Source organism: Nannobrachium achirus, assembly GCF_963921795.1.
Source record: "Nannobrachium achirus genome assembly, chromosome: 21".
Taxonomy (NCBI): Eukaryota; Metazoa; Chordata; class Actinopteri; order Myctophiformes; family Myctophidae; genus Nannobrachium; species Nannobrachium achirus.
Window position 1 is genome coordinate 42,226,672 of NC_137828.1, and position 72,089 is coordinate 42,298,760.

Consider the following 72,089-nt stretch of genomic DNA (forward strand, 5'->3'; position numbering starts at 1 on the left):
AACCCTGGCTCTGCTGGCCTTGGGGGGTAAAGTTAGTTGAGGGCATGCTGAACTGAGGCATTGGTGGTGAACCCACATGAGTCATGTGGTAAGGGGGTGGTGGGTGAGGAAACATGTACTGATGTCCATGATGTGTGTGTGCTGGATGCGGAGTGAAGTAGTTGGTGGGCGTGAGCGCTGGCGGACGTGGCAAGTTGTCATCAGACTGGACGCGACAAATCGAAGACAGTAGCTCAACTTTTAATGCTGGGAGTTTGCTTTTGTCTTTGATCTGCCTCATTTCGTGCCCTAAAGATTTAACAAAAATGTCCACCTCGTCCTCTTTGGCTGTGCGGGCCATCTCTTGCAGAATTGCAAGCTTCTGCGACTCAAGGTCATCATAATGTTTCTTCTGTCGTTTGGCCACTCCTGATTTCCAACGGTGGCGAGCTGTACCAGCTTCGGACACAGCTAATGTGGATGTTAATGTGGGTGTGAAAGGGCGAGTGGGTGATGGTGAAAATACTTCCGCATCACAAGCCTCTTCGTTGTCAGTGGAGGCAGAGAGCTCTGGCGATTGCGGCTCCTCCTCATCGGAGTTGGGCGAATCGAGCTGGGGCAAATCAAGATGGAACATAATTAAAAACAAAAACTCATGAAAACAGTGTCAGTGGTGGAAAGAGTAGCCTATGAACAAGTATAGCCTACATTATTATGTACCCATTTAATGTACACATTTATTTAATGGTTGATGTTCAGGCTTGAGTTAACTTTGTATTGTTTTTATTTTAATACTTTTGAATGGCCTACTGTAATATTGTAGGCCTCTTCCCCTCCATTTTTTATTCTAGGCCAAACATTTCAACTTGCTTGTACATAATATATAAATGATTGTCAGTCATGTATGTATTTGTTTTCAACTTGCAAGAAATATATGTTTGCATGCATCAGCAGACAGGCGTTTGTCTGTCTGTCTGTCTGTCTGTCTGTCTGTCTGCTGCATGCTTGGAACTGGGGAGGGGGGGGGCGCTCCCAAAAAGAGCAGGACAGCTCGCCTCACACAATAAAAAGTACCAAATAAACCACCATCCACACTGCAGTTTAAGGAAAGAACGTGCATGATAAATAAGACATACGAGCATTTTGGTGGCTAAATGTACAAAACCTACAAAACAAACTTACACATGGTCGGTGGGCTATGTATGGCTTTAAAAAATCCAAAGACCTCAAAAGCCACTGTGTCCTCGAACTCTTTGAAATGGGAGCCCTGCCAGGTCTTGAGAGTTTGGAAAATTGAGTCCGGAGCGTTGTCAGCCGGGTTTCAACGTCTTTCACTTGAAAAACCATATGACAAAGGGGAAAACAAAAACAAATTAATGGTCAGATTATATTTGTGTCTATTTCGAGCTGTGCAGCATCCTCCAAGGCATGCGGAGGGCCGGAGGCTATGGTAACCGTAGCCCCAAATTGCAACACTAGATCTTTTTTTAATCTGATGAATCAAGGGTTGCAATACCTCCCATAGGGATTCAATGCATGAAAACGTTTTTTTTTTTTTTTTTTTTGCTATCTGAAACAACGTCAAACTCACCAATATTGCGGCTCTATGGAAAGCTTGAATTATGCTCTTTCTATCGGCAAAGTGTTTGTTTCAGAAAAATCCACCGTGCGTAGACATGTTATATGAGCTACTTTCTGTCAAGAAATTCAGTTCAGGTTTTCTAAGTATTGGAGTTTGGAAGCGCTCGTGGGAAGTCACTCAAAGGTCCTGTGTAGTAGCCTACCACATGGTTCTCCGAGCCAGCGAATATGCTGGCACTGGGCATCACGGGCAAGTGCCCAGGGTGCCATGCACAAGGGGGCTCCAAAGGAGAGAGAGGCGCCCAAGCCCATGCTGCTGCATTCCTTAAAGCTAATTAACTCTTACAGTGCCAATCCCGAACTAGTTCGGCTTTATTTGTCCTTATCAGAGTGCCGATCCCAAATAGTTCGGCTTTTTTTTTTTCGTCATCTGTTGCCGATATTTACCATCCACTCCAATGCAATCCAGGATCTTTAGAGCTCATTTTCTCTGTTCCATGCATATCCATATTCCATGCATGAGGTGTGCAAGGTTTAATCATGGCTAAATTGCCCGAAAATAGGGCTTCTAAAATGCTTGGTAGCCAATAGCTAACTTCAAGCTAACTTCATCCTCTTCCTGTACATGCACAAAGGAAAGTGTTCAGGCAAGTCATGGCTGCAGGGCTTGTGCATATACCAGCACTTGACTATGTAGCATTCTATGGCCATTGGGCGCCCTCTAGTGGTGAAAAGGTGGCATTGAAAACACATCAGAGTAGCTTGCTCAGGGCGCCAGTTGGGGCAGCCCCGGGCCTGCTGTTTCTAAAGGTCTTTACACAATGGCGAATGAACGAAGCGTCGCGAAAGATGTCACATAATGCAGGAGGCAGCAGGAAATGCTGGTAGGCCTTCTAAAGTAAAAGAAAAAAAAAAAAGTGGATTTCTTGAAAGTAACTCAGTCATAACATGTCTATGGTGGATCTTTCTGAAACAAACACTTTGCAGATAGAAAGAACATAATTCAAGTTAAGAGCCGCAATATTGGTGAGTTTGACGTTGTTTAATACAATCAGATAACAGATAGTTTTTTTTATCCCTATGGGAGGTATGGCAACACTAGATTTACCAGCTTAAAAAAGTAACTGAGAATAAGGTTAGAAATAACTTTAGGATTAGCCTACACATTGGCACCGTTTTACTGACTTTAACGGTTTAGGCATAGTTTACAGAGGTATATAAGGATATTAAGGATCTCAATGGAAAGTGACAAATAAGCCTTGCGAGTTTCCTTTTAATTGACATTGTATCAGTGAAACTGTACCTTTTCCTATCCAAAACGTCTAATAAATACCTCAATCAATCAAAAGGCATTAAACCATCAGCCCAGACGAGTTTCTTTCCTGCGACTCCACTGCATGGGAGGCTATAGGCCATAGGCGACTCTAGCCTCTTCCAGCAAGGGGTGCACGACCTCTATTACCTCATGCACGCGCGCACAGCGCGCGTGTACGACGTTCACGCGCGCGGTTAATTTTGTACCCAATGCATTTTTTCAAGTTAAAATCGGTTCGGTTCTACACGGCGGCAGAACCATTTTGGGCTTAATATAATAGGGTTTATAAAAGCATGATCTGACTGTCTTAGTCTTACCTTGGGCTGGTCAGGAGGAAATGGTTCAGTCACGCACAGTGAGACAAGAGTCCTGGCTGATAGAGCCTGAGGTCTGTGTTTTGTAGAGGAAAGTCAGGTACAAAATGATCCTCTCCATGTGATGTTTCAGGGCAAGCAGCTATATTATAATATCTACCGGTAGTCACGTCCATAGTAGTGAAGAGCTCGAACTCCATGCTTTATTTTTAACAGATGTTGTTTTCAATTTCAATACTGGCGCGTGGATATGACATCACATCAGGAGGGGAGGGGGGGGCTGCCTGGAGCTGCCAGCCTCTATCACTACCACTAGGGGGTGTTGTTGTATTCGGTCTGAGTGGATGTAAAGTTACATTACAAAAAAAAAAAAAATCAAAATGGCCGCCTGGCGGCCAGGGGTTGCACGTGCACCCTAGGACACCCCTTAAAATCGCCTATGGGCCTGGCCCTATGCATAAAACACATATCTCACCTGATAAATCCAGAGCTGTCGCCATGTCTTGCACTGCTTTAGTCTTTAAAGCCTTTTCGTGGTATTCCGCGCTCGATGGATCATAAAGAAGGGTCCGCTGCTGCCACATCTCAACGACCTGGTCTTCTTTTTCTTGTGTCCATTTGCATTTCTTTGGCGCCATGTTGAAGAAGCGACTACTGTTGAACTCCCTCGTCTTGTTCTTGCGACCGTCTGTTGTTTGGGTGCAGAATGGCGACCTATAACCTCATGTCCCTCACCCTTTATCCCGTAAATCACAGCAGCTCACACATATTGCTGCTATGTTTGCACATTTGTTCTTCGCCCTGTACTGAAGATATGGGCGTTTTTTTGTATGATATACGTTGAAAAGTTTGATCCATCTGATTGTTTCTAAAGTTTACTCTTTGAAACGGTCCACTTAGGCTGTGATCGGGGGATCAGTGGTTCCACAAAATGTTGTATAGGCCTATTCATCTGTGTGGACTGTGTGGACTCCTCTATCTATCTTCACATTCATCTGATGTTCTGCACTAGAAAACCCTGTTACTGCCTGGCTGGTCGTACTCGTAACATCAGGATAGCGGGTTCTTACCGGGGCCCGGCTGATGTGCAGTTTGAAAGCATTCATGAACGTCCCGTCTGTGTAATAACCATAGAGTTATAAGGTAATAATAACATTGTTGTAGTGTGAAGAGTGTTGCGAGCGGACATGTTGTTTCCTACGGCAAGCCAAAAGGGTCATACTTCACCACAACGTCACCCCCCGACTTCATCACGTTGGCGATTGACGACACAAGTGGGCGCGGCCGCGCGGGGACACCAAGCTGTGCTGTGGTGGTATTTCATTTTTAATTTAATTTTTGCCACGTTTATTTTTGATCGTAATATTTCCACATACTCAGTAGCAAGCCTATTTTAAGAGCAGGACATGAGAAATGTTCCCATGAGCCAGCCAATTTCCCATGGGCATGGCATGGGATACTTGAAAACGTTAGTCAAATCGTCACATATAGCCTCAATTGTAATACAATAATTGTCTAATATACAACTTTTTGCATCATCCTGCGGTTTATTTATTTTGCCTACTTTGTTTTCCCTTCTTATTCTAAGCTACTGTTGTTCCTATTTGTTCCAATGGTCAGGTCACATGCCATCATTGTCATGACAACGTGTCAACATAAGGATGAATCGGTGTATGGGAGACATATGGCTGCCAGGTGTGACTTCTGATCTGACCTGATAATAAGCTGATTAATGACCTCGCAATGGCATTTCTTCTGAAAGAGTACAACGCAAAAGTGCAGGTAATTTATAGCCCCTGCAAAATGTTGATTATTACCACCAGGCACCCCTATAGGACTAGGGCCTACTAAACATTGTGGTCCCTGCACCACTACTACGCTATCTGTGAACTCTGACATAGATAGATCTACTGCAAATATATAAATGCAGCTGCTACCTTTAAACACATTTGAAATATGAGGCTTTTTTAAATAGTTTGGGAGGACATTCTGCTAATTGTCCCAAAATTGTCTGCAAAGGATTGCTGCCTGCTATTTATTTCAAAAAGCTTTATACCAAACATATAACACAATAACGTACCCCCTCCAACTGTATACTTTCTTAATTGTTTCTTAATTTATTTGTATTATATTTTGACACTTGCTCTGGCAATGTAAACGACGAAGATATGTTTTCTCATGCCAGTGAATCTCCTTTGAATTTATATGAATGTATTCAGTATTATATTGCCTGTAATATTTTTGCAGAAAGAGGCGCTATGAAGGCTGGTGGGAACGGAGTGAGTGTCTTTGTGCGCACAAGACCAACGGCAAAGTTTGCCCAAGATCTCATTGAATACCTGCCTGATGGACAGGTGAGATCAATAGGCCTACCTTGGTTTCATATGGATTCATTGAATATTAATTGAACAATTATTTAAACGTTACAATGATGGGATCCTCAATTCACCCATGGCCTATTTTAAACTCGATCTTGGGCTTGTTGAGCGTACCAGTAGGCCTATAGCTATTATAATTGTTTGATCAAGGTGAATTTTTGTTTAATGTGCTGCAACAGCAATTGCTTTATTTTGTTCATCTCAGTAAGTATAAATAAAGAAACAGCAGCTTCCTCATCTGCAACACTTTGCCTTTAGTATTAGTTCTGGTATCCATGTAAAACAAGTGAATGAATTAGTCATTAGTTAGTAGTTTTAATATCTTAGCACAAATGGATTGGACCCCTGTCAGCCAACTGCTCTTTGAAATGAATGTTGCTATTCATTGTCTTTGTCCTTCTTCTGTCAGACATTAAACGTCCGTCAGAGGAAAGGCTCTAGAACGACGGCGGTGAACAACCAGCGAAGTTCTCGGTCTTTCCGGTTGGACGGTGTCCTGTATGATGTGTCCCAGGAGGAGGCGTACGCCCGTGTGGGTCGAGGGGTTGTGCTGGGAGCACTGGATGGCTACAATGGTATGTCAGTCCGTCTGTGGTTTGAATACCTCCAATTAATAGTAGAGTTGCTACCTCAGGTATAGTCCACACTCCAATCTCTCATTTCCATCCATTGGTTTGTGGTGTTTTGGTGCCCCTTACGGGTCTCAAAGTGAATCACGTTCAGCTCTGCATAGTGATTAAAAATTGGAAATTGCAAAATGGTGGAAAATATCGTTAGGCAGAAATTTGAAATGACGTGGCCTATGAGGAATTGTGTCATGATCCAAGGAATCCAGACTAAATTTAGTTTTAAGACTCTTTGGTCGTTATAGTTATATGGAAACATGTAAAGCTGCAGGCTGGCATAATATCATGAGGATGATTAGAAAAATGTTTGAGTGGCTTCCTTGGCTTACTGGCTGCATGTGTAACGGAGGTGATCCGAACCTCCCCACCCGGCTTCAAACCCAGGTCTCCCGCGTGACAGTCCAATATCTTAACCATCACTCCAAAGGAATCCCTATGGAATGAGAGCAGATACTAGAGTTTTGAGGCTTCAGGCTGGGGCTGCGACTCTCTCCACCACACATGCACGATTAGTTTGGCTCTGATCAGACCAACAATTTGCAGTTATAACGGCAGAAACATAATCGCCACCCTCAGCCTCCATCCCAGTAGAGATAATGATCTGGGCTAATCTAGGGATTGCTGTCAAAATATGTGCACAAAATCTGACTGCCTTTCTGTTCATGATTGTGCTTAAGATACTGAATTCCATCTCATGGTAAGTCATTTCTTGCTTTGTCCTGTATCTCCTAGGTACTGTGATGTGCTTTGGGCAGACAGGTGCTGGGAAGACCTACACTATGACAGGAGCCACAGAATCCTACAAGCAAAGAGGCATCATTCCACGGGCCCTTCAGGAGGTATCTGACTTAGACCGGTGGTTCTCAGATGCAAGGCGTTGTGTGCTTGTAGATCGTCTATTTTCGGTGAAGAGTTTTGGTGTAGAAGGAAAAAAGAACAGACCAAGTACAGAGCCAAAGGTCCAGTTTGAGTATTTAACGCTTCCAGTGCCAGCCCCTAGAGGGCACCAAAGAATGCCAGACTTTCTCCCATAGGGGACTGCATTAGCATCCGGGGGCTCACGTTGCAGTGACGCGCGTGCTCACGTTCGTGCACGTCATGGAAAGGTCCCGGATGATAATGCTAACAGAATAGCTATTCCCATTTTGTCATTTTAAAGATCATTTTTCGGCGATTTCACCGTAAATAAACCTCGCGCCACATCCCTAAAAACACAATCCAGAGATATGGGCCTCCAAAGATGTGGTTTTTCATTGGATTCGGCGGCGATTCGCGGCTACGTTCGCGGCTGACGGCCGGAATGGCTTCCCCAGGATTTGGACCACTGGATTTTAAATTTAGGCTCAGGCTTCAGAAGGCCTCGGATCATTTTATTAATTTCATTAAAAAAGCCGAACATGTTCGGGATAGGCACACTGGACTACGTTCCGGAAGCGGCGCTGAACATTTGGTGAACATTGGGGGGCTCAAAAATGTATTTTAAACCATTTTTAATGGAATATATCGTCGGACCATGTAAAATGGCTAGCTGGCTAGTGTAGGACGAGCCAGGACCACCCACGACTCTACAAGCAGCTCAGGGTAAGTCAATTAATTAAAAAAAATTTGTATTGGATTGAAATAAAGCCGAACATGTTCGGGATAGGCACAGAATGAGTTAAGTGGTTAAATGTCTGAAAAACACATTAACATGAATCCAACATATCAGGAAAGATGATAGGGCTTTCAAACAAGTCAATAAAGCTATCTATGAAAAAGTTGAATCTGCAACACAATCTTATACAATATGTAGTGGAGGTCCCTGCTCCATCTCTCTCTCTCCTTGGGTACTTGGCCTTAAAAACGTTGAAGACCCCTGTTGTAGAGATACACAGTCCAGAGAGAGAGAGGTCTTAATCACAAGTACACCATCACAAGGCGTATAATATTTTCTCTCAAGCGATTTATACTACTCTCCATCTTGCCCGTCTGTCCCTCCATGCTGCGTTCAGGTGTTTCAGGAGGTGCAAAGGCGGTCTGACCACGCCTTCTCCGTGCGCCTCTCCTTCCTGGAAATCTACAATGAGACCCTGGTGGACCTGCTGTCTTCGGTGCGGGGCCGCCCGGGCCCGGCCGCAGCAGCGGCACCACTGACGGTAGTGGAGGAGCCGGGCGGAGGAGGAGTGTCCATCAGGGGTCTGTCTCTGCACCCCGTCCACTCTGAAGAAGAGGCCTTCAACCTGCTTTTTGAGGTCTGTGTTGTTGTGTTGTGTTCTGTTTGTTTTATGTAGCGCACTGGTTCTCATAGTGGGCTCCGGGGACCCCCAGGGGTCCTTGATGGGGTTCCAGGGGGTCCTCAGCTAAATAAAATCTGTTTTGCATTGCGACACGTGATGCAAATCTTGTATGGTAGTGGTAGTCCCTGGACAAAATAAATTTCAAATGGGGGTCATATACGGTACATACAGTACATTTAGGGTTCCTTGACATAAAAAAGTTTGAGAACCAGTGATTTAGATTAGACGTATACCTCTGGAGCTGGTAATTCAATTATTATTTCTTACTTGGATTCTATCGGCTGTACTAACACGATATTTCTTTATCTTATCTAATCCAAAATAGTTATTTTCTATTCCTGAAGATGGTGGTGTTGTGGCTGTTTAATGCAACATTATATGATAGAGCTATTAACTTAAATGTTTTTTTTTTTGCGTGAGTTGCTTGTCAAAATGAGTAAATGACTCTCTTGTGTTCACTCAGGGAGAGATGAACCGCATCATCGGAGCTCATGCCCTGAACAAGAATTCCTCCAGGTCTCACTGCATCTTCACTGTGCATATTGAGGTAATACATGCATCTATCCTTAACTGCAACTTCACATCTTCTTTATATAGTTAATGGAAGTAATGTGTTTCCATGTTACACAGTCTCGCTCCCACATTCTGTCTGATGCCAAGTACATCTCCTCAAAGCTGAATCTGGTGGACTTGGCAGGTTCTGAAAGGCTGGGTAAAACTGGGGTAAGTTTCTTTGGTTAACCCATGAAGAGATATTTCACTTAAAAAAAAAGGGAAAAAAAAGAAATGAAAACTCAGGCTTTTGGGAACACCCCGGACAGTTTTGAAGTTGCTTGATTCAGTATTTGATATTCATTTTATCAGACACACCCCTTCCTATACAAACCCATTGTAACTTCAAACTCCATTTTAACCATGATGGATTTTCATCTGATAAACACCCGTCCTTGATTCTTGTGACTCATACTGCCCTCCTAATATATGAGGGGGCCGTGTTTCTTCAATTCCTTTGGGAAAATGAAAAGATAAAAAATAAATAAATGGAGGCGAGTGTGTTTTAGGGTGAGCCTCCCGGTTACTGCGCAGATAGAAACAAAACCCCCACTTCAAATTAAAAGAAACAATGAAACAAATCAAAGCGATTTTGTATCAAAGCAGTGTCCCTTCTTCTCCCTGTCCAGTCTGAGGGTCAGGTGGTCCGGGAAGCCATGTACATCAACAGGTCTCTGTCCTTCCTGGAGCAGACCATCCTGGCCCTGGCGGACCACCACAGAGACCACGTTCCCTTCAGACAGAGCAAGCTGACACATGCCCTCAAAGACTCACTGGGTAAGGCTGGCAGCTTCACCAGATTCTCCACTGACCATAGTGTGTCTTCATCACCAGTTTTAAAAAACAAAATTGGTTTTGTGTAAAAATAATCTTCTGTTGTATTCTATTCAGAATTTACAACGACAATATTATACACAATTCTGCTATTTCAGTTGGCACTCAGCTGAGGTTAATTCTCACTAACATCCATACCTGTATGACTCTGTAGGTGGGAACTGCAACACTGTACTTGTGGCCAACATCTATGGGGAAGCGGCACAGATTGAAGAGACAGTAAGTATTGTGATCTTCAGTATTTAAAAAAATAATAATGTTTTTTTTAATGTTCAAAGTAAACATTAAATACTTGCGCCAGCAGAGCGCAAGTTCATTCATTCATTCATTCATTCACACAGGATGAAAAAACAAGATGGGGGTCTTCTTTTTCGACTATTTGTTTCAACTACTGTATTGGATACTATAATGGTCATGAATGTGCTCTTTGCAGCTTTCTACTCTGCGTTTTGCCAGTAGAATGAAGCGCGTGCAGAGTGACCCAGCTGTTAACGAACGCTTAGACCCAGTGGTGAGGACTATTTAACCTTGCCCACTTGTCATCAATTAATGATTAATGAGTACTGTTTGTGCCAAGTGTTCAGTTGGCATTATATTAGTGTTGCAGAGATCAAATGTGTGCCATGTGGGACATATCAACATGAAAACCTGACATGGTTGAACCGTGTGTGTGTGTGTGTGTGTGTGTGTGTGTGTGTGTGTGTGTGTGTGTGTGTGTGTGTGTTTAGCTTCAGATCAAGACACTTCAGAAGGAGGTTCAAAAGCTGAAACAGAAACTGTCTATACAGAATACTCTGGTGAGTTATTGCTTATTCATTAAACCCAAACATTTTAGTTAATTGAGTTATTTGAAATGCTGACACGCCCAGTGTGCCCTCAATACCCTCATCACCTGTCAAACTACTTCTCCAGTGATTAACACCCACACACAGCCACAACACTAGAGGGAGCGACCAAACCACCCAAATTAGAACAAACATGGACATGGGAAAGTTGTCATTCTACTACTCTGCCACCAAAATGTCGAATGCCCTGACACCACCCATTAAAATATGTCATACACTGGTTTCTTTCAAATCTGGCCTGAAAAATCAGGATACCACAACAAGGGGATGTACAGTAAATGTCATTTTCCCTTCTATTTTGTACATGTAGTGTTTGTATTTGTTGATGACCTGTATTATTGTGTTAATTTCTTATGCTATGTTGATGAATTTAATACATAGGACCACAATGGGAACAAGTCCCCAGGAGGTTTTTGTGTCATCCTTTTAGCTTAAATGTCTGACTGTACCACCACATGCTGTTTACATTTCTGACTAAAAACTTGCAGGGGTCTTCAACGTTTTCAGGCCGGGGACCCCCAAACTGATGGGGAGATGGAGCAGGGACCCCCTACCACCTCGTAGGGTGGGGGGGTCGGGGCTACGACATATTTTTTATTTTAAAGTTACAGCGAGCAGGGTGGGCCGTACCACTACCATTTCTAAACATACTACTTATTAACTGAGAACCAATGTCAATAATATCAACAATCTGTCAATTGCATAGTAATCATGTATTCAAGCTATTCAAAATGGATAGAATCATGATTTATTTTTTTACATAAATGTGAAAAAGAAAAAAAAGAAAAAAGAAAAAAAAACATTTTTTGAAATCTTTTTTTTTTTAAGCAATAATTTCGTGGACCCCCTGCAGTACCTCCGCGGACCCCCTAGGGGTCGCGGACCCCCTGTTGAAGACTGGGCTACCTAAAGTATTCACAAAAACACTGTCTTCTGTTAATGCAGAATCTGAGTGTGCATCGGCGATGTGGACAAAAAGACAGTTCAGAGTGGTTTAGAGGAACAAGCAAGATGTATTGGTACCAAGGAAACAAGACGTAAATACAGCAGTTAACAGCAGTTAATGCAATCGGAAAAGACCCGTCAAGTTCCCAGAGCTCTGCTTTGTATCAGTTCTTATAGAGAGTGATCCCTCCTCCAACAGGTGAGGCAGGGAACAAGGCACAAGTGGGGGTCAAAGATGGGAACCTAGCAAAACACAAAGACTTTTGTCATCTCCTTTTAGCTACCAGCTGCACCTTTTAGCTACCAGCTGCACTGCACGAGAACCAACTTAAAAACAGCTACAACAACATGCTATGACATACAGAATGTTAACAGCTGAAACAAACAAGGCACTGTGTGACAAGAATATATATGAACATGATTTAAGTTTCTACACATAACAAATGAACATCTGCAGTATGTTCATTTATAATGCCCAGAAACTCCACTCATGAAACATTTGGTTCTTTACATTGTTTTATCCTACATCATTCAAACTTCCTTGACACTTCCCCAGGCCAACCACCCTGGCACCCCCTACGACACGCTGTCCGAGGCCCAGGTAGCCCAGGTCCGCAGCCAGGTGCAGAGATACCTGGAGGAGGGAAACCCGGAGGAGATCAGTGTGAGAAAGCACACGTCATCACCTTGTCTCATGGTTATCGTTGCTGTCGGGCAGAAACCTCTTATCTCCACATTTAAACCTTTTGTGTTTTTAAGTAAATGAACACCCTACTTAGCCTGACACTCAGCCTGAATTGACATTTTGTTTCACTGCCAAAACAAAACATTTAAAGGGGTGTGGCTAGCGATTCAGGGTCTGGAACTAGGCTACACCCTACTTGATCATACTGCATCGTCACACAAAAGGAGCAGATGTACAGGCGACGCATTTGCTTGTAGATCTGCTACTTTTGCTGTTTGTGAGAAAAGTAACAGTTTTGGACCGTATGAGGTTTCAACCCAACAGAGACGTTGCTTAATAGTTACTATAGTCTTTACTGTCTTCACATCTTTTCAATGTAGTTACTATAGTCTTTACTGTCTTCACATCTTTTCAATGTCCGTTTGTTTCTTGGAATTACAGATTATAAGTGTCAGACAGCTCCATGAGGTGTTTGTCCACTTCAGACTGGCCGTGCAGTGAGTGTGGTTCTAAACTAACCGTTCACTTCAGTTCACATTCAAAACATGAATCATTCACAATCAGAATTCTGGGCAAAAACTCTTTGGCTAGACTAGGAACTGAAGTGTGTTTGTGTGTGTGTGCTGTGTGTGTGCGTGCGTGTGTGCGTGCGTGCGTGCGTGCGTGCGTGTGTGTGTGTGTGTGTGATGACCAGGGAACAAGAGAAGAGAGTGAGAGATCTGCTGCATCAATCCCACAACATGGTGGAGGAAGACCAGAGCACAGGTGCTGACAAGGTCAGTCAGTCAATGTTCAATTCCCCGATAAACATCAAGGTTGTTTTTTGAAGGATAATGGGTGGTTCACTCCCCATTGCATTGTTCTCTTCATGGAGACCGAGACAGCATAGAGGAGAGGCCCATAGATGCGATCCCATGGAATGCATGAATGCATCACATTCCATTCTATTGAATGACAGGCTGACTATGAGGAGCTGCTATAGTGTTTGTAGTGAAGCATTCACATTTTATAGACGTTTGACTGGATGCCATCACTTATAATAAACCTTTCCAGCTGCGAGAGTCCAAAGGCAGCATGGGGAAGCTGGAGGGCAGTAACTTTGGGGTAGGGGTGGCAGCTCCATCAGATAGACACGTTCGACCCCCATCTGTGAGCAAGGTCAAAGCCAAGAAGACCAAGGATGCAACAGGAATGACAAGGTGATTAACAGGTTGGAGAATCTAGAGGGAGTGTGCAGAAGAACTCTTGTGGCAACACTGTCGTACGATATGTTCAAGTTCACGCCGCGTTGAATCCGTGACAGAAGTGTGACATATAGGGCAAATTTAAGTTGTCGATTAATTGTCACACAAATAATTGTATATAATTGAATAAAAACGTAATTTATGTTTGCTCGCTTCGTACATGGCAGATATGACAAATATACAAATACATTACTGACATTTTGTAGAAATAGTAGATATAAAAGCTTACAACGTGGTAAACTTCAGGTTTCGTCATATGTTGTAATCTTGTAGATCAGCTACTTCATCTATTTTTGGAAAATGTTTGAAAATGTATGAACATTTTCAACATGGAAACGATTATGACAATTGTAACGATTATGCAAAATAATCTAAAATAATTATTAGGTGAATACCGTATGTAATAATTGTGACCGGCCTAGCGACGTAGGATAAATAAAATAAGTCTAAATCATAATTAGAATCTCCCTTCTCTTGTGACTGTTTGATTGTCTGGCCAAAGCAAGAAACATGCAGCAGAGGGAGGCCCTGTTTTGGAACAACAGTCAGTGGAGACGGCACCTGCATCCACTATGCAGCATCCTGCATCCATGCAGAACCCTGCCCACACACATGAGAAAGAACAGCAGCACTATGAAGCTGACACAGAGAGCCAGGACACACAGGAACCACAGCCCACCACCAGCCCTGAGTAGGAACAGGACATTACTGTGAATACAGTATATTGCTGTTGTCGGGCAGAAACCTTGTATCTCCATATTCAACCTCAACCTTTTTTGTTGTAAATTAACGCCCTACTTGATCATACTATAGCAGCGGGTTTCAACCCTTTTCATGTCAAGGTCCATTATTTATTCTGCATTTGAGCCACGGGCCACCGTTTGATGAGAATTAGCCTCTCAGATCCAAACGATTTTGTTCACAATTCCATGTAAGATACAGCATGGAGAGATAACAGTCAAACATTGAACATTATGTACAATTCTTCTACATTCTCTAATTGTGTAGACTTTATGTAAATTAAGTAATGCAGATGTTTAATAATAATTTAACTCTTGAGAGTGTAAAATAAAACCAAAAGGACCTGTATGAGTTCATATTTCTTAATTGAGTTAAAGATATATAAGGGTCCATTTGGTTACCCAACTATCCATCATTTAGCTGGGAACCACCTAGAACCCCCTCAAGGACCACTGGTGGTCCCCGGACCACTGGTACTGTAGCATCACACAAAAGCATCAAACGTAGCAGATCTGCAAGCTCGAAATGTGGCGCGAAGCAACACATTTTGAGCTTGAGATCTGCTATTTTTGCTTTGCGGCGTGCTGTCAGACTACTTTGGAGCGTTACGCCGGCAGTCAGGGACGAAAAGTACATTTTCAACATGGTTTCCACCCGACAGAGACGATATACTGTGTGTGTGTGTGTGTGTGTGTGTGTGTGTGTGTGTGTGTGTGTGTGTGTGTGTGTGTGTCTGTCTGTCTGTCTGTCTGTCTGTCTGTCTGTCTGTCTGTCTGTCTGTCTGTCTGTCTGTCTGTCTGTCTGTCTGTCTGTCTGTCTGTCTGTCTGTCTGTCTGTCTGTCTGTCTGTCTGTCTTACTAACTTACTAACTTACTAATTTGATTCTAGTGTATTATATACAAAGACCTATCTGCTTACAGAACGGCTGTGGGTTAAATGCATGAGTGAGGGGCACAGTCAAAATATATTCAGTGCACAGTCAAAAATATGAATACATTAACTCTTTGTATTATTATAAGACTTTGGGTCAATTGCAGCATATTGGGTCCTAGATGGGGTATTTATGGTCAAACGAGCATCCTTGTGATTCACATCCCATGCCTATAATCTAGCTCCCCTCCACCCAAAGCGGAGGCCTTTGAGGAGTTCAAGGCGGAGCAGGGAAGTGAGCTCAACCGCCTGTTGAAGGAGAACAAGGCCAGACTGCTGGAGCGCCGCGCCCGCCTCAGACAGCTCACCGACGGCATCAACACAGCCAAGAGAGAGATCGACCACACAACGCTGTCCATTCGACAATACAACGACTGGAGAGCCTCTCAGAGTACCTTAGCTCTTGTCTTTGTTTCATTCCGGGTTCAACGTTCAAGGTTACCATAATTGCTGGACTATAAGCCGCACCTGAATATAAGCCAGCTAAATTTAGAACGAAAAACAAATGTGTACATATACAGGACTTGACTATAAACCGCAGGTGTCCTTCCTGCTTCCTGCTAGAGCGCCCCTGGTGGCCGTTAGCTGTAAAGATCTATAGATTTGCCGCATCGTTGTATAGGCCGCAGGGTTCAAAACATGGGAAAGAAGTTGCAGCTTATAGTCCGGCAATTACGTACTTTATTTTGTCACCCTCGGGAGAAATTTGTCTTGGAGACAAGGACCAGCAGCATTCATACACAATACAATACAATACACAATACAGTACAAAAAACAATAAGGCGCACAGTGACACATACAACCCTAACAGTGTGTGTGTGTGTGTGTGTGTGTGTGTGTGTGTGTGTGTGTGTGTGTGTGTGTGTGTGTGTGTGTGTGTGTGTGTGTGTGTGTGTGTGTGCGTGCGTGCGTGCGTGCGTGCGTGCGTGCGTGCGTGCGTGCGTGCGTGCGTGCGTGCGTGCGCAGGTCAGTTTGTGAGCGAGGAAGGGGACCTGGTGCTGGACGAGCCAGAGGTGACCCTGATGCTGCGTCTCAGAGAGCTGAAGGCTGAGTACCGTCGGAGGTACGAGGAGCTGTGCATCACCAAGACGGAGGTGAACTACTGCAAGCATCTGGTGGACCAGTGCAGGGTGCGTCTGCTCACCGGTCAGTACTTCCAACTCAATGGAAGCAACTAAGCCCCCTGGGGCTTTTTGCGTTATCCTTTTTAGCATAACTTGTTTTGACTGCACTACATGTGCTGTTAATTAACTTATTCAAGTATTCAATCAATCAATCAATCAAACAAACAAGAAGAGACAAGGAGATGTTGTGTTTCAATCAAACAGCACCTTAAAAGTTTTGTTACAATATACGTATATCACTTATTACTTGCGCCAGTGTAGTGCACATGTACCCCAGCAAGCACTGTCAGGACCTGGACCAATCAGTGACGTATCGATTGGGGCCAGATCAAGTCAAACCTTGACTAGTCAGATCTGGCCTAGAATATCACCTGATTTCAACCAACATAAATCCTGCCCACGAAAACGGACGTCCTGGATTAATAGAGGGTCCGATCGAGGCCAGAAAAAATATCATAACTAGTCAGATAAGATGCAAGTTGGCACCTCAACAGAGTGCAGTCTAGTTTATTTGTTATTTTTTGGTCTGTCTTACAGTATTTCAAATTAAAGACGACTTCACCCATTTCCAACCTATCTTCTTGTAATTGATCCTCACTAATGGTATTATAAATATGGTGAAAGTTTTGTCTACCCCGTCTGTGTCTCAGTTGAGGGCTGTGGACAGTTCAGAAACCTGCCTACCAGTGACCAGGGAATCCAAGCTAATGAAAAGCTGCAGGCTTTCTATCCCTGGAAAGTTATCATGCTACAATGGAAGCCATTGTCCTTGAGTTAATAGAAATCAAAAGTCCAAGTACCGAGTCTAGAGGTGATCCGTAATTTCTCATTTTAAGATGACATTCCACTACCTTTCCCCTCATGTGTTCCAGACTTTGAAAGTTGGTACAATGAATGGTTCCTGCTGTCTGAGGGGCTGCAGGCTGTGCTGAGGACAGGAGGAGGCCCCATCCAGCCTGGACTTATACCAGTGGACAGAGCCCTGGCCCTGGTGAGTTTGCTTCATATACTGTACCTAAACCTGGGAGCCATTGCAGCTGGATTTTTGTTTTTGTTTTGAAGAATATGTTTATAAAATGTTAAACACATTATATAAACAACAACAACACTGTACAAGAGAGAAAGAAAAAAGACAAACTGGAACAACAACAACAACAAAAAACAAAAAAAAACATGACAAGCTCAGACAATACCATGTAGAATGGAAAAGTTAATACATGATGAGCGAAGCAATCAGTCCCCAGCCCCCCCACAACCCCCTCAGAGTGGAGAGGGCAGGTATCCAACCCAGATCGGAACTAAATTTACTGAGCACAGTTTAGCATCAGTCGAGACACTACAAAACAAGAAAGGCAGTGACAGATAGAAGTCAGGGCCGACAGGGGAACCCTTTAAGCACAGCGGCAGACAACGTGGGCAAGTAAGGGTCCCAGATTTTATAAAAGGCGTCTATCTGGGAGTGTAACATACATGTGATGTATTCACAAGGAATACAATCATTATAATATTGTGCCATCATTTTTTGGAAGGAGCAACATCCTTGATGATCCAAAACAGGAGAATATTCTTCCTGGCAGCAAACGTTAACACATTGAACAGCCTCTTATGATTGGCATTGACAATATGACCATCTGGGAGACCAAGTATAAGACACAAGGGGTTTGGTTCTATGGGGACACCGAAAATGGTTGACAGTTCTGTTACGACATCAGACCAGTAGTTCTGAAGCTTCACACATGACCAGAGACAATGAACGTAATTACCGATTTCTGTTTTGCATTTGAGGCAAAGTGGGGACACACTAGGATCCATTTTGTTTTTAAGGACAGGAGTTATATGTATGCGATGTAATATGCGGTACTGAATGGATTTAGTCCGATTGCAGACAGAAATCTCCTTTGCATACGTACACATTTCATTCCAATCAACATTATCAATAGAGATGTTGAAATCTTTCTCCCATACCTGTTTGGCAGCATGGGAGTTTGTGGAGGAATTTGAATTCAGTACTTAGAAAATAGAGATAAGGTTTTTAGCCAATCGGAGAGAAAGAGTCCTTTCCACCTGCGAAGCCGAACAATTGGTTAACAGTGAGGTGTCTTTAGTAATAAAAGCTCTGATTTGGAAATACCTAAAAAGTTCAGGTCTCAATAAACCAAAACGCTGCTGCAGCTGTGCGAAGGACATTAGAATTTGACCATCAAATAGATCTCCAAGCTTTCTGACGCCCTGAGCACGCCAGACCTCGAACCCCCCATCCTCATAACCTGGCTTAAAGTCGGGATTACCCACGACTGGAGTAAGAGGAGATGTTAGTTTAGAACGGTTCTCGATAGTACGGGTAGCCCTCCAGGCCCTAATTGAACACAGTGTGATGGGGTTAGAACATAGTTCCTTCACAGATTTAAAGTCTTTGATACACAATAAGTTCCAAAGTGAGCATCTAGATTGAGAGGATTCAATATCAAGCCAAATTGAAGATGGGTCAGGAATACGCCAGCCAGTAAGCACCCTGAGATGTGCAGCCAGTTGGTAAAGCCTAATATTAGGCAGATCTAAACCACCATCCGCACCGGCCATCTGAAGCTTGGCCATTTTCAGGCGAGGCTTCCTCCCATTCCAAATAAAGGAACTCAACCAACCCTCTAACTGCTTTATGACCTTGTTTGTCATTAAAACAGGAACCATTTGTAAGGGATACAGTATTCTCAGGAGAACGTTCATTTTGATAAGGGCTATTCTACCCAGCCAGGAAAGTGGTAAGGGGGCCCATCTGACTAGTTCCGTCTTAATGGTTTCTAGGAGAGGAGATGCAGCTGGATATTAATGCCATACTACAGCGTCACACAAAAGCATCAAAAGTAGCAGATGCGTTCGCGCTTTAAGTTTGTGGACCTGCTACTTTTGCTATTTTTTTATTTGAATCGTGAGAAGTTTTGGACATAATATGTGGTTTCCACCCGACAGAGATAATATGCACATCTTTATACGAGTGGAGTGGATATAAGAAAGATAATAAGTCAAGGTATGATACAAGGTTTATTCAAATCTAGATTTATAGTATGTAATGATGTGGTTTATTTTGGCTCAGGCAAAGCTATATGGTGATGATGAATTTACACTATGCTATTGCCATAATTCTTCCAAATACAAAGCTGATGAGAGAGGGATTTCAAATCACTTCCTCCTCTAGAAGCTCTCTCTATAATCCAACCCCATTGGGAATTAAGCATTCCAGTCAACAGAAATGCATTATACTAATGTGAAGCAGTGGAGTAGTCTTAAGTGTCCTAGAAGCTCAGGCACAACTTGGCACAGAATGAATTATTTACTGAGGTAGTCCTGGTTGTCTTGTGTTCTTCTCAGGAGGAGGATGACCATGATCATTTTGAGCGGCTGCAGTGTGAGGTGATGGCAGACAGCCCCAGCGCTGTGTCCTTCTATAATGCACACCACAAGACTGTGCAGCGGGTGGGTGGTGCCTCCTTCTCAAGTATATACTGTACCTGTAATATACTGAATGATTCATGTGAATACAAGAACGTCGCCACCAGGTATTCCTAAACGTAACCTAAAACTATGCCTTAACCTAAACTGTTTCCTGAAGCAGTCCGCTCAGAGATTTGATTTGATTGATTTATTTAGCAGAAAATGTAAAAACAATACAAAAAACTACTCAAAATCTTGGGACTTCTTGCCAACATTAAACAACATTAAAAACATTTATAGAACATCACAAACAACAAATTATGATTATATTACTGCATTAACTCTTTGTATTATATAAAAAATAACATGATTGCAGTATAAAAATACAAATCTACAACTTAGTTGAAATACCTGAATAAATCTGATTATCCATGACAAGATTACTGATAATAATAATTAACTTAACCTCAATAAAACTATGGCTAAACTTAACCTTATTCCTAACCTTAACCTCAGTAAAACGATTACAAGAACACAAGAACCGCTCGGGTGAGCGTTCTGCGAAAAATAAATGTTCCCATTCATGTCATAGCACATTGGTGGTCCATCCCTCACATGATTATATATAACCTGACTGTACACACCAATAACGATGTTTTAACTTTAAAACGCATAATGGGTGGACTATTACATAATGTATATCTCCAATTATCAGTATAGAAGAAATTCAGCTAAGGGGTATTTTTTAATGCATGAATTAAAGCAAAACAATGTGTATGGCTAAGTGCTATTATGCGATTTGTGAAACAGTGTGAAAGGTATCATAAACAATTGACGCATTGAGAGCTTGTAGATCGTCTATTTTCTCTCATTTGCACTTCCATAGAAGACATGTTGCCAAATCAAATTCGGCGACTGAGCACTTTAATCCATGTTAATGTTTTATCTCTACAGCGATACAACAGAGCCTTATCTCAGTCTCCAGTACTAAGGAGCTCCTCCAGGGGTTCCGGACAGAAAAGACTGCCTCCGATTCTCCCTGTCACTTAAAGAGAGGTCTGTGTGTGCAGCTGAACTACGACATTCATGCAAAAAACCTGCGAGCAGACAGCAATAAAAGCTTCCAATGAAAAGAGTTATGTTTTCCATACCATTCCATCAGATTCTGGATTGACATTATATAAATGTAATCATTACATAAATGTTATATGTGTGTATATTATGTTATATATCAGAATTGGTGAAGTTATTTGTTGACAAATGACACTTTTAGTTGATTTATTTTAAAATAATCTGCATCCTCAATATATTTTTGAAAAAGCAGTGATTTGAGGACAGTATGTAAATTGATCAATAAACAAAAGACAATGCAATAAATCAGCTTGTTAATGGTAAATGGGAAGTATGTATTATTCCTTCTTTGGAAACTTTACACCTCTGTTTGGTTGTACACTGTCCTGTAGGAGTTCCAGGCCTTCACTCTAAAGGAAGTGAGGATGAGGAAGATGGTCTATTTATGGTTAAGCTTGTAAAATAAACAAGAAAGACAAAGCTACAGCTTTGAAATAGTTTTGGACAATTCAATCTGTCTCAATCATTTCAACGGTAACCGAAAGGCTCGCCTTTCGGTTACTCGGTGGAGGAGTTAGCCAGGGTGCGAACGGCTAGGAAGCTGGTTACCTTCATGAATATCTCCTCCAACCCCCTCCACCTAGAGATCATTGGGTACTTGAGTAAGTAAGGAAATTACGGATTCAACCACCCAGGGCAGCGGTGTGAAAGTCCTTAGTGCCGGTTGCCCCCAACGAGATACACAATGGTCTTTTTTTCATTTATTTTTAATAATTATTTAAAAAAATGAAAAAAGTTATCGCAAAAACACGGCCTGCTCACGTATTAGGAGGGTAATATGAGTCACTATAAAAATAATGGGTGTTTTTAATGAATCTATCATGGTTAAAATGGAGTTTGAAGTTACAATGGGTGTGTGTGTGGAGAAAAGCCCATAAGGTGCATAGCAAAGGTCCGTACAGATAGTCACAGCACAGAGTGCCCATGAGCAGAGCCCTGTCCCCTCCACGGTGCGACAGGCAGGTAACTGTTTCTTAACTACAAGAATACATGGCTTTACATACAATGTCGAATACACAAATCACCTAGCCTAGACAGACAGCTGTTCAGATCAGGAAGACCAAAGTGAGATATTTGACACCAAGGAACAGGACATTCATTTGACTTGACAGTAAGCAAAAGGGCCATTGACTTACAAATAACATAGCTCAGACAGACATTAACACCTTTATTCACAGCTGGTGAAGGACCCCTATAGTGTATCAGGAGCAGCCAATTTAGAATGGAGTTATCTGCTCGAACAGATTATCGGTGGAACTTACACAGATTTTAGGAGAGTGCATATTAATATTAAACAAAATACCATCATGCTTAAAATCATATCTATCAGTAGAATGTGAAGAGAGACAGAGAATGTGAAGGGAGACACACAATGCAAAGAGAAAATGAAGATGGAGAGAGGAAGAGAAAATGAGTAGAGAGAGAGGAAGTAAGGATGTGAAGAGAGAAAGCGAAGAGAAAGTGAAGATGAAAAATTGAGAGAGAGAGGTGGAAATGACAGAGAGAGACAGATTCTTATTTGTTGGGTTCTATTTGAGGAGTCTAATTTTTCAGGTTTGGCGGGTTACAAGCTGTTTACAGGCCATTGGTGAATCATTTTTATTTTGTTTATTTGGAACAATTTTATTTAACTATTTCCACAAATTTAAATTTGTGTCACTTATCTCCTGAGTTTCATGATGATGTGTGTTGTGTTGTGACTAATGACTAAAGATTAACTACTAATTACTAACTGAACTTGATAAAATGTGAGGGCAAAGAATTTTACTTTGCAAATAATTATGTTCTTCCAGGTACATCTTTTTCATATTGGGAGTTTAAGAATGAATTATCTTTGTGTTACTTATTGATTACAGTCCAAATGTTGTTGTTATGCATTCCTTTCAGGTGTTTTTGACAGTCAAATATGTGTCCAATATTTGACATTTTCTCCTTAGAAACTGAATGTTGCTATTGGACCATTGTTATGTGTTGTGTGGTTTTTATAAATCAATTTTTAAGTCAAATGTACCTAGTGTGGGACCTCCCCATCTACTAAAGTTTCCTCTGTTCACATGACTTTTTCGGATCGGCAAGAGAATCTCTATCTCCTCCCTGCTTGCTCAGTTGCTTAACGCTGGTTTTTGACATTACCGAAACGAAGCGGATAAAAGCGAAGAGCTTTTTTTTAGGCTTCTTTAGGACCTAACGATGGATTTTATAAGGGTAAACATCATGGATTTTTGATGTTTACCCATATAATATCCATATCAAGTTGGTCTCCCATAGACTTTCTATACAGGAGGAAAATACCCAGAAAATAAATCTGCTTTAAGTAGGATGTGAGGGGTCTAACTAGGGGTTTGTCATGATTCTGAATCCATTGCAAGCATTTGTTTTGCACAAAAATCTTTCCTTGGGCGAGAAATGGCCCCCAAAAACACCCAAAAAACTGTGAAAAATGATGACTCATCACTAAACCATCATTTTGTGGGGCCATTTCTCGCCCAAGGAAAGATAGTTGGCACTATAAGGGCAGATTGCCCAAGACGACATGTGTGTGGAACATCCACATCACTTTTACAACCCAGCAGCCAATCACAGCAGAGCCGGCTTTTACCGGGCAGGAAAAGACCGCAGTCCCAGGAGGAGGGGCGGGGCCAGGTTCGGTGACCGCCCTCATTGACCATATACGGCGCGTCTGGCGCTCTGGACAGACACGCGCGTCAGAACAGAATAAAGATGGGATTTATGGTTCTTTGAAGTGAGCCGGATCTCTGCGATCCGTTCCTTTCAAAGAGCCGTTCAAAAGACTCATTTGAGTTACTTGAGTCACTTTGTAGATTTTGATAATAATTACAAATCACTTCAACCCAGTACACATTTTGACCATATAGGCCTTTATACATTTACGCTTTGTTTGTTTTTTAATTCCCCTACATTTTATTCATTGGAAAACTTGTGAAATGGGACATTTTGCATTATGATAGCCCCATATAGAACCTCACCCGTCGCTGCGTCCTGTTGTGCTCCGAGATGAGGTCCTAGAAACATGGCCACCGGAATCTTGCGACAGCCTCCACATCACAGTTGGAAAACACACAAAACGAAATTTTGTCCAAAAAGTAACGGCAGTTCCGAGCTCCCAGGTTGTGAAAACCTAACAGCGGTACATAAAACTTGAACCGCGGCATGAAACAACCCCTTAAAATCGCTAGTTTTGTCAGCCGGTAATGTTTACAAGCCTGGAAGTTGCAGCCGGAATGGCAGCATTAGCGCCCTCTCTGGTCGAACGTAGCCCCAACCGTCGCTGCATTCGAACAGACATTCGACCAGAGAGGGCGCTAATGCTGCCATTCCGGCTGCAACTTCCAGGCTTGTAAACATTACCGGCTGACAAAACTAGCGATTTTAAGGGGTTGTTTCATGCCGCGGTTCAAGTTTTATGTACCGCTGTTAGGTTTTCACAACCTGGGAGCTCGGAACTGCCGTTACTTTTTGGACAAAATTTCGTTTTGTGTGTTTTCCAACTGTGATGTGGAGGCTGTCGCAAGATTCCGGTGGCCATGTTTCTAGGACCTCATCTCGGAGCACAACAGGACGCAGCGACGGGTGAGGTTCTATATGGGGCTAGCATTATGAGTACTTTGGTACTTTAAGTATCAAGTACATTTTGATACCAATACCTTTGTAGTTTAACTTTTACTCAAGTACATTTTAATTCCGAACTTCTACTTGGGCAGAGTATTTCTACATTGCAGTACTGTTCATTTAGAAAGGAACGGCTCCCAGCTGCGAACCGGATCCCATCGTTCATTTGAAAGAGCCGTTCAAAAGACTCGATTGGTTCGCGAACGTCCCACCTGGCCACTCTCTAGAACAGAACAGCCGGCGTCAATTCGGCGGACTGAAGTACATTGAAGTGGTGTGGACCTGACACGAGACTATCCCGGTACGACTCTCTCTTATCCGCCAGGTAAGGACGACATTAACACGAAACAACCTCACTGGTGTCATAATGTGTCACATTAACGTGTTGCTGGGTCGTGGTTTTGGTGACATATCGGTTGGTAACTTGGCATAGAGATGAACCGGCTTTCTTCAGTTGTGAGAGGAGCCGGGTCCGTTAGCTTGGGCCTGCGTTAAGCTAATGCTAGCATTGAAGGCCTGTTAGCGGTTATCTAATCTTGGACGGCCTCGGCGGGGAGATGGACTAAAATGTTAAACTTCACCAAACGTCTGTGTGATGTACATACGATATAGTAATAGATATGACGATAGAGCTTACGTACTGTTTCAGTGGTTCAGTTAAAGCTATTGTCATAAGATCCCGTAACCCGTTTATGTTAAACTTGTGGCTCAAATTGGGGCTAATGTTAGCTGGTTAGCAGGCACTTTAGAACACAACGTGTTGGTAGCAGCAGGTGAAAGAAACCATTAGCAACTGCGTGTGTCGAATGTTCTCTTCAACCGTATGTGGTATCGTAGGTGTATTCTAGTCTGAATTCTAAAAAATATGTAATAAATCCAGGCCAAATTCGCCGCTAAAATCAGGGGTGGGAACAAAATGAAATGCCGGTAAAGATTGCGACACAATTTATCCTGGTAATTGAATACACCGAAAAACGCGATTTTTAATATGAATATGCTATTGATTAATAATATCTGATCTAAAATCGATTTGGCTGCTGGTTTTAATCGCACCACCAGCCATTGGTGGAAAAACGTTATTTCCCCAAGTATCCACATAGTGACTCGTCATCATCGTTGTTGGATGATATTTAAATGAATGAATCTGATGTAGCCTGCATGTTCCTATAGGTGTTCATAACAGTCCGTGTTCCAATAGGTGTTGTTGATAACAGTCTAAACACAGCCATGCCATCCGACCTGGCCAAGAAGAAGGCAGCTAAGAAGAAGGAGGCAGCCAAGGCCCGAACACAGAAGACCACCAAGAAGACCGATGAGACAAATGGAGAAGAAACCCAACAGGAGGAGGTCACGCAAAACGGGGCACAGAGCAATGGTAATGGTTTGAATCAAACAAGCATTTGTCTGACTCTGTCCGTTTTATGATATGTAATGTAGCCTAGTGCCGTGGTTCTCAAACTTTTTCATGGCAAGGTCCCCTAAATTAATGTGTTTTTTGGCTGCATTTCAAAATGTCAGGATTTTCTGAAAATAGCTGATGTATATTAGGGCCACTTTGAGAACCCCTGCAATAGATCATGGACCACCATAACAGTTAGATTTCTTAACTATCCATAATGTATCTTTGGAACCCTCCAAGGACCCCTGTCTATTTGAATTGCTGTCAATCAAACTTATTTATTTTTGTCCTCCAGACAACACAGAAGCATAGGTAATAATAAAAAAATGTGGCAAAATATTGGAACAGCATTTTTCAGTAGCTGCCACATTGCCCATACTTTGTCAGGGCTACTCGACTTAAGATGGCTCAGGGGCCAAGTCCAAGGGCTGCAAGCTAAAAATAGCAGTCCTATTTTGGTCATTTAAAAATGTATTACACGACTAATCAAAACAATCAAAACATTTTGGAAGGGGGCACCCGCTGGCCTACTGGTCCAGGCGCATACCACATAGGCATTGATGCCTGGATGACGTCGCCGGTTCGATTCCCGATCCGAACGACCTTTGCTGCATGTCACTCCCCATCTCTCCTCCTGTTTCCTGTCAGTCTACTGTCCTATCCAATAAAGTCATAAAAGCCCAAAAACAAATCTTAAAAAAAAAGCAACCTGTTCCTTTTGTTTGTTTCAAGCGCGCTGGATATGAAAGGTTTAAATTCCAAAATAAACGGGCTTCAATCACAAAGTGTGAACACAACAACAGTGATGTCATTACGTGCGCATCCCGCATCAAAAACTCATTCAAGTCGCCCAGGGACTCATTCATGTCATGGTCCTGGGGTCCCGGGGATGCGCCTCCATTGGAGTCCATGTTAAAATAATTTACCAAAAAAAAAAAAAAATCCACAGACACCACCATTGTTCATGGGTGAAAGCATCCTACTTTACCCTACGTTAACACAAATAAAATCCACGTAGAAAGTTTTAAACAGGCGATAGAAACGTCAATGTTTTGATTCCACCGACGTCCGACACCATTTTGCGTGCCCGAAGTCATTAGGGCCACATGTTTTAGTAGTTTTAGTAGTTCTAAGTTCAAACATTAGCCAAATTGTAAAATAAATATAAGGAATAGGCAAACATTTTGAAAATCGCCGATCTACAAGCTCACAGCGCTCGAAAACATTGTATTGAGGACTCATAAAACTTTTCTGGGACCCATTTGAATGACCACCTGTGGGTCCCGGGACCCATTACATTGAAAACCTAGTAACCTCACTGCAACAATGGGAACAAAATTGTAACAAGTGGAATGATTCAGAAAAGGAAAGAATAGTCATACAAAGTCACTTTCCTTAGAGCTGAATCTGACCACTTTGTTGGCCACTAATAGAATATTGTCTTTTCTTACATTTCTCCCAGGTGGAGAAGCTGAACTAAACGGGTCAGCTGAACTTAACGGGTCAGCTGAACTTAACTGGTCAGCTGAACTTAACGGGTCAGCTGAACTTAACGAGTCAGCTGAACTTACCGAGTCAGCTGAACTTACCGAGTCAGGTATCATGGTGAACATGTGCACGGTTTGAAACAGCAATTGTCCTCCCGTGTTTGTAGAAACAACTAATCTTTCGTTTTGGCTTGGCCATGTTGGCAGACTGAGACTGCTGCTGCTTTGCGTGTGTGCTCTAACTAATTTTGTACTTTCTCGTGCAACGTGTTGCGTACCAAATGCGAGCCAATCTACAGGTCCACAATGTGTGCTGGATGCAACACTTTGTGGACTTGTAAATCGTTTGTTTGCCGTGGGACACACAAGGAAGTATAAATCGGCATAATGTCAACACAGCACGCCCATGTAGCACATCAGCTCAATTGCGTAAGCATGATTGCCCTCTTGTGGTTAGTAATTTTAGGTATTTCCATGACATTTAGAAACGCACATGAGTTCAGGGTTTTCTCGTTAATTTTCACCACCGTCGGCAGGTTAGCTACTCACCAGCGTTGGCAGGTTAGCTACAGCGTTAGTTTCACTGACGCCCCTGAGACATAAAGCACAAAGCCTGCATGCGGGCTGTGGGTTGAGTAGTGCTGTTTTATGTAAAAACTGATTAACAGTATCTAACATTAACAGTATCTTAATATACAGCAGTTTAGGTAGGAACAGTTCAAGCATGGGGGGTGTGCGACTGTGCGTTTACCTTTGTCCTGGTTTACTTTTGTTCTTGTCAGATCATTACTGTGTGAGTATAATGGCCAGATTCATTGTGCCAAGATATTGACACATTAGGGTTGATGTTGCATCTCGTCTGAAACAATGCAGCTATTATTCACTTTCGAGTCAAGAGGTTTTATTTCCATCTGAAAAAGACTTTTTTTTTAACAGGAATTGAAAGCTTGACCAAGGAGATTGATGAATTTGAGCTGGCGAAGACAGAGGCCCGTGCAGTGACCGGGGTGCTGGCCTCCCACCCCAACAGCACAGACGTCCACATTGCCAGCCTCTCGCTCACCTTCCATGGCCAGGAGCTGCTGTCAGACACCAGCCTGGAGCTCAACTCAGGCAGACGCTACGGCCTCCTTGGCCTCAATGGCACAGGTAAGAGACTAGCCCCCCTTAAACCTAGGGCTGTCATGATTTCAAGTTTAATTGTGTTGTTTTATTTGTGTTTTTGGTGTTTTAACATATGGGTCAAAATTACATTTCAGATTGCTTCTAAGGATTTGTAATAAAAGATTGCACAGGGCAGATATGTATGAAATGTATTCTGTATTTATGGATGTGATTGTTGTTTCACAGGAAAGTCCATGCTGTTGTGTGCTATCGGGCACCGTGAGATTCCCATCCCAGAGCACATAGACATCTACCACCTGACGAGAGAGATGCCCCCCAGTGACAAGACTGCTTTGGAGTGTGTGATGGAGGTGGACGAGCAGAGGATCATGCTGGAGAAGGAGGCGGAGAGACTCGCTGCAGAGGACTGTAAGTTCTGCTTATTGAAGAAAACTAGAGGGATCAAGAGTTCTACACCATGTCCCACCGCCGATCCCAACAATGTGCACACATAGGGACATCTCTCATTGTCCCTTTTATGACCATACATAGAGATTGCAGATGTCATCACTATATGCCCATATATGGGTATGCCCCCTTTTTTGGCCATGTATGGAGCTGACGTTTGTTTGTGCCTGATACCATGACGACACATTGAGGTTAGACAACACACTCCATATTTGGGTGTAGCTGCATTGGGAACTCCTTATATGGTTATGAACGCTGTGATGTGGCCCACTGGCTCGTCCTCCCTCAAGCCATTTTTGAGCGGTGCTAACCGCTCCTATAGACCGTTTTTTTTACCAAAACCATGATGTCACAAATGATGATGACATGAGTCCGCTAGACCAATGAAACACTTCGATTCTGTTGATCTGTCCATGATGTCATAGTCACATAGGCACCCGATTGGTTAACTCTGATTTAGAACGCGTTTAGGCCGCCTAGATACGTCATAAAAAACTATTGAGCGGTGCTAACCTTGAATTTCAAAATTGTATTAGATGAATATTCACTTATAAGCGATAAAATAACCACACTTTTAGACAGACTGTGGAAGATCTTACAGGTTATAAATGATAGCCAACTAATACAAGTTTAAAATACAAATAAACACAATATCCACTGGGTATCCACTGATTGCCCAGTTCTTCGGGCTCTTCGGGCCCAGCTCTTCTTGAAAGATTCAGTCAAGTCAGTGGTCTTGAACATAGCTGACAGTTGTTGTACTTGGCTGACAGCTGTTGTACTTGGTTGTACAGCTGTTGCTGCAAGGTCTGTGGTTCCAAAAAATTTAAAATACAAATAAACAGCTTTTGGAAAAAAAGATTATGCTGTCACTAATGAGGGTAACATGAGTTAACTAGACCAAATGTTCCGCCCCAGGATAACGGATGATTCTTTGGTCAAAATAATCGTTGTATGAAATTCAAATACTTCGGCTTTGCCGAAATAATTAGTATAGGGTCATAAACAAAAATCTGGAGGAAAATAAGGTCCCTGGTTGCCTAACTGACGACCACCAGAGTCATCAGGCTCTGGTGGCAGAGCTGGTTCTGTCCAGAGATGGTTCCGTCCTCTGTATGGTGTAAAGGTCAGGACACACGAAAACCTTATATAGTCTGAGCAGACCTCTAGACTGACATAATACACAACACAAAGAATATTGCCATGCATGCCTATCAACACTGATTCGCGCAGGCGCCCTTACAGGAATTAGTTTGCACCGCTCACTTCGCACGGGTGCAATTTTTTAATATAGGATGAACTCCCCCCAGGGTGAGACATAGCGGAAGTAGAACACACTGTCCCAAAGTGCAGTAACTTGATTATTCACTGACGGTATGTATACTCAACACAATCCTTTTTCTGTGTCCTCCTCCTACTCAACATAGCGGAGTGTCAGAAGTTGATGGATCTGTATGAGCGTCTGGAGGAGCTGGACGCCGACAAGGCGGAGGTGCGAGCCTCCAGGATCCTCCACGGGCTGGGGTTCACTTCTGCCATGCAGAGGAAGCAGCTAAAGGACTTCAGCGGAGGCTGGAGGATGCGTGTCGCTCTGGCCAGGTGAGGGGACCTCTAATGGGACAGTTATACATGAGGATAGATGTGTAGAGTGTAGTAATCTAATTAATGTATTAATGTGTTGTGTAGATGATCCCATGCCAACAAAGGGAAGGTAATGTACTAATATTCTTCTCTGTTTTCACCCAGAGCCCTGTTCATCAAGCCTTTCATGTTACTGCTGGATGAGCCCACCAACCACTTGGATCTGGATGCCTGTGTGTGGTTGGAGGAAGAGCTCAAAACGTAAGTCAGCCATACACACGCACTCCTAGGGATGGGGTCCATTAGTGTTTCCATCTTAGTAAAATACCCAGGCCCCAAGTCTAATAAATCCACTTTATTTTCACATTTCTTTAAATGAATTGTGCATCCTGTCATACTTTAGTAATCAACTAATGTATTATGGGGGCTTACATTCCCATACTGCATTGTTTTCAATATGTTGACATGCAGCATCAAATAAAGACCCATCAAACAACAGATTGGAGAGGATCCCCACTTTTTAATCTGCCAATGATACGAATGTGTCCAGATAATACTTGATGATAGTGGATTAGGATTTGATAAACTCACCCCCTGCCCCCCTAATTGACACTATCACACAATAGGAACAATCAAATAAAGAACCCTAAATGTTTTTATCGCACAAAAAAACCCACTTAATGCTTTCTCGTCAGGTTCAAGCGAATCCTTGTTCTCATTTCACACTCGCAAGACTTCCTCAACGGCGTGTGCACAAATATCATCCACCTGCATCAGAAGAATCTGAAGTACTACACGGTAAGAACAGCTTTCCTCTAATGCAGTGGTGTCCAAACTGGGGGTCCACAGATGATTAGCGTAGTTCAAATATGCTCATTCTGGGGGGTCCCAGTTCAAATAGGATTATTTTGGGGGGGTTGTGGCCTGAGCAGTTCAGAAACCCTTGCCCTAATAATGTACCAGTCATCTCTATTGAAGCCAGATATGGAGTTTAACCCATTTAGGCCTAACCTATAGTTAGGCCCAAATCAGAAATTAGCCTACAAAAACAAATATGTTGATACATACTGTACATGTACTGTCTGTAAGCCTCTCCCATACACTAAAATGTGTACCCGGCCTGAATGGGTTAATGGAGACGGGCAGGATATTTGCTAGCTTACAAACGACATCAGCGGACCCTGAGTCGGCAGAGCCTTTGACGGTGCTTTTTATGGACTCTGCCACCATCTGTGATCTCATAAAGCCCTATATAGAAGGTGGGGAGGTGCAATGTGTTACTAAGTGTGTGTGTGTGTGAGAGGGAGAGAGAGAGCGAGCCTGTCCGGTTGGCACTGTGTGTGTGGTAGGTTTGTGCAGCCCTCTGTGGGATGACCGTGCAACATCTATTTTTATTTCTGAAGGGTAACTACGACCAGTATGTGAAGACGAGAGAGGAGTTGGAGGAGAACCAGATGAAGCGCTTCAACTGGGAGCAAGATCAAATAGCACACATGAAGGTAAATGGGGACACCGTGTGGTGGATTGGGAGTACTACTCCACTGAAGGGATGGGGAGAATGACCACTGTCTGTATAAGTTGCTGTTGAGCAGAAACCTCCATGTTTTACTTTGTTTTTTCACATCTTATTACTTGGTCATGCTACAGTGTCACACAAAAGTTGCAGATCTACAAGCTCGTAACGCGGTATGAAGCAATTGATACGTTTTGGATTTGTAGATCTGCAATTTTTTAATTTGAATCCTGCAAAGTAACAGTTTTGGACATATGAGGTTTCCACCCGACAGATGTATGGATTTCTTACAAAGAAAACATGTCTCTTTTCCTCCTCTCCTCCAGAATTACATAGCCAGGTTTGGTCACGGCTCTGCGAAACTGGCACGACAGGCTCAGAGCAAAGAGAAGACGCTACAGAAGATGGTGGCCTCGGGCTTGACTGAAAAAGTTGCGAATGACAAGGTAAAGAGCGCGTGCACCCCAGGGTGCTGTAAGGTGTTGACCACTGACACCCATATCTGTAGAAACCTGGATCGAGTGCTACAGTTAAATAGGCTTTTTACATAGATTGACATAAAATTCAGACCTAATAACGTCTTTTATTTTTTTATTTTAACACCACACTCATTTAGAAGGCATTTGTAGAGTTGGCCTCAGGGTCTGTTATGAATTTTAAGACCACAGCTTATTCAGCAGTTGTTGATTGTGAGTGCAGTGATGATATCACAGAATAGACCCTCCAGCATTACAGAATAGACCTCCAGCATTACAGGCCAACAAGGAGTATTTACAAACCAGGATGTATATGCAATATTTAAAACCTGTCCTGCCTCTTGTGTTTCCCACAGACCCTGTCATTTTGTTTTCCTCCCTGTGGGAAGATCCCTCCCCCTGTTATCATGGTTCAGAATGTCAGTTTTAAATACAACGAGAGCACAGTGAGTATTACAGCTTGTGTGTGTAGACCCCAAAGATGTTTGAAATTGAAATATCCCTGTTTTGGGGCGATACAATGATATTGCAACTTTGCTTGTGTTTTTTTATCACTGTGCAACAAAAGTATGTGGATGATTATATAATGTATCCTTTTGGCAACCCCTCATTCTTCTGCTCTCGTTTGCCTTTAGCCCGTCATATATAAAAACCTGGAGTTTGGTGTCGACCTGGATACTCGAGTGGCTCTGGTAGGACCAAATGGAGCCGGAAAGTCCACACTACTAAAACTTCTGATGGGAGAGGTAGGTTAGGGTTCATACTGGAGATGGACAAACATGTTTTTTTTCCTTCCCGATTCCGATAAGTTGTGTATCAGGTCGATACAGAGTACCGATCCGAAGTGTGTGTGTGTAATACAAAAAGAGAATCTAGGACAGTAGTTCTCAAAGTAGGGTCCAGGGACTATCTGGGTTCCAAATGGACCCTTATAGGTATGTAACTGTCAGAGTTATGGGGGTTCTTGTAATGTAAAAGTTGGAGAAACAACATTGATTGATAGTAAATATAATTTCCATTCATAATTGTTAATACAATTTCCATTCATAATTGTTAATGTGCAAAGGGTTAGTAATGTAAATGGTACTGTAACAGTATAAAATAGTAGTGCAACATCAACTGAAGCATTCAAAAGACAAAATGATTATCATGTGATAGATTACGTGGTATCTGGCATACTCGCTGATGCCATCATTTTTTCTTATTCTGCATTTCCCCCTGTAGCTGCTCCCTAGCGATGGCATGATCCGCAAGCATTCTCACGTGAAGATTGGCAGATATCACCAGGTAAGATACCGAACCAGTCAGAATGTGGCTCTAATGAGAATTCCAATCTTTCCTCTTTAATGACCACGATCATTAACATAATGGCTCTGTGCATAACTGTAGTGCCAGATTTCCAGAAGGTGGCACTAGCTCAAACAAGAGATTCAGATCTTCAAATACCTGTATTATATATAAATGACTTGAGTCAGAAATGTGAAAATGATGCATAAATATGAAGTCGAGGTCATTTTCTATTTCACAGAATATGCATCAGTCACTGTTGCGTCACGTTCAGTCTCTGGTTAATTATGTGTGTGCTCCATTAAGGTGCCGGCTACATGAAGCTGGATATTTCTGAATCTAGACATTTTTTGGTGCTGTTGGGGCTTGTAGCCACACGAAGCTGGATATTTCGGCCGTGAAGCTAGATATTTTTGAAACCGGATAAATAAGTGGAGAGATTGAAAAATATCCGATTCACTGGATCCGTGTAGACAGGGAACCCTGATATCTCTGAAGACTTTACTGTGTGTGCTTGTTAGACCTAGATATCTTTGTCGTGTGGACCTAGATATTTTTCTATGTGGATATCTGAAAAAACGGGATATATGAAATATCCAGCTCCGTGTGGACCTAGATATTTTTCTATGTGGATATCTGAAAAACCGTGTAGCCATGGCCTTAAACATCGATATGAATTGTTTGTGTTCCAGCATCTCACAGAGCAGCTGGAGCTAGACCTGTCTCCTCTGGACTACATGATGAAGTGTTACCCTGAGATCAAAGAGAGGGAGGAGATGAGGAAGATCATTGGACGCTATGGCCTGACAGGCAAACAACAGGTGAGAAGGAGACAAGTGGGTCAAAAACTCTATTCTTAGTGAAATCAAAGATGATCTAGGGAGATCTGCCATCTCTTGATTGTAGCCACAAATGGTCCCCTAAGTGGGTGCTGTCTGATCACAAACGGTCTATGTTTACTAGTTCTAGATCCTGTGAGTGTGTGTTGCTGGGACAGATTTGATTAAGTAGATTTTCTCCTGATTCGCCTCTGGAAGAAAAAAAGTCTGGTAATTTTTTTGTTCAGTGACCATGGGGCTAAAGAATGGTTCAGAAGCTGTGTTCATGTTCACTTTTCCATTGGAATGAATAGACTACAAACTGCTTCCGGAATTTGGTTAGGGAGGCCTTAGCTAAGAAATCTACCGGTACTTCTGTTTCGTCTTTTCTAATTTGATTGATCCACCGACCTTCAGGTCAGTCCAATCAGGAACCTGTCGGACGGCCAGAAGTGCAGGGTGTGCTTCGCCTGGCTGGCCTGGCAGAACCCGCACTTGCTGTTCCTTGACGAGCCCACCAATCACTTGGACATCGAGACCATCGACGCCCTGGCCGAAGCCATTAACGAGTTTGACGGTGGAGTGATGCTGGTCAGCCACGACTTCAGACTCATTCAGCAGGTACATAAAAACACTGTTAAAACATCCTGCAAAGATTAGAGATCCATAACTTCCCAATAATGTTTCGATACAATCACTTGTTTATCAGTCTATACAGAGTACCAAACCGACACCTGTGTATGTATAATTTGAAAAATAATCTAGGACGGTGGCTCTCAAAGTAGGGTCCAGGGACTCTCTGGGTTCCTTGAGGGGGTTTCAAATGAACCCATACAACTGTAGTGTACAAATGGGCCCTTTCAGGTCCATTTGGTTCCATTTGTACATTCTTAATTATGGGGGGGTCCTTGAAATTAAAAGGTTCTATAACCACTGATCTAGGAATAAATAAAAATGCCATTAATAATTAACTCTTTTACTGCCATTTATGATTTTATAAGGATCTAAGGATGTATTTTAATGCCATTAAAGTAGCTTACCTTTATAAAAAATATCCATCCATCCATTATTTCCAACCGCAATGTTTTGTAAAAGACCAGCATATCCCTCATAGTGTTGTGAAGGAAAAAAAAGTTGCACGGGCGCTTCTGATCCAATGAACGAGGCTGAAGGTTGTACTTAGAAATGGAGAAACTAGATCCAGGCATAGAAATGGAGGAGAAAAGCAATCCCGCCACCATTATTTATGTGCGCTCCAGATTTGAGACTAGTGTTACGGGAGCTGCTGCTACTGTGCACACCCGGGCCATCCCTCATCTGCTTAACAGTGCTCAGACAGGTATTAAAGAACGAACAGTGCTCAGACAGGTAAAAGAACAAACGCTTGTTATGGCGCAGAGGATAAAAGAACGAGTGTTCGTTCGGCGGCATGAGTTAAAGTGCAGCTCACAGATTTCAGTGCTATGATGGGAAACGTTCTGTATAACATCACTTTGTCACATCAAGAGTGGAGTCGATATTTTCTTTGCACAACCTACTGACAAATAGCAGTTGCATTTAAAATGAGCTAAAAAGAAATCTGAATCCCATGTGCAAATAAGACAATGTAGCAGCAGAAAATCAGATGCACACCACCTTATTAAGCTCAATCTCTTTCATTTTAACCAGGTGGCACAGGAGATCTGGGTGTGCGAGAAGCAAACCATCACCAAGTGGAACAAAGGCATCCAGGCGTATAAGGCGCATTTGAAAGCCAAGATCGACAAGCAAGCACACGACCTCTAAAAAAAACAGTACTGCTAACAAACCTTGAGCCGCTAGATTTTTCAACATGCATCGTGGTTTTGACCCTCAAGCTCCCCCTGTAAGGGATGAGATTTGGGTTTTTATTTCAAGAACTAAAACCTGAACAGAACTAGTCTCTTGTGCATCTTTGTGAAGGGACCTGTCTGTCGTACCTGATATTTCCATTTAAGTTTGACAACGATGTAGCCTAACCCCACGCTCAACCAGACCCAATCCCCTGCTCCCTTCACCTCAGGCTGCACTCTGATAGGCTGATTTCACCTGAAGCATCTCAGTGCATTTTGGAATGCATTCCATTGTGCTGTCAACATAGAAAGTTTATTATTTTTATTTTCCAAATGTGATGTTTTACCATGTATGCAGCAGCTTATAGGGTCATATTTAAAATTTTGATCTATTCTTTTTCCTGTGTAAAAGAGCAGCAATGCCTTATTTAACAAATGTACATGCAATAATGTTTGTTGAAATAAAATTACTTGTTACAGACATATTCATGGGCCCTTAAATAAAATGACAAAATTCAAAAAGAACATTTTTATTATGTATACTGAATGCAGTGCCCTTAAATAAAATGACAAAATTCAAAAAGAACATTTTTATTATGCATACTGAATGCAGTGCTCTTAATCAAAACCATTATTAGAATTTTGGGAAAATAAAGGTTATTTTTTTTTTTACATCTCTGTAAACAAAAAAGGAGACAAAAACAGTATTTCCCCCAACCCCTCCTTACACAAGGAGTTACTTTGGATTCTTGCTTTGAGCATCAACTTCAATATACAACCTGGACCACGTTTGGATGCATTAAATCCCAAAATCGTTACACAGCCACAAGCAGCTTTCAAGTTTACTGGTCAAATGTTGTCTGGAGGAAGTCAATAGAATCAACCCAAAATCAAGCATGGAAATCAAACCATAATGCTAAATAACCAAATCATACCGTCACCTTACCATAATGGCCTGTCATTAAAACTGAAGATTAAATCGTCTACCTGACCTCTGTAACAAGATTAAATGACTTGGTAATTTGTTTTATCAATTATTTGTGGAATAACTGACTTACTCCAGAATTAGGCCATTATTTTAAGGTGGTGATACTAAAATCAATTTAAAGGAGCTCTAATGGCTCACATACCTCACAGATAGTTTTCCATTAAATGTACACCCGTTCTATTTTTGGGGTGGGGCGAGGCATTTCTATTGCTTCACTACAGGGTAGATTGACAGGAAATCAATGACGGAGAGGGGGTGACATGCAAGACGACACGGAGACAAACTTGAACCCGGGTCCCCAAAACACAAGGGAGCACATCGTTGCTGTCTGGCAGAAACCTCATCTCCATATTTTAACTTTTTTTTCTTTTTTTCTTAAATTAACGCCCTAGGTTATCAAACGAGTAAAGTGTCAGTCGAGTATGCTGTTTTTATTTATTTGAAACCTGTAAAGTAACAGTTTGGGACATATGAGACGACATGGTCAGTGCACTAAGCTGAGCCACCAGGCACATTCTAGTTGAACTTAACTACAGTTCCTACAGTAATCCATGAATGCAAATGCTATTCCCATATGATGTGGTGCCCTTTAAAACAGGAGGTTCCGAAATGCCAAGTACCCCTTAATAGCCATAGCCTCTTGCTGCAGCCCCCTATTGTGAAGAATGGTAGACCTACCAGCTATATGGGCTATTCAAAAAAGAAATTGTGCCCAAAATATGGGTTGCCAGGTTCAAAGTTAAACTAGTATTTTTATTAATTGAAATGGGAAAAGGTTATGGATTTCCTCTTTTCAAATCGACCCACTTTGGGGGGGACAAGCCCTAAAATACAAAACCAAATTGTAAGCCAAATTGCATTTTGAAATGTAAGTCCCATTTCTTAATTGGATTTTTTTTCTTTTGTGTTATTAGATATATCAGGCTGTTAGTCTTAAGCATGCTATTATCTTAGGTATTACATTTGCATTCAATGTATAGCATACTTATGCATAAGGGCTTGTAGTTGATGACTTTCAAACCTGTGAGACACTAGAGCTACAGTAGCTGATCCTTAGCTATAACCTGCCAGACAAAAGAGGGGGTGATGTCCAAAGACCTCAATGTGTGGATGGCTATGACAAAGACCTATATTTTTTATATATAAAGCTAGATCATGGCAAGGCATGCTGCCTAGCCTACCTAGCACCACTGACATTCAGCTCCACCTAGCTCTGGTCTATAGCATTAGGAGTTCTACAATATGTGACTCTTGGGGCATTTGTTTCAAATCGCCGGTAGCGCAGTCTCTAGAAAAAATAAGAATAAAACTTTTTCTACTCACTAAAACAAAGACTGTTTTAATGTGTTGAAAGCCTACTCTCGTTGTTGGAAAGACTCTCAGCCCCCCCACTCTCTGTAAAATACACGTTTCAGCCAGAAAAGAAAATATTCCACTGAAGGAAAAATGTTTTTAGTTACTCTAGTGTACAGATCTTGTCAATGGAATTTTGCTATTGACAAGATCTGTAGGTGGTGAGGAGAGTAGGATTTAAACTGTCTTCGTTTTGTTGAGTAGCAAGTGTATTCTTTTTTATTTTATTTTATTTAAGTCGAGACACTGCTCCACTGGTGATATGAAACAAATGCCCAAAGAGTTACATAGTGTTAAGGAGAACTCCTAACGCTATGTATGGACCAGAGCTAACCTCCACGGTAATTGGCATGAACATGTTACGGAATCATAACCGCTCTGGGATTGTGAGTAAATACGGGTGGATCTACATTTATCTTATACTGTATATAGAGGGCCTGATTCAGAAACACAATGCTCCCTTCTAAATAGATTTCAACTCAGCAGTAGACCTGTGATTGAGAGAGATTAGCGCCACTGGCTGCAGTCGAAGCAGTGCAAATCATCGGGAGATGTGTGTTTGTGGCTGTGACGCTGGCGAGCTATCCAGCCCGTCAGCAGGTACAGCTGTGCTTAGGCATGCGGGCACGGCACTGGGGGGAGGGTAACGAGATCCAGGGGCGGGCTTCTTCAGCGCCCTCCTTCCCCGTCGTCATCGGAGACATCGTCGTGTGGGATGGCACGCGTGTGGCTGGCTCGGATGCTGTTGATATTGGTAAGGAAGGAAAGGAGGCTAGCGATGCCGTTCAGAGTCACGCCAGTTCCGTCCAGGTTCACCTGCGCCAGATGCATGTGCTTCAGAAATTTCAGACCTGTAGGAAAAGGATATGAAACATTTCATGAATCAGCATTTTGATTTCCCAGTTATAAATAAGCCCACCCCCCCTGACTGCCAGGGTGTTAAATGAATAAGGTTATTAGCTAACAATCAGATACCCAGTTGACCTCGTCTGTGGCTGATCAATTCACATCACCTTATTAAGGCTGGCCAGGCAGCTGTCATTTGGTGGACCTATTCTAATTTAACTTTAGAATAGGTCCACTTTAATTTTTAGTTATATGAAGACTCCATGGTTTAGCACAGTAAGGACGGGTGCCTTTCCTGTGTTGGCACCGAAGTTATGGAACAAACTCCCTTTGAGGATCTAAGCTGCCCCCACCCTATGGGACTTTTAAAAACATGGTTTAAACCCACCCATTCACTGTAAAGGACTATTGTGGGTGTTTGGTTTCTACTCCTTGCTGTTGTGACTGACTGACAGTGGGAGTTTCTTGTTGTCCTATTCTAGTCTTTTTCTATATTTGCATTTCTTCTGACTGTGCCCCAGGCTAGTGTAATAACTACAAATAACGAACCTATGAACCTGTAAGTAGCCATTTTTAATCATAGAAAGAAGTTCACTTTCTTTGCACCGAGTTACAGCTCAGCTATGTTGTTGAATATAATGCAGAGAACGTCAACCAAGCTGCATTAGCACGTTGACCTCACCGTGATCTGTGATGCGTGTCCTGCTCAGGTTGAGCTTCAGCAGCTGAGGACAGTGGATCAGACCCCTCCTCACCACGTTGTCTCCCACCTGCGTGCTGGCCAAGCCCAACACCTGGGGAGGGATGGATAAATAAAAATCACAATTTAACAATATTTTGTGTTTTTATTATTAGTAAACAAACCAACATACAGAATAAGTATACAGGGTATCTGAACTTTGTGTCAGTTTAAGGACTTTTAATATAATTGTAAAATATTACAGAGGAAACAGGCAAACATTGTGAAAAAAATCTCAACACCTCACACTGCTAGGTATTTATGTGGAACCGAGACAAACTAAATGTAATGCCTACAATTCCAAATGCTTGGTGGGGGGGGGGGGGTCCCCAGTTCAAATATGATTATTTTCGGGGGGGTCACAGCCTGAAAAGGTTGAGAACCACGGCTCTAAACAACAGTTTACCTGGAGGTGTGGCAGATGGGTGATGAGTGCGGCCACGCCTCGGCTGGTGACGGCAGTGCGATCCAGACAGAGGTCCTGCAGCTCCTGAAGGCTGCACAGAGCAGGGAGCCCAGCGTCAGTCACCTGGGTGTTACTGAGAGAGAGACGCACTAGCCTGCAAACAGAGAGACACACCACAGCACTAACTGTCACTATGTACTTCTATAAAAGAACCACAAAATACTTATTATCGTTGCCGTCGGGCAGAAACCATATTTCAACTATATATATAATTAATTATTTAGATACCTTCTGCCGCCATTGACTGTGCTTTATTTTGAAAAGCCACGATCGTGTCCATGTTGTGGAAATTCACTGTGTTGTCATATCGAGCAAGATGTTTTCTTTCACACGGAAAAGAAAAATTGTTACCGCGGCTGTCTGTCGCTTAGATATGGGCCAGTGAAAAAAAGTCACCATACCAACGAGGCAGTATTGTGTCGTTTTAAAAACATGTTTTTAGGCTTTTAGCTGACACTCTTGTCCACAGTGGCTTCAGGACAGTGCTTCAGTTTACAACAGCATTGATGTTACAAGTGCAACGGTGGACAGACAGTAATTATTATCTTAACTATAAATATGAGCTTGTAGTTAAGGTTTCTACCTGGTCATGGATGAAAGCAGGCTGACTCCTTGGTCTGTGACTTGCGTGTAGTCAGTAAGGTCCAGCTCTGAGAGCTGACTCAGTCTAGAAAGGAAGGACAGCCCAGTGTCTGTCACAGAGTGGCGCCCGGGGAGGGTCAGGTGGGTCAGCCTGAGACCTGCGAGGCACACCAAGGAGCCAATTAAGTAATGATAGTAGACACTCCCAGTCCCTGTCCACATGTCCCATGGTGTGTTACATGCAACTGACAGCTAAAAATCTTCTTTTCCCATACAATCAGGCACATGAACGAACTGACAAGAACTAGCATGAACCAGGACAAAGGGAAACGCTACTGAACACACTTAAAATGTTCAGTCAGAGTTAAAGAATTGATCTGTGCAGTAAGAACACTCGCCCCTAAATGCCGGTCAAATCGTCACCAGGTATTCGTAAACCTAACTTCAGTAAAAATATGCTTAAACCGAACCTTATTCCAAAACGTAACCTCAGTAAAACAAAGCCTAAACCTAACCTTATTCCAAAACGTAACCTAAAGTAAAACTATACCTACTAACCTCAGTGAAACTATGCCTAAACCTAACCTTATTCCTAAACGTAACCTCAGTAAAACTATGTCTAAACCTAACCTTATTCCTAAACCTAACCTCAGTCAAACTATGTCTAAACCTAACCTTATTCCTAAACGTAACCTCAGTAAAACTATGTCCAAACCTAACCTTATTCCTAAACCTAACCTCAGTCAAACTATGCCTCACCTAACCTTATTCCTAAACTTAACCTTGTGTTTTGGGGCGAGCGTCCCGTTAACCCTGCTGAAGTCGCCGTCCTTCTACACACCTGAGATGATCTGCAGGGCGCGGTTTCCGTCTGCCACGGGGATCCCTGCCAGGCTGAGGGCAGAGAGGGTTGGGTGGTCCGCTAGCTGCTCCAGGGAGCCCTCCGTCACCCCTGTGCCGTCCAGGTTCAGAGTCTGTAGGCTGGACAGCTCCGCGAGGGCCGACACGTCACTGACCTGAGGGAACAAGTACCGCCATGTTGAGAGACCTAACAGACTCTAGAGCAGTGGTTCTCAACCTTTTCAGGCCGCGACCCCAAAAATAATCATATTTGAACTGGGGACCCCCACACTGCACAAGCACTTAGAGTTGAGGCCTTACATGTTGTATAACACGGTTCGATTGTGAAGATAGCCGATCTACATGCACACAAAGCCTTGCGTTGCAAGGCGGTGTGAGCATGTAGATCTGCTATTTTCACAATTCCTGCCTCTAATATTTGACAATTTGGCCAAAGTTAATTTGTCATTTTAGAGGTATTAAGTCCTTCAGTTGTCACTTTAGAAATGTGCATAAGCCCTCTATAAACTTAAACTTTATGTCTGTTTGTTTACTGTTGAGAGAGAAAATGTTGCACATTAAGTTAATCATCTGATGATCCCGACCCACAGGTTGAGAACCACTGCTCTAGAGCACTGGGGAAAATGCTACAGAAGAATTCTATCATTAGCCAGCAAGTGGTACAATCTACAGCAAAGATCACATCTCAATATCAACATGCGTACTTGCTAATATAATATGTAGAACTACGATAACACCTATTAATGGTTGTTAGTTAATGTACCATAGGTTACAGTACCTTGGTCTGCTTGATGCTGAGCAGCCGTAGCTGTGGCGTACAGCGGGACAGGGCGCTCAGCGTGGCCTCCGTCACGGCCGTCTGGTTGAGGCTGAGCTGGGCGAGGCAGGAGGGAGCAGACTGGAGGTACATTACCATCCCTGTATCACTGACCTTGGTGTGGTCCAGAGACAGGAAACACAAGCTCTTCAGCCCTTCACAAGAAACAAAGGGTAATACACATTAGGCCAAGTCCATGTTTGTTTTCCTAAACAACAGCACAATATGTAGTATTGTTGGAGCCATTTCATTTGATTTCATATTTTTGACTAAATGTCGCCCCCAAATGTCACCTTGGAAAATAGCACCTTAGTTCTCTATCCACAACTTTCCAACATCCCATCGTGCATTGCGCAGAAGTTGCACGAAGCTTCCGGCGCCGCAGCCGAGTGGGATCTACAAGCTCACAACGGTTGCATCTGCGACGCGACGTGAGCTTGTATGTCTGCTGTTAACCGGAAGTGTGGTGCAAACAATTCTCCAGTAAATTCCCGCGGAAAGAGGTGGATAGAGCATCGCAGTTGAAGCCCCACCCCGTCCTCACTCCGGTGTCTGAAGCGTTTTCCCCATTCATTTCTTCCATAGACATTTCATAAAGTATTTATGTAACGTTTTTAAGCCTTGGACAAAGCCACCTCGGCTGGTGAAGAATCATGACAATATTCAATTTCTTTTTAATGCAACGATTAATTAGAAAGCTGAAAAAAAGGGCAAAAAAGACTGTGTACATCATTATTTGAAAAATTGCGGAAACTGCACTCCCAGAATGCATTGCGAATGACACTTGTTTCCTGAAATATATCACTTAAATCACGCTCAGTTTAGTTATCCAGGCCAGCATATGGCCTAACATGTAGTGATTTTCATCTCTGTGGACGCTCTTATCGTCATCTTTAACATAGTGCATCATATTTGTAAAAGAAAGACACTCGCTCACAGATTTCTGCTGAAGTGCTGGGAAGACAGGGGGCAGTAAGCTACTTCCGCGCTAACCGCAAGATACATGAAAGAAGAAGAAGCTAGACCAATCACAGAAGTCGATTTCACCGGATGTACATTTTTAGCAGTATGGGTAATGCAGTTCTTCTCCGTGCGATCTTGAATAAAACGTGTTTTTACTAAAACTAGAGTGATTGCATACATACTCGTGGGTTCTACAGGAGCATATAGAACCATTTTACAACCACCATCCTAGTGGTAAGTGTACATTGAATTGCTACGACTTTGTGGCTGATAATGAAAAACCCTATGGTGAAAATGAATGGGACCTTTACTTCCGACACCTCACTGCGATCAGGCCACAGGTGTGTGTGGCAGAACCTCAGTCGAAAAAAATATTTTCAACAGCTTGCTTGCAGCGCAGATTTAAAGACTTTGTTGAATCATTTTGAGTTTATTTGAAAGTGTCATGGACCTTGCACTTGTTTGTTTTGAAATATTTATTTGCCCCCCTTTTTTTATTTGAAACTTTGACAAGTTAAATACTCACAACTCCTGCCATAATCAGCCCGTTTGAATTTGGCAATAATCATCAATCAACATTAACAAACACTGAATAAAATGGGACCGTACCTATGTTCACCAGGTTCTATCTTCCCCACTTACCACCTAAACCTAACCTTAACCTCAGTAAAACTAACGCTGGTGAATGCTAACCTGGTGAAATGCTAACCTGCCAAGCGGCCAAAATGAGTTTTACTCTGGTTACTCTGTCTGTACACTTAAAAAACAAAAAATTGTATATCTACATGAAATCCAATGTTTCTCCCTTAGATCTCCCTTAGAGATAGAGTGAGAAGTTCGGTCACCCGAGAGAGACTTGGAGTAGAATCGCTGCTCCTACACTTGGAAAAGAGTCAGCTTAGGTGGTTTGGGCATCTAGTACGGATGCCTCCCGAGTGCCTTCCTAGGAAGGTGCTCGATGCACGTCCCACTGGGAGGAGACCCTGTGCCAGACCAAAGACCAGATGGAAGGATTATATCTCCACACTGGCCTGGGAACGCCTTGGTATGCTCCCAGACCCCTGCAGTTACCCCTGCAACACGATTCCGGATAAGCGGTTGAAGATTAAGAAACCCACGCGCAGCCAAGCATAAAATGACTTGTCCTTTAGTTCTACTGGATCTCTTCTCCACTTGTCCCTCCCTAACATTTAGTCTAGTTTTTATTTGTTGACAAAATTGTCAATATATTTAGTCTGAGTTTTAGTCATGATAGTTTAGTTTTTATTTTGTTTTCGTCAGTGGAAAAAAGGTAGTCAACAAACACTGAAAGTGGCTTATGTTTCAGTCTGAAACCATGTTGCATGAACGAACAGCTTATGTTGGGTTGTGGTGTTCTTAATCTGAGTTTTTTTCTCCACTGGGGGGCGAGAAGATCTTCTGGGCTGAAACCATTATATCTCTGGGCCGGAAGTCAGCCCAGCTCAGAATCTTAGATGCACAAGTATGAGTAACTAGAGGCAAAGATGGCACAAAAGAAAATCCCCAGTTGCAGCGCCCATGCAGCCCACGTATCGAGGCGAATCCTCCAAGACTATGGTGTTCTTGCACGTAGCACTTGGGTAGAGGCGAGAATAGATTTATTCATGAGCCCCATATGCAGACTCTCTGGGTCTCATTCAGCAAGACGGATAAGGGAGTACAAATACATTACCTGTGATGTGCTGAAGACAGGAGTCAGTCAGTTTGCAGCAGGACGCCAGGTTGAGATACTGGAGCTTGACCAGACTTGACAAGACGGATAGGCCAGAGTCTGGATGATATAAGAACAAAGGTTATTATGCAATGTTATACAATTATCATCTTGTTTAATATATGTCACTGGAGAATTAAGCAATGCCCGGCCCTACATCAAAGATAATTACTCAAAATAGTTTTTTTTAGAGGCTAAAGCACTATAATTCTGATAGTATTCATAACTGTAGAGTGTTTGTTCAATAACAGGGGTCTCCGTCTCCCTGTCTCTCCAGATCTTTAATAAAAAGAAAATACATTTCCAGGTAGGTGACACATTTTCAGCCAATCAGGACAGAGTTCACTTTCATCAGCTTAATTTTTAGTGTTCCAGTTCCAATTTTGTGTCATCACTTGCAATTTCAAATGCCTTTTCTGTTTAATAAAGAGCTGGAGAGAGATGGAAAGACTGAACAAACACTCTACAGCAATGAGTACTATCAGAAGAATATAGAGCTATTTAAAATAGGGATGGAAATCGGAATCGCCCAATATAAAAAATCGGCAGGTATGATATCAAACCGGCTGCATCGGTGACCGGCCGGTCACTGACATAAATACCGGTTTTATGCCGATTGTGTCTATGGCACTGCACAGCATGATGCTCTGGTCCTGTGACTAAAGTAAACATTAGCAAGTAGCAGCCAGTCTACTTAGTGGCAGCCTACAGAATACAGATGGTGCTGATTACCTTTGCAATGTAAGGATATATTCCATAATCCTGTGTCAATGTCATCTTAAAAAAGAAGTAAAAACAAAAGCATAGTCTAGCATGCCTAGTCCAGACATTCATATTAGACTGGATATTGTCTGTGATTTTGGATAGTGTACTATTGTGATTGATTTGGCATTAGTGTTCTTCTAGCTTATTGGTACTCAAATTGAAGTATGTCTTGTAGGCCTACTCTGCCTTAAAAAAAGGTATTGGAGCAACCCTATTTCTAGTTCTTAGCTAAAGAAATCAGTATCGGAAAAATCGGTTTTGGCAGCTCAGACCTTCATAAAACCGGGGGATCGGTATCGGCCAAGAATTTTGCAGTCGGTCCATCTCTAATTTAAAACTTATTTTAACCAAAGTAAATCACTTCCCTTACCTTTGATGTGTGAATGTATATACTGTAGTGTACATACCAGTGATGAGTGGTGAGTTGACCAGGCTCAGGTGCTTCAGAGCAGTGAAGGCCCGGAGCTGTCTCAGAAGTTCATTGGTGGAGTACGGGTAGCAGTTTAGGATGAACCTCTGCAGCGGGCAGCCGAAGAAGAGCTCCAGGGTGCGCGGACGCAGCAGCCTCTCCACGGACATGTGGTTGAGCAGGAGGTCGGCCAGCTCTGGTGTCAGACACGACAGACTGCTGATGTACTGCATGCTGGGTGCTGTGTGACAGTGGAGAGGACATGATCTGGTGGATCACACACTGATTCATTCATTAGGTATCATTTCATACACGTTGTCCCCCTCAATGATTTGCATGGCTTAAAGAAAAATAAAATCTCACGACAAAGTAATGTTGTTAGGCCAAGTCTTAACACGATGGATGCCGTTTCCTCCTTTGAGGGGAAGACCACCCATTTTCAATATTGAACTATGTCATTAATATAACTTAGAGGAGTTGTGTGGAAATAGAAAAAAAGTTCCCCCCCTTCTGTGTTGCCTAGAACTGGAAGATTGATTTTGGGGTTTGTATTGTAAAGTACAACGGTGTGATGTCATCAACAACTCCTCTAAGGTATATTAATGACATAGTTCAATATTGAAAATAGGTGGTCTTCCCCTTTAAGACATCCACAGGAGTCTTGGGGTCAAAGGTTAATGGACGCAGATTCCCGTAAAGACGCGTGGAGACGTCTTACCTGTTTACCATGGTTACCAGGTAAACAGAAGCTGCTGTAGCGGCTGGTGAGCGAAAACACTACATATCCCATCATGCAACTCGGCCGTCAGCGTCATGGAGTGTCTTTTCTCCATAGCCTCCTATTCATTGCTGGTGCAAAGCAACGGCTGATCTGTGTAACAGTGTGTGTCACAATATGTAGAACTAGACTGCACTCTGTCGAGGTGCCAACTTGAAACTTGTGCACTCGTGGCCATATCTGGCCTACTTGTGCGCCAGCAGAGCGTGCAAGTACTGTGATCTGTACTGTCTGTATGTACAGTATGTGGGTGGGCAAGTTGGCACTCTATCGAGGTGCCAATTCGCGCCTTGTTATTTATATCAGGTCACACTTGTTGGTGGTGACAGATAGCCAACAGGTTGAGGCTAAAGTGACTGTCAGCCCTGACAAAAAAGGATAGTAATTTGGTATTTAAAAAAAAAAAGCTATACGCCAGAGGGTTGAAATATCAGAGATCATTAGGATTTTCTGGAAGATTGAACATGCATTCTTTAGCTAGTTCGACCACTTAATAAGCAAATTAGTCTGGTCTCTGACCTGTCATGAGTTGGACAGTGGCCCGGGTAGAGAGGACACACAGGGAGGGGATGCTGGGCGTTCTGAAGGCTTTCTTGGGGGGTGACGGGTGTCCCTGGGCATTCTGGGGGTCTTCCTGGTGCTCTGCTGCTCTCTGAAGACGCTCCACCGCCGCCAGGCCTGCAGCTGCCCGACCCCCGGTGTTATCACGCTCTGCAGGGACCTCCACCGGTGGTGCCTCCCCACTGGCACATATAGAAGAGGGCAAGGAAAAGGTTAGGACAAGGATTCCCTAACCATTCAGGCCCAACCCCCCAAAATAATCATATTTGAACTGGGGACTCCTCACCCTGACAAGCACTTGAAGATTTGAGGCATTACATTTAGTTTGACCCTAATTCCACAGATAAATATCGTGAAAACAGACAAGCTCACAAGTCACAACGCCTCGCAATGCTTGCAGATCGGCTATTCAAAGATAATGACATTTTGGACAATGTTTTGACCATATAGTTTGTTGGTTACCTTTGATGTAGTAATGGTCTTATTATTATTTTTTATCTCCATTTTAGATTAAGCTAATCATCTGGGGACCCTCCAAAATCATTTGGGAACCCCCAGTTAGGGTGATCTTATATACCGGTAGTTAGGTTGACCATTTAGTGACCATTAAGTGTCCAAAAGACAACAGGTTCAATCCCCATTTTCAAGTCCTTTTATGTAGTATGTATGTACTTTTGCTCCCAACTAATTTCTAATGGTACATCAGTGAAAACAATTCTTACAAATATATCTTTAATTGCCAAAAGACTATTAATGAATGATAACAAGTTTAATGCTATAAAGATCATTTACAGAATACTGCACAGTCAGAGTATAGCATTACTCTGAAACGATCCCGTAAAACACCTTGTCCCCTACCGGAGGCGGTTTCCTTGCTCTGGCCAGTGGTGTCTTGGTTCAAATCCTCCTCGAACCCTGTTGTCCGGGAAGAAGGGAAGCCTCGGCATTCCTGCAACAATTACCATAAGTGACCATACATGAAAGCTAGATAGCATTTTTTATATATATATATATTAAGGCTGGGACTTTAACTGATTAATTGCGATTAATTAATTACAGAAAATTAACGCGATTAAAAAAATTAATGCATTTTAATCACACTTAGTTTTTGCACCACAGAATCTTCGGTTTCGGGCATACCGATCATAGCGATGCACCAACCAAGAAGAGACAACAAACGCAAAGGGAGAAGTAGCCGATCAGAGCGCTTTGCTTGGCCCAGGGGATGCGAAATTTTGATTTAAAAAATTCACTTGTTGATTCACTCGTACAACAAAATGTGTTTTACTTGAAAAAAAATGCTTCTCAGGTCAAATATCGATGTGCGATTAAAATGTGATTAATTGCGATTAATTAATCACAGAGCCTGTAATTAATTATTAACAATTTTAATCGCATCCCAGCCCTAATATATATATATATATATATATATATATATATATATATATATATATATATATATATATATATATATATATATACCCTATGTATATATATATATATATATATATATATATATATATATATATATATATATATATACATATATCATTTTTTATATAAAGCTTTTTACTGATTAGGTGCTTGGTCTACATACGTTATTTTGTCTAGATTGATATTTCTATGCATTTGATGTATTTATGTACTTTGCTTATTGTATTGATGTATGTATTGTATTGACCTTGCTTATTGTAAGTCGCTCTGGATTAAGAGCGTTTGCTAAATGCCTACATTGTAAATTGTAGTGAGCTATGACAATAATATGCCTGTGTGTTAAAACATAAAAGACTCGTTGTCTGACATCGAAACTTTCAAGCCGCGTAGCTTGTAGTCTCTAAGAATATTGTCGGGCAGAATCTCCATATCTTGAACTTTGTTTGTTTTTTTCCCTAAATGAATGCCCTACTTGACCCTACTGGAGCGTCACACAAGAGTAGCAGATCTGCAAGCTTGAAACGGTACCATACCTTCGAGCATGTTGGGCGGCTCCCCCTCTGCCTCAAGCCCCTCCTCCTCCTCCTCCTCCTCACCACCACCGACAACATCATCCTCCTCCTCGTAATCCTCCCTGGCAGCCTCCCCAGCGTCTACGGGAACCAGCTTCTGGCCCCGCCCTGCGCAGCACAACAGGATGAGGAGTGTGTTTAGCAGACTGCCCAGCCAGCCAGCCAGCCAGCAGCCACTTAGCTCTATCTGTAAATCTCAGCCTCTCTCACATTGCTGCTGATTGATTACATTCAACAGCCTCCTAGTAGCACAGTCAGCTAAAATCACTTCAAGCTGTCTTTTTTGAGAGAGAAAGAAATACAGTATAAACATTTCATTTATGATGTACAGTCAAAACAAACTACAGTGGATGTTGGCTGATTAATTAAAAACAGCAATCACACTGCTGGTTGTGATTGCCTTCTGGACGGTACGTTCTGAATCCAGAGCGATTTACAGTAAGCAAGATAAACACATGGTAATATATCAAATGCATAATAGTAAACCAAGAACCTATAAATCAGTCTAATAGTATAATACTGTACATTGCAACTATACACACTATGAGATGCCAGGTCTACATAACATGCTATCTAAATTACATTTTAGCTTTTGCATAAGCCTACAAGGTCATCAAGGCAGCAAGGCTAGGGCAAGTGCTACAGTAAGTACTACGGGTCAAGGTGGAATCTGAAGAGGTGAGTCTACAGATTAAGGTGGAGGACTGGGATGAGTCTGCAGTTCTGACTGCAATGGGGAGTTTGTTCAACAGTTTGGGAGCTAGAAGGGAGAAGAGTCTGGTCTGGACGTGTTTATTTGAAATGATGTGTATAGTGTGTCTATTGTTATTGCCCTGAATTGTCCCGTTGTCAGTAATATGACAAGTCCTGTTGTCAGTAATATGCTAGTGGTGTCGAAATGTGTCAATTTCACCAAGTCAAATTCCTGTACAGATTCTGCACACAAAACAAAAGATCTTTTGTAGAGATTTTCAACTATGATCGAACTTTCACACTCGTCATGAGTTTCTCATAATTCATTTCACAGTTTACGCATTTGTGGCTGGTGGTGGGGGTTCCTTTTCGTGATATACATATAGAAATACAGACAAACCCTGTCCTAGCCTAGGCGACTTGGACTTCATATATTATATTACATCCATGTTTCGTCAGAACCATAGTCGTATTTTAACTCGCTCTAGTCTAGTGAATGGCTCGTCCTTCAGGTTCCTCGTAACAAATCTGAACTGGGAAAGCGTTGGTGCACCTGGTTGTTGGAACCTCTTACAACAAGATCTTAAAATAAATACCCTAGCATCTATTGGCCATTTTCATTACCTGTATGCAACTGTTTTAACTGATTGTTGCCAACATATTGTCTTTCTTTGTTGTTCTTATAATGTTATTGTCTCCACCAGCCGAAGGCATGGGGGAGAGTATGTTTTCCCCTCCGTCCGTCCGTGTGTCCGTGCGTGCGTGCGTCCGTCCGTGTGTGTGTCCTCGCAGTTTGTGTGCAGCTAATCTCAGTCGCCATTGGCCCGGTCGCTGCCAAAGTGAGCACACACATTCCCTGGATGCCAATCTAGAACCTCTGCCCTAAATTTTTCAAATGGGCTTTTTCTAGCGCCACCCAGTGGCCGATGTTTGCAAGACACATTTCTGTGCACTACTCTTACAGATTTTGTCCAAAAATCCTACAAATCGGTATGCAGTATCTCGACAGTCATGTGATCGACACGGATCTGTCCGATTTTGCATATTCCATCCTGATTGGCTAAGATTGGCTTCCAAAGTTTGTAGGATTGAGCCATTTGGAACAAAATGCCTCAAATCCCAAACACAAAGTGCAATTATCATGAAATCGCACACACACGTTCCCACTAGGCCGAGGAAGAAATGCCACTTAATTATTTTTGAATCAGCCTCATGGTGGCGCTATAACAGGCCGATTTGTGGTTTTACCTATAACTCCACCGATCAGTTTCAAACTTTGTAAGCGCACTCCCTAGAGGCTAAGGATAAACCTTTGCCCTGCATTTTTCACATTAGCCTTTTATAGCGCCACCTTTGGGCCGACTTATGTAAAACACATTTTTGGATATTACTCCTTCAGATTTTCTCCAAAAATCACGCAAATCGGTACACAGTATCTCTATAGTCATGTGATCAAGTCCGATCGGTCTGATATTTCATATTCCATCCTGATTGGCTAATATTGGCTTCCAAAGTTTGCAGGATTGCTCCGTCTTTGAACAAAATGCCTCAAATCATCAACACAGCATGCGATTACCGTGAAATTTGCCACACATATTCCCACTAGGTCAAGGAACAAATGCTACCTTTTTCACATTGGCCTGTTATAGCGCCACCAGCAGGTAGACTTTAGCAAAACACATTTTTGGAACACAATGCTTCAAATCATGCATGCAGCGTCCAATTGCCATGAAAGCTCTAAGGTGAAGAACATTTGCCACCCTTTTTACATTGGCCTATTATACAGTAGCACCACCAGGACACACGGCCTGGTGGAGACCTGTGCTCGGAAGAGCACTGCTTCTAGTTTCTATGTGTAATCTCGGCATCCTTGTACATGAGGGTCTTCCTTAATGATCTCTCCTAGAATTATAAACGATGAAGGTTGAATGAATGAATCAAAGTAAATCTTACCCCAGAAGTGAGAGCGTCCAGACACAGACAGTGGGGGAACAACACCAGGGATCCCTGCATAGCCCACTGCCTCTTCCCACTGCTGCTGGGGTAGCAGCGGGGGTGGAGCACGCACATCCACCCCTGCCTCATCCTGAACAGGGACCTGTGGTGCCGGTGGCGGCGTCGGAGGAGGAGGAACGGCACACGGCGTCTGGTCCTCCTAGTAAGTACGCACATTTTATTGATATAGCACTTCTCACTAAGAGATCTCACTAAACAAATAAAGCCGTTGGAACAGAAAAGGCCTGTACAATGAATCTCTCAGGAAATAACAACAAAAGCATGTTAATAATTTAAATCATGTAACATCAAATGCTTGTAACAGCAAATGCTTGTTTAAAATAGTATCATTTTAAGGTTGTTCATAAAAAATGTCCACTAGAGGCTGCAGCTCTCAAGACCTGCAGAAAAGCATTCCACAGGTGCCAGTGCGACACGTTGTGAGCTTGTAGAGCTGCTATTTTCAGAGCCCCCGAGCGCAACCAAACATAAAATGACTTGTCTTCTACTGAATCTCTTCTCCACTAGTCCTTCCCTAACACTTCAGTCTAGTTTGTTTTTAGTTTAGGTCATCATAGCTTAGTTTTTATTTCGTTTTCAGTCCGACAACATTAAGACTGGAACTCACCTGTTCAGCTGGGGGTTGTGGGCTGGGTGGCAGGGGGTCCTGGGGAGTCTCTGGGGGGGTGGTCTGGATGCAGAGGGCGGCGCTGGGCATGAGGCCGAGGGAGCGCAGGGAACAGGCCAGCTCCGCCTCCCCAAAGCGCTTCCGTGGGAACCCCTGCAGCAGGGAGAAGGAGTGCAGGGACGGGTGCCGCCCGGCGATGTGCTCCACCACGTTACGCAGAGGGGCGTCGGCTGGGAAACGCTCGCGCATGGACTCTCCGGAGGGCAGCCGGATCTGCAGGGGAACGCACCGACACAAAGTGAAATCCATTACAATATGTGAATCACTGGGTTCTTTCAAAACTGGCCTGAAAAGTCATCTATCAGGAGACCACAAGGGGACGTAAACGCAAATTCACATAGAAAGGAGGTGTCATTGACGCCTGATTATGGATCCCACTGGAGAAGATGGATGTAAACGGTATATAGCGCTCGTTTTCACCAGCGTCGGCAGGTTAGCTACTCACCAGCGTCGGCAGGTTAGCATTTCACCAGGTTAGCATTCACCAGCATTAGTTTTACTGAGGTTAAGGTTAGGGTTAGAGTTAGGGTTAAGGTTAAGGTTAGAGTTAGGGTTAGGGTTAAGGATAGGTTTAGGTTTTGGTGCACCTCTGCCGCGGTCCAAGTGACTACAATGGAGCGCTCCCTACATCCGGTTCAGCCAATCGCAAGCTTCAAAAATGTGTCCGGGGCGTGGTTATCCATCTTTCCCAATGGGATCCATAATCACGCGTCATTGACTGCTGCCGTTTCCCCTTTTATGCCTTTGTATATATAGTGTTAATGTTAATGCTACAGTATGTTGATTTGATAAATTGAATACATAGGACCACAATGAAACAAGTCCCCAGGACCTTTTGGTGTTATCCTTTTAGCCTTAATGTCCGACTGTACCACATGCTGTTTACATTTCTGACTAATAAAGTATTCAATCTATCAACCACAATCCAAACCATCTGTTCCTACAAATAATTTGTCCGCGCGCACGCGCACACACACACACACACACACACACACACACACACACACAGTTGAGAACTGAACCTCACCATGAGTATACAGTTGTTATCCACATTTGTCTGAATCTTCCCCCCTAGCCTCTGCCCTTGGTCATTGGAAGGAGAAGTCTCACTCTCAGCGGTTGCACTGGTCTGGGTCTTCCTCTGCAAGCTCTTTCGGTCCTCAGCAATCCGCTTCAGCACCAATTCACGCTCCTGGTAGAGACCAGAGAACACATGAAGAGATGAGTTATTCAATGTTTGAATGGAGAGAAAAACTACTACCATATTAAGACTGCAAATAAGACTTCTGTGTGTATGCTTAAAGATGGAAGTTAAAAGAAGGGTTTGTCAGGGACTTGTGCTTGTTGATTATTTGAGCCTTTTTAACTGTACTTCAATTCAATTCAATTTAGTCATTTAGCAGGCACTCTTAATCCAGAGCGATTTACAGTAAGCAAGGTAAACACAAGGTAATACATCAAATGCATAGATATAGAAATATACACACTATAGGATGCCAGGTCTACAAATTAATCTGGCATCTGCCTACATAACATGCCATCTAAATTATATCTTAGCCTTTGCTTAGCCTGCAAGGTCGTCAAAGCTTGGGCGTTACTGAGCTAAGGTGGAGTCTGAAGAGGTGAGTCTTCAGATTGCGGCAGAAGATTGGGATATGGTAAGATTGGGAGTGAGTCTTCAGACCTGTTTCTTCTGTCTTCTCTCTGCCTTGGCCTCCTGAGCCACACGGTGTCTCTGCTGCTCCTGGAAGTCACTCTTGTCCTGTTTGATCCGGGATTCTACAGGCGGTGGCTCTGTGGATGTGGGGGACGGCTGCTGCGGCAAGTTTAGGGCCAAAGATGGGCATGCTGTGGAAAATGCAGAAATCAATGACATTTTGTCAACACTGACATAAGAAAGATTTAGTCCCCCCAAATTGAAATGTACATGGCCGCGGAACCCCGTCTGAAATTTGTTTGTGCCAGGGACCCCCGAAGAACCCCAATTTGAGAACCAATGTCCTAAAACATCCATTGGAAATAATTAAAGCTACTATCCGGGACTTCATAATTGAATTAATAAAAAAATATTTATCTGTATGGTAGAGCAGTGGTTCCCAGACCTTTCAAACCCAAAAGAGAGACATTCGCCTGGGACCCAAATATGTGAAAACAGCAGATCTAGAAGCAGATCTTGTAGATCGTCTATTTTCACTACTTCTTAATTATTATGATTTTTTATTTATGGAATTTCTTAGATTTGTATGTTTGTTTTAAAATGTGTATAATTGGTATTTTTGAAATATATATATTTTTGAATGTAGGAAAAGAAAATGGAATTTTTACTCGAGTTGTGAGTCGTCTCGTGACCCATAAACATTGGTCCGCGACCCACAAATGGGTCCCGACCCACTGTTTGGGAAATAGTGTGGTAAAGTATGTGAATGCAATATAAATAGTACACCAGCCACTTCAAGCCCGCTTGCAGTACAGACATTGTTGCAATCACCTCTCTCCCCGCTGGGGAGAGGACATGATATCAAACCTACGGATTGTCGCTTTAAGACCATGTTGCAGACCTGCCAACCCTGGCAAATTTTTTTGAGTACTCATGCGCGCCCGCAGCGCCCGCGCAGCGCCCGCGGTGCAATTTTTGTTGTTTTCCCGCACAAAACAGTGTATATTTTGGGGGGTTCCATGCACCTTTTTGGGTGGGACCTTTACAGTTATGTTAACAAGATTTCACACCAGAAATGTAGCACATTGCATGTCTTGACTTACACTAATAGGAGGAGGCAAGATGTTAGAACAACCTTTTAAATAAAAATGCCATTTGGTCTGGAGAAAAAGTAGGCTAGTATTACCAGGCAATACAGTAATGTTGCTTTGGCAATATTGTTGACAAATCTTTAATAAAATATACTAACTGCACTTGCTCAGAGTTAGTTAACAATAGACTCGCAAAACAGTCACCAGTGACTTCAGGAATGAACATACATCAATATAATCCTGTTATTCAAATTGCAAAATAGCTTTTCATTGTAGGCTATTTACATAAACCTGTGTCTTTGTTAATTGAGCAGCCTAAATAAAACCATATTTCTGTGCATGATTTGCATGAAGTTGAAGGTATTCAACTCATGTAGGTTTCTATTGCATTCATTAATTGATATATAGGCCTACATTGTGTATAGATCACATACAGCCTAGTCTGTATATTCATTCATATAGGATGCAGGCTACTCATTGTTGATAGACCATTAATGTCTTCATATATTCAAAGGTGATAAATAATTTGTTCACTGTTAATGTGTTTGACAATACACATGGGCCTAATTCATTCATTCATACTCATTTAGAGATAAAGTGGAACAGGCAGCCCAGTATGTTATCCAATCATGGCCAATGTATGCTTCAGTTCATTGTACTAAGCCCTGGGTCACACGTTTTGACTGGTTGCTCGCTGCAACACCGTCGTATGACGAATTACAACACGGGCTTCATACACAACACCACAGCTCCAGGCGGACCGCAGCCGCTCGTTGTTTTGTTTCACCAGCGTCGCAAGATAGGTTTAGGTTAGGCAATAGGCATAGTACGAGATTTCACCAATTCTCACCCTCGTGGCTGCTATGACATGTGAATTCACCTCAGAGGAGGGTTTTAAAAGTTTATTATTAGCCTACCTGTTAAGACTCGTTGGCAGCACACCACGGCCATTCTCCGTAGTATCTTCTTTATAAATTAATCTGATTAATATCGCCGCTATGTGAAATCCGAGCGATAACGCGTCGCTGTGAGATGTGTGCATGCTGAAACTAAACCAAAACCTTCTTCTTATAACTCGTCTATGACCAAAACAAAACAAACTCTGTCCGCGGCCATTCGGTTAAATTCTTCTTCTACCGACAAAATGAGCATCGCTTCCGTTATAGTGCTCCGCAGCGCCATGCACCCCATTCACACACCATTCATGTGGTGCCTGGGAGAACTACACGGCATGGAGCAAAAATGTTGGCCTCACTTTGAGACACAACACAACGCAGAATGTGTTATGTGTTACCATCGGTTACCATCCCCCGAACCAAAAATGCGTAGCCGTTAGAGGAGTTTGCGTACCTGCGTACAGAGACCTAAAATGCGTGCTCAATACGCAAAATGCGTACAGGTTGGCAGGTCTGCATGTTGCGATAACACTCTTGTAATTATATATAATGGTTCTTAGAACATTTTACACAGGAAGTAGACATCAAATTCCACATGGCCTACCATTTTGCTTATCAGTAGCTACAACAAAACTCAGCCACAGGCAAAGACTAAATTGCTCCATATTTAGCATAACCTATCCAAACAATGGTATAATAGCTCAGTTATACCTCTATTATCAGAAGAGCCTGCATGTGACTCTTTGGGTGGGTTGAACGCAGCAAATGGCGTCTGGCTCGGCTGAGCAGGCTGCTTCACCAATCTGTGCCGCACATTCTGTTCTTGCAAGAGCCTGTGGAATAGACCAATGTGTGAAATTGATTGAATACTAGTCATTAGCTGTGTTTTCACTACAGTGCCAGAACATTTCCAGAAAAGAAAAATAGCATAACTTGCTGGAATGGCGATGGGAGAGATCGTTTTTCATTTGCCCTCCTTGGCAGCAAAAGTTCTTGTATTGCCCCATTTTCATTTGTTTCTTTTGTAATGGTATAGTACTTTATACTTCGCGACTCGGTGTGAGTTGACTGTAATTATGAAATAAATAAATACATAAATAAAGTCTGATGACAGATATACTGCCTTCTCTGAGCAAGGATTTCGATTTAGAACATTGGTTTCCAAACTTTTTCAAAGACAAATTAGAGATTTGCCTGGGGCCCAAACGTGTCACGTTGTGAGCTTGTAGATCGGCTATTTTCACTACTTCTTAAACATTTGTTTTCTAAATTATGGAATTTATTTTCTTCTTATATTTCTTCATGAAATTACTGAAAATCATTGAAGTTGTTTTTTCATTCTTGAAAAAGAAAAAAAAAACTTTTTTGGGAATGTTTTGAAATAATAATAATTAAAAACAAAACCTAGGAAACAAAAAATAAAGGGACCATGAAAATGTGTCTGCAACGCACAAATGGATCCCGACCCAGTGTTTGGGAACCAGTGATTTAGAGTAGACAACAACTAACTCACCACTCTGCTGCTGCTGGAACAGAGAAATGCCCTGCCTGAACTGCCGCCTGGATCTGATGCTCAGTGAAGCCCATCTCAGTCAGGGTGCGGAACAACTCTCCAATCGTCTGCAACAACACAATGCCACATCATCCAGGTCAGACTTTTTTCCCCCCCAAGGAACTAATTTGACCTGCTGACCCGTCAACTATATGACGTAAACAAATCATAGAGGATCTGTGTAAATAGCTCAACACACACACAACTATGAGTGGTTTCTCCAAATTCTAAAATCTGGTGGCAGCCATTGATAGCGTCCTCTTTCTGCCAAGTCCAGGACAGGTAGCCACGGTTGCTTTAACTTTGCAATTAATTGAATGAACGTGAATTATGCTTCCAACTACAGGGCCTAGCCTAGTCCATGTACACTCTCTGAGTTACAAAACTGTATAAATAGGGCCCATTGTTCCTAAACTATCCTACTATTGTTCCTAAAGCAGCTGAAGCACTGATCCAGGTCATTTAACAATTTGCTTGCTGTAGACAAGTAGGTAAGTGTTTTCCAATAGTGCATTTATTTTTGGATCAAGTCAGCTGACTGTCACTGCAGTTAATCAATAAAAGGAGGAGTTGGAGAGGCGGCTACTGTAGGCAAGGAACAATGGGACACTTGTAGTCACATATTTGCTGAAAAATGTAGATGGGGAAAGTGTCTGATCTTGTAAGACTTGATGTATAAATCTGTGTGATTTTGTCAGTAAAAATGAAGCCCATTACTCAGCTCCTTTTGTAAGTGAAATGCTCCATTCCAAACGATTTCTTAGAGCCCCGTTTTCACACAGCCAAACTACACTGTTGTTGCATTTAAGTATTATAGCAGGGGTAGGCAACCTTAGGCACAGGTGCCAACATTGGCACAGGGGAGGGTGATCACCGGCACACTGGCAGAAGTGTGAAAGAGAGGATTTTTATTTTAAAGTCAATTAAATGAAGTCACCTAATTTGCAAAATTACATCCTGCACACAATTCTACATTCATTAAAATTGTGAACTTTTGAACTTTAACTGGGGAGGGGCTTCCCAGGTCTGATCATTATAACAATGTCCTGACAATCAAAATATATCAGAATTTTTAATCGGTGTCATTGAAATGTATGTTGACACGGCACACTGACTATCTAGGAAATAAAAACATGGCACTTCATTTCAAAAAGGTTGCTGACCACTGTATTATGATCAGTATAGCATTAGCGACTTAAGTTTCATTGCCAATAACAGCAGATGGTTACTAGCCAGGGATCTGGGACGTGTGTGTGTGTGTGTGTGGTTAGCATTAAAACTAGCCCAAGTTAATATACCTCCGTGGGAAAACCATGGAGAAACACGTTTCATTCATCTGTGAATTATACATCTAATAATGCACAATTGTCTGAGCTATTGTACTAATCAAGTCAAGTATGTAAACAGTGTTAGCATGACAACTAAAGTTGGCTAACTTAGCTAACAGTTAGCTAGTGGTGTGTGGTGGAGGAGGACAACAACAACAAAGTGAAACTGGAGAGAGTAGCTAAACTATCATCATCTGCATCATGCACAGCACTCAGTTTGTAGGAGCACATTTTATTTTATTTTATTTTTACCGGAGAAGCAGCTGAATCCATGTCGCTCAGCTGTTATATCCTCCTCTTCTTTTCTCTTCTCTTCTCTTCTTGTGTTATTGTTGTTCGCCTGCTGTGTCGTTAGCAGACTGACCTCCCCCTCTGTAGACTTGTTGAGTGATTGGATTGGCTTATCCTATCCTATGCTATCCATAGATATATCCTCTTATCACCATTCATCAGGGTTGTCAACATTGGACTGTCAGAATCCAGGAGATTTATTTTTTGGGAGGTGCGCGGAACTCCCCAACCGGGCTCTGGGGTGTCCTCTCCCCAAACTTATTAATAGATATATTTTCCTGTGTTCTCTTGAATTATGTGCATGTTTGATACATTTATCAGGCTTACTTTACTAGCATGTGTACAATTTCAGCCTAATATGCCAAATGTAGGTGCACAGATCTGATGACAGAAGCAAAAGACATATTTAACAATGACGTCTCATCTGTAAGTGATTACTTAAGTGAATTATCAAATCATCAATTAAAACAATAGTAATCAACCCATTGAACAGCTATATAAGAGTGCGCTTAAGGTATTCGATAGGAAACCCCACTCATATCACCATTGTAATATTCTTCAGAGGTACCGTTTTTTGAGTTTCGCTAATTTTAAGGTTTTTAAACAGGTCAGTATCATATATAAGACACTAAATGGTCTATGCCCACCTCCCCTAAAGGAATTCATAAAAAGGAAGCCTGATAGAGGACTCAATACTAGAGCAATCACTAGAGGGGATTGCGAAGTACCGTACCGGGTAACCGCTTTTGGAAAAAACACCCTTTCAGTGCAGGGATGTTCAATCTGGAATGACCTACCTCTAACAATAAGAGACTGTTTGTCATTTCCATCCTTCAAGTTCAATCTAAAAAAATGGTTAGTTGACAATCAAACCTGTGACCATGTATAGTTCTAAGAGTACAGCTCATGCCATGTACGTATATTTTTAACTATCCTTTTTTAATGTAGGGTACTGTTAGTAATATGTGTTGTTTTGTTTTTTGTTTTTCTTGGTTCAGGAAAAATAGTATTTGTATGTATGTTCTTAGGCGCCCTCTCCTAATGTAGGGTTACTGTTTGTTGGTATGTATTGTTTTGTCTTCATGTGGGGACTACGGATGAAATTTAGCATTCTTGCTAATTCCGGCTTATTTACATTGCATTCATGTAGTGTTCATTAATATGCATTGTCCCGTCTAAATAAACAAATAAAGTAAAGTAATGTGAAAATATAAAAAAAAAATAGTATAGTCGACTGAATCGATGTCTTGTCTTTCAGTTGTAATGTGACTGTGTGTCTTTCACACAAGCTTTGATGGATGGAGATTCATAGTAAAATAGGATATAATAAGAGGTAAAATAAAAACATTTATGTGATAAGTGCGTCACCTGGATGAGTCAACATGACCTAAACGATTCTCCACATGTTAATATTCTGTGATACTCATGAATGTTGTTGTTCTCATAATGTGTCATATATGGTCATAAACAAATGAACAGATGTATTACAATCTTAATAACAATCAATGTCTGTGGACCCTCACCTGAAGAGCAGATTTGTATTGTTAACATGTTTCAAAATTATTTATGATTTTCATAATTCTTCAAGATTTTTCAAAAGATTTAAATAGTAAATCTATACGCTTACAAAATATGTTGCAACGCAATTCATTGTGAGCCGTAGACCAGCTAAATGGGGAGCATGTCGATATTGCGACGTTCGATGTCCCATTAGTTTGACGCTGATGAATGCTAACCTGGTGAAATGCTAACCTACCGACACTGGTGAATGCTAACCTGGTGAATGTTAATCTGTTGAACGTTACTCTGCCTAAACCCAAACCCTAACCTCAGTAAAACCCTTAGTCAAACTAATGGGACGAGATTTTACCGATAAATGTTCCTCATTTTACTGGGGAACCCCTGGAAAGTGTAAACTCTTCAAAGACCCCTCAGGGACCCCTCTTTAAGAACCACTACTTTTCACCCATTCAGGCCGGGAACACATTTTTGTGTAGTACAGTACATGTACAGTATGTAGCAACATATTTGTATTTGTAATTTTTGAATAATAGTTGACGTTTTTCAGAAAACTCAAGGCCTAAATGAGTAAAGTAGTGGTTCCAGTAGCAATGTTACAGTAAATGGAATAGATCAGAACACACTCTATAAAGTAATGGTTCCAGTAGCTTTTGATTGATTTAATTCTTAGAAGTTCACATAGGAAAAGTACAAGACAGTACAGTTCAGATACAAGGTCTACTGAAATGATTTAAACCACCAGAAAGCACAATGGCTTGTTTGGATTGGGGTCCTTTTGCAACTCATAAACAACTAGAAGCAGTGCTCTTCCGAGCACAGGTCTCCACCAGGCCGTGCGTCCTGGTGGTGCTACTGTATAATAGGCCAATGTAAAAAGGGTGGCATATGTTCTTCACATTAGATCTTTCATGGCAATCGGACGCTGCATGCATGATTTGAGTGTTCCAAAAATGTGTTTTGCTAAAGTCTACCTGCTGGTGGCGCTATAACAGGCCAATGTGAAAAAGGTAGCATTTGTTCCTTGACCTAGTGGGAATATGTGTGGCAAATTTCACGGTAATCGCAAGCTGCATTGATGATTTGAGGCATTTTGTTCAAAAACAGAGCAATCCTGCAAACTTTGGAAGCTAATATTAGCCAATCAGGATGGAATATGAAATATCAGACGGATCGGACTTGATCACATGACTATAGAGATACTGTGTAACAATTTGCGTGATTTTTGGATAAAATCTCAAGGAGTAACATCCAAAAACGTGTTTGACATAAGTCGGCCCAAAGGTGGCGCTATAGAAGGCTGATGTGAAAAATGCAGGGCAAAGGTTTATCCTTAGCCTTTAGGGAGTGCGCTTACAAAGTTTGAAACTGATCGGTGAAGTTATAGGTAAAACCTCAAATCGCCCTGTTATAGCGCCACCATGAGGCCGATTTAAAAAAAATCAAGTGGCATTTCTTCCTCGGCCTAGTGGGAACGTGTGTGCGCGATTTCATGATAATTGCACTTTGCGTTTGGGATTTGAGGCATTTTGTTCAAAACAGCTCAATCCTACAAACTTTGGAATCCAATCTTAGCCAATCAGAATGGAATATGCAAAATCGGACAGATCCGTGTCGATCGCATGACTGTCGAGATACTGCCTACCGATTTGTAGGATTTTTGGACAAAATCTGTAAGAGTAGTGCACAGAAATGTGTTTTACAAACATCGGCCACTAGGTGGCGCTAGAAAAGGCCCATTTGAAAAATTTAGGGCAGAGGTTCTAGATTGGCATCCAGGGAATGTGTGTGCTCACTTTGGCAGCGACCGGTCCAACGGCGACTGAGATTAGCTGCACACAAACTGCGAGGACGCACGCACGGACGGACGCACGGACGGACGGACGCACGCACGGACGGACGCACGGACGGACGGACGCACGGACGGACGAAGGGGAAAACATACTCTCCCCCATGCCTTCGGCTGGTGGAGACAATTAGTACAAGCAGTGTTACATTTAGACCAGAACACTCTATAAAGTAATGGTAGCAGTAGCAGTGTTACATTTAGACCAGAACACTCTATAAAGTAATGGTAGCAGTAGCAGTGTTACATTTAGACCAGAACACTCTATAAAGTAATGGTAGCAGTAGCAGTGTTACATTCAGAACACCCTATAAAGTAATGGTAGCAGTAGCAGTGTTACATAGAATAAATCAGAAAACCATTGAACACGGTGCGGTTATGTGAGTCATCATAGAGCTTGTCTCCGCCACGTAAACGCATGTAAACCCTGTCTCCCTGCTCCAGCTCTATGATCCTTCCATTAGATATCTGTTCTTCACTTACACTAGTGTATCCACAGGTAGTTAAGAGGCTCTGCTCATTTTTATACATGTCGACACAGAAAAACTCTGATGACCACGCGCTATATGAGGCAAACGTGAAGTGATAGACTCCTTTCAATGGTGCAGAGAAGATTCCTGAGACACATGAGATATCACACACACAAACACACACACACACCACCTCACACACACACACACACACACACACACACACACACACACACACACACACACACACACACACACATAGCATAAAATAAAATGCTATAAAAAAACATACATCACACATCTACATGTGTGTGAGAAACCGCTGAAGCATTATTTAATTACATGTATTTATATCCTGATGATATGCAAGTTGTGTATTAATTATTGTTGGTGATTGCTAATCTTAATATAACATGGTTTAATCCCTACCTGTAGTTGGATTGTATGCGTTGCCGATGTTAGTGAACACCTTCTTGTAGACCAGAGTGGTAGCAGAACCATAAGGTCCAGCACTTACACCCAAACCAGCAGAGAAGGCCACCTTTGGTTTGTCTGACAACACAGGAGAATTATCAAATTGTTTGAATATTATAAAAACAAATGATACTATTAAGATACATCAATACTATACAAATACACCAATGCTGCAGTATATAGCAGCTTATCAGCTCCAACAACACAATTATTAAACTAAACAGTCATTACAATATACCATATAATATTATATATATATATATATATATATATGTAACGGAGGTGATCCGAAACTCCCCACCCGGCTTCGAACCCGGGTCTCCCGCGTTAAAGTCCAATATCTTAACCATTACTCCAAAGGGATATCCCTATGGAACGAGAGCAGATACTAGACTTTTAATGAATTGCATTTTTTTAATGAATTGCATTTTTATAGCGCTTTTCCAAGTGCTCAAAGCGCTTTACAATGGTTCATTCATTCACACATTGGGAAGTGAAGCGAAGTGAAACTTTTGAGGCTTCAGGCTGGGGCTGCGACTCTCTCCGCCACATATATATATGTATGTATGTATGTAACGGAGGTGATCCGAACCTCCCCACCCGGCTTCGTACCCGGGTCTCCCACGCGAGTCCAATATCTTAACCACTAGACTAGACTTTTGAGGCTTCAAGGCTGGGGCTGCGACTCTCTCCGTCACATATATATATATATATATATATATATATATATATATATATATATATATATATATATATATATATATATATAGTAGGCCTGTCACGATTCACGATTTAAATCGATTTAATTGGGGGACGGTTAAAATCGATCTTTTAAAAAACGAATCGCGATTCGACCAACGTCTAACGTCAACGTCTAACTCCCGGCTCCACCGAGCGCGTTGAGCGTTGCGTCAACGGCAACGCTGGAAACGCTCCGGTTTTAATCAATGAAGGGTGATCCACTGACAGCAACATCGGACGCTCAAGCAGAAAGGCTCACTCACTCACACAATACAGCTGCCAGTGTGCCTCGTTGCAGGAGAGGAGGAGAGCTCCGCGATTTTGATTGACAAAGAGAGCAGTTGAGTGCTGTGTCTACTTTGCTGCTTGCAATGTCGTGGACAATCGAGCGGCTCCGCCTGGAGGACGTTGTTGTGGGCGACCGCTTGTTCCGCCCCGTGCGGCACCACGAGTGCTCCGTTTCTCGACCGTCCTGTTTCTCTAACAAACCGTGACATATATATGTGTGTGTGTGTGTGTGTGTGTGTGTGTGTGTGTGTGTGTGTGTGTGAGATATATATATATATATATATATATATGTTACAGTATGTTTGGGTAACTCAGGACGTTCATTGTAAGAGCGCTTGTTTTGTCGTTCACCACACACCAATCACCACCAGATGGCGACGTCAGCCATTCACTAGTGAAGGCGCTGACGTCACTCGTTTGCGAGTCTCTTTCTTTATTTACTAGCCTAGCTCGGCAGTGTTTAGCCATTAGCCATTAGCCATTAGCTCCATTGTAGTCACTTGGACAGGGCGTTTATCGTGGGCTTGCCCAGGCCTTATGGCCTGGGCATAAATATAACGATTGCATTCACCACGGCTTCGTAACTCGCGCAGCGCTCCGCCGGCCGCGCGGCCCTGGCCCGCTCTTCGCGGCCACTCGCGCCTGCGGCGCTCGGGGGCGAAGAGCAGGACCAAGGTCCGCTTGCCTTCACGCCGCTTGCAATGTCGTGGACAATCGAGCGGCTCCGCCTGGAGGACGTTGTTGTGGGCGACCGCTTGTTCCGCCCCGTGCGGCACCACGAGTGCTCCGTTTCTCGACCGTCCTGTTTCTCTAACAAACCGTGACATATATATGTGTGTGTGTGTGTGTGTGTGTGTGTGTGTGTGTGTGTGTGTGTGTGTGAGATATATATATATATATATATATATATATATATATATATGTTACAGTATGTTTGGGTAACTCAGGACGTTCATTGTAAGAGCGCTTGTTTTGTCGTTCACCACACACCAATCACCACCAGATGGCGACGTCAGCCATTCACTAGTGAAGGCGCTGACGTCACTCGTTTGCGAGTCTCTTTCTTTTTTTTTTATGATTGGTACTTTATTAAGTTTTCCTTTTTTTTAACAAGACAATAATGACAATACAACATACAAACATACACATACAAAAAATAAAAATACAAAAATACAATATAAACAGTTTTCAAGCGCGCACAGGAACAACGGACATCCACAGTCAAACCCCCTATAAAAATGTTATTGTTCACGTTCACCAGTGAGTACAGGCTCGCTCACGAGCCGGGAACGCCGCCCAGTCCCAAGTCCTGCAGCAGGTAGTGACCCCACTTCAAATCGTATTTGTCCGTATTGTTAAGCAACCTGTAAGACAACCTCTCATAGGCCGCGACTTGACCTAAGGCTGCACTCCATTGTGATAGAGCAGGAACTGTTGGATTTTTCCACTCTTTGACCAGGAGCCTCCTGCCTAGCATGATAGCAGTCTGAATCCATTCGGCCAAACAGGGGGCAAAGGCGGACAGTATATTGGGATCTCCTAAAATGAACAAGCTAGGATTGAAAGGGATGATCAGGCCTGTTATCCGCTGCAGTCTCTCGTGAATGCCCCCCCAATAGTCTTGGACTTTAGAGCAGCTCCAAAGCATGTGTACCAGCGTACCGTCTCCGTCTTTGCATCTCCAACATTCAGAGTTTTCAGTGAGGCCCACCCTAAATAGTCTTGAGGGAGTCCAGTAAATCCTATTAATTATTTTAAATTGAATCAATCTAGTACGTAGTTCTCTCGACATTTTCCTGATATTCCCCAGAATTCTGACCCATTCCCTGTCCGAGATTGTCACCCCCAGATCCCTTTCCCAAGGGATCTTGATTGCGTGCATAGTAGTATCGGATGCTTCACGAAGCATGACATAATATGCCGACGCTTCATGGCCAATCCCAAAAGTTTTTAATAGAATTTCTACTGTATCGGATTTGGGGGGGGGGGATGTAAAGGAGCCGAATGTTTTTCCCAATAAATGTCTTAATTGGAAAAATCTCCATTGATGATTCTGTGGTATACCGAATTCAGTTTTTAATTCTCCAAATGATTTTAAGACAGAGCCATTATACAAGTCTCTCAGAGTTGAGATACCTTTTCGGTGCCATGATTCCCAATAGAATGGCTCTTTATTTATGCACAGCTTAGGGTTAAGCCATATCCCAGCAGACCAGTGAAGAAAGGGATCGAACTTGAACGTACATGATATTTTCTTCCAAACCCAAACAATATGAGATATAATAGGATGTTCCCTGGTTACAATATCCAGTTTAGTTGACAATGAGTCAAAGGGCTTGATTGGTGATAACACCGCACTCTCAAGACCATACCACGGCGGGGCCCTTTCCGGAGGTAAAGCCCACTGCATCATATGCCTCATAGTGAAAGCATAATGGTATAATAGAAGATTTGGGACACCCAGGCCTCCTTTGTCCACCGGCCTTTGTAATTTTTTCAGATTCATCCTGGGCTTTTTATTATTCCATAGAAATTTGTTGCAAATTTGGTCAAATTGTTTAAAGTAGTGCAGTGGAATTTTAACCGGGAGAGCCTGAAGCAGATAGTTAAGTCTCGGAGCGCAGTTCATCTTGATAATGTTCGCCTTACCCCACATTGAGAGATACAGAGATGACCATCGCTCTACGTCAGTCCGTAACTTATCCAGTAAAGGTTCAATATTAGTCTTAACCAAGTCATCCAATTTAGGTGGGAAAGTTATGCCTAAATATTTTAGGCCCTTTTGGGGCCATTCAAAGGAGCCCAAATTAAACAACGTCTTAGGACAAAATGAAGAGAGAGGGAGAGCTTCAGATTTGGACCAATTCACCTTATAGCCTGAGATAGATGAGAACTTATCGATAATGTTGAATAGCACCGGGAGGGATCGCTCTGGTTCAGAGACAAAAAGGAGGATGTCGTCGGCATAAAGCATCAGCTTATGCGTTGAGTGTCCCATTATTATACCAGGAAATGCCTGTTCTCTACGAATAGCCGCGGCTAAAGGTTCAAGGGCGACGGCGAAGAGCAGGGGAGAGGCTGGATCTCCCTGTCTGGTCCCTCTACCCAGCTGAAAAGGGGATGATATAATACCGTTGGTTAAGACCGAGGCAGTGGGAAGAGTATATATAAGTTTTATCCAATTGATGAATTTTTCGCTAAAACCAAAACTTTCCAAAGTGGAAAGCAGGTACAGCCACTCTACACGATCGAATGCCTTCTCCGCATCTAAAGAAATGGCCGCCAAGGGGGCGGAGTCATCTTGGGTGGTCCACATTATGTCAATCAGACGTCTAATATTGTCAGAGGAAGTGCGAGAGCGAATAAACCCGACTTGGTCTGGGTGGATAAGGGTCGTAATAACCTTGTCCAGGCGGTTAGCCAATATTTTCGAGAATATTTTACTGTCACATGATGTTAAACTAATTGGTCTGTAGTTTTTACACTCTAACGGATCCCTTCCTGCCTTAGGAATGAGTGTAATAACTGCTTCAGTTAGTGAAGGAGGAAAGTGACCCTCCGACAGTGCCTCATCATACATTTTCAATAATAGCGGAGCTAGCTCCTCAGCGTAAGCCTTAAAGAACTCAGCCGTGAATCCGTCCAGACCAGGAGCTTTACACGTAGGCAGAAGTTTGATAATGTCTATAATTTCGCTTATAGTAATTGGCACATCCAGACGAGCAGTTTGGTCCTCTGACAGTTTTGGCAAGTCTAAGGTCGTTAGAAATGAGTCAATTTCGTCTTTGTCCACTCGTGACTCAGAAGTGTAAAGGTGTTTGTAAAAATCTCTGAACGCATAATTAATCCCTCTGGGGTCCGTGATAAGATTGCTGTCGTCGTCCCTAATAGCAGGGATTGCACTCATAGCCTCTCTTTGTTTTATGTATCTGGCGAGTAATCTTCCGGCTTTATCACCCTCCTCAAAATATTTCTGCCTAGCCCGGAATAGACTGAATTCCGCCTTCTGAGTCATAATAAGGTTGAAATCATATTTGAGTTTAGTTAAATCAGCCAAATTTTCCGTAGACATATCATTTTTGAATTTAGTTTCCGCACAACCAATCTTGCGTTCCAACTCTAGGAGCCTAGCCGCATTCTCTTTTTTTTTGTACGCCGCATGTTGAATTATGTGGCCTCGGAGAAAAGCCTTCAAGGCCTCCCAGGCGATCCCAGCCGATGGAGCAGAGGGCACGTTGGTTTCTATGTACAGGTTAATCTGTGCTCTCAATGATTCCTTAAAGGTCTCGTCCAAAAGCAGGCTAGAATTGAGTCTCCATCTGACAGATCTCTCAGGCTTACGAAATGACGACAGGTTTAAGTAAATTGGGCTGTGATCTGAAATAATTCTATTGCCTATTTCAGTTGTCACTACTGATGATACATAAGACTGCGAGACTAAAAAATAATCAATTCTACTAAAGGAGCCGTGAGGGGAACTATAAAAAGTATATTCTCTTTCCATTGGATGCATTAGACGCCATATATCTACCAAACCAAGTTCCGTTGTCATATCATTTAGAGCAACCTGCGCCCTGGATAAGCGGGGAGCTGACGAGCTACGGTCAAGTATATTATCCCGGACTTCATTGAGATCGGAGCCAAGAATAATAGGATGATCCCCCATTTCTCCAATCATCCGTTCAAGAACACCAAAAAATGAGGGGTCATCTACGTTGGGAGCATACACATTAGCTAATATCACAACGTTCCCTTGGATTTGACACAATGTTAACACAATTCTTCCCTCCTCGTCCCTGCTCTCCTTGATACATTTAAATTGCAGATGTTTACTAATCAGTGTGACCACCCCTCTGCTACGACTATTTCCCCAGGCTGCTCCCACAAATCCTACCCAGTCCCTACATAACTTCTTTGTCTCTTGAGTAAGTAAATGGGTCTCCTGCATGAACACAATATCACATTTTTTGGATTTAACAAAGGTCAAAACTTTTTTCCTTTTAACCACGTCATTGAGACCTTTGACGTTCCAGCTCATGAGCTTCAACCCACTTGAAGTGCCGGTTGACACAAGGTCAGCCAGCTAGTGCAGAGGTCTAACTGCAACTCCCCTCCCCTGTGCTTGCTTAGCTTGAAATATACATTATACAAAAAACACATAGACATACACTGAACAAAAAAAACAGCAGACACCCCCCTCCCTGACCGTCTGGTAAACCAGGCATAATCCCTGCCCTTAGATTGGTCCATGACTCCCTCCAACAGCTGCCTGAAATCGAACCCTCCCACACCCGCCCCACATCCACTAATCTAACCCCAGCTGGGCGGGAAGGGGTGGGTGAAACGTCCCCCCCCCCCCCCGCTCCATCATTAACCATCGTATATTATAGTAAAGAAACAAAAATTATAATGATTGTAAAGTACACCCACCGACCTCATTCGATTTTTAATTATGCCCAAATTAGTAGTGCCGCTAGGACCCTGGATCATTCAGTCTAGCTCCCTCATATACCCGCATACACACACATGCACGCCCAGACTAACATACAGAGTGTGGGGCCAATAGCTTCATCCCCCACTTTATATAAGGCAAAGAACGAAAAGGAGATGGAAAACGTTGTTGGCCCCCGCCTACAATCTCGCACGCACATGTGCGCACGCACGCACGCACACACCCACACACACCCACACCCACACACACACACACACACACACACACACACACACACACACACCAGGACCCAGCAGCCGCTACTCTCATTTGCAATTTCCCATCAAACAGCCAGCCCTGAATTGAGCCTGCTGCAACAGCCCTGAGAGTATCCCCGTTTTATCGGGGCCTCTTTTAGACCCTATGTGCAGTTGTGCACCTAACCCCTCAAACAAAAAATAAATAAAAATAAAACAACAGTTTACCTATATAAATGGGAGGCTCTTATGAACTGTCCCCCCATGCGCACACACACACATACACACAGAGAAGGCATACACACACACACACCCAGACAAATAACTCAACATTAATCTGAAGTATTTTCATACTAAACAAACCCAAGCACACAGATACACACAGAACACATACCCACACACACACTCCCACAGACACAAATGCTGGCTGAGCGACAACGTGAGTACACTGCATGAATTTACACTATCTAACCACCAGGTGACGACCCCTTCCATGTTTAGAAG

The 72,089-nt window shown here is 42.6% G+C and overlaps 3 protein-coding genes across 3 annotated transcripts; 2 read left to right on the forward strand and 1 right to left on the reverse strand.

The window, feature by feature from the left end:
* Positions 1–5,447: 5,447 nt before the first annotated feature.
* Positions 5,448–23,581, forward strand: kif9 (kinesin family member 9; the record flags this gene model as incomplete). The annotated part of the gene is made up of 20 exons (XM_080751785.1): positions 5,448–5,543; positions 5,977–6,142; positions 6,926–7,032; positions 8,185–8,424; positions 8,933–9,016; positions 9,100–9,192; positions 9,651–9,798; positions 10,010–10,074; positions 10,289–10,366; positions 10,584–10,652; positions 12,202–12,309; positions 12,772–12,822; positions 13,384–13,529; positions 14,077–14,265; positions 15,428–15,636; positions 16,212–16,391; positions 17,242–17,360; positions 19,736–19,840; positions 21,262–21,317; positions 23,500–23,581. 20 exons carry the CDS (start codon positions 5,448–5,450, stop codon positions 23,579–23,581), a joined length of 2,391 nt encoding a protein of 796 aa, XP_080607911.1.
* Positions 23,582–24,815: 1,234 nt separating this feature from the next.
* Positions 24,816–36,935, forward strand: abcf2b (ATP-binding cassette, sub-family F (GCN20), member 2b). Its single transcript, XM_080752276.1, has 15 exons — positions 24,816–24,884; positions 25,758–25,934; positions 28,382–28,594; positions 28,796–28,978; positions 30,445–30,616; positions 30,764–30,859; positions 31,294–31,396; positions 32,002–32,097; positions 32,438–32,557; positions 32,944–33,033; positions 33,223–33,333; positions 33,812–33,874; positions 34,567–34,695; positions 35,110–35,313; positions 36,361–36,935. Exons 2-15 carry the CDS (start codon positions 25,787–25,789, stop codon positions 36,475–36,477), a joined length of 1,845 nt encoding a protein of 614 aa, XP_080608402.1. The 5' UTR covers positions 24,816–24,884; positions 25,758–25,786; the 3' UTR covers positions 36,478–36,935.
* An 82-nt stretch (positions 36,936–37,017) lies between these two features.
* LOC308307124 (uncharacterized protein) lies at positions 37,018–60,640 on the reverse strand. The gene is made up of 18 exons (XM_080752275.1): positions 60,522–60,640; positions 58,903–59,009; positions 58,101–58,222; positions 55,430–55,593; positions 54,773–54,937; positions 53,686–53,958; positions 53,016–53,217; positions 50,331–50,477; positions 49,222–49,312; positions 48,322–48,545; positions 47,023–47,265; positions 45,812–45,910; positions 43,117–43,310; positions 42,319–42,493; positions 41,479–41,635; positions 40,836–40,989; positions 40,373–40,484; positions 37,018–39,695 (listed from the first exon to the last, which is right to left on the reverse strand). The coding sequence occupies exons 1-18, from the start codon at positions 60,540–60,542 to the stop codon at positions 39,514–39,516; spliced, it is 2,832 nt and encodes a 943-aa protein (XP_080608401.1). The 5' UTR covers positions 60,543–60,640; the 3' UTR covers positions 37,018–39,513.
* Between the last annotated feature and the right edge of the window lie 11,449 nt (positions 60,641–72,089).

Excerpts from the sequence above, each read along its gene's own strand:
- abcf2b (XM_080752276.1), top strand. The coding sequence starts at position 25,787 with ATGCCATCCGACCTGGCCAAGAAGAAGGCAGCTAAGAAGAAGGAGGCA. Across the intron at positions 33,334-33,811 it reads TAAAACTTCTGATGGGAGAG|CTGCTCCCTAGCGATGGCAT; the intron begins GTAGGTTAGGGT and ends TTCCCCCTGTAG. Across the intron at positions 33,875-34,566 it reads AGATTGGCAGATATCACCAG|CATCTCACAGAGCAGCTGGA; the intron begins GTAAGATACCGA and ends TTTGTGTTCCAG.
- LOC308307124 (XM_080752275.1), bottom strand. The coding sequence starts at position 60,542 with ATGGATTCAGCTGCTTCTCCG. Across the intron at positions 59,010-60,521 it reads TGGATTCAGCTGCTTCTCCG|ACGATTGGAGAGTTGTTCCG; the intron begins GTAAAAATAAAA and ends GTGTTGTTGCAG. Across the intron at positions 55,594-58,100 it reads AGGCTCTTCTGATAATAGAG|CATGCCCATCTTTGGCCCTA; the intron begins GTATAACTGAGC and ends CATTTTCCACAG.